Source organism: Anser cygnoides, chromosome 2 (assembly GCF_040182565.1).
Source record: "Anser cygnoides isolate HZ-2024a breed goose chromosome 2, Taihu_goose_T2T_genome, whole genome shotgun sequence".
Classification (NCBI taxonomy): Eukaryota; Metazoa; Chordata; class Aves; order Anseriformes; family Anatidae; genus Anser; species Anser cygnoides.
Window position 1 is genome coordinate 80,420,238 of NC_089874.1, and position 72,089 is coordinate 80,492,326.

At 37.7% G+C, this 72,089-nt stretch overlaps 2 long non-coding RNA genes across 2 annotated transcripts; one reads left to right on the forward strand and one right to left on the reverse strand.

The window, feature by feature from the left end:
• The first annotated feature begins 27,139 nt into the window (after window positions 1–27,139).
• LOC125184298 (uncharacterized) lies at window positions 27,140–49,355 on the forward strand. The gene is made up of 3 exons (XR_007168082.2): window positions 27,140–27,557; window positions 47,455–47,573; window positions 48,639–49,355. It is a non-coding gene; the product is annotated as an uncharacterized lncRNA (long non-coding RNA).
• On the reverse strand, window positions 27,344–34,462 carry LOC136790132 (uncharacterized). The gene is made up of 2 exons (XR_010829489.1): window positions 32,307–34,462; window positions 27,344–27,814 (listed from the first exon to the last, which is right to left on the reverse strand). It is a non-coding gene; the product is annotated as an uncharacterized lncRNA (long non-coding RNA).
• Window positions 49,356–72,089: the final 22,734 nt, after the last annotated feature.

The window sequence follows — 72,089 nt, forward strand, 5'->3', positions numbered from 1 at the left end:
GGAAACAGTGAAGACAAGTAATTCTTTCAGGTAAACCTCTTCTCTAATGAGTTAAACCCACGTTATCCTAAAATGTCCTACACCTGAATTTTTAAAATGAACCCCCAAATCTTACAGATCTAAAATAATTCTTATATGCTCATCCTGCCTATAATTCTTCTAGGTTCATCTTTTTCAGATTAAAGGGAAATAGTAGTACAGACTGAGAACTAGACAGAAAACATGTTTAAGTGTCCAGCTAAATTAAGCTCAAGGAAAAGTGAAACTAGCACTGGCATGCATCAGATTTGAAAGCCACACTGCACTGCTATATTTTAGGCAATGAGTTTATATCAACTGAGTTCACGTTGAGGATATTATGACCTCTTTGTTTATAAAATAAAATGCTCATGAAACTAAACTTCTGTCTTCCCTGCCAAGGCCTGTAATGATAATCAAGGTGAATTTACCAAGGGACAATAAGAAGGTAATACATCTTAGATTGACACTAAGTTCTGTAGGCTAAGAGAGATGGATTATTTAAATACAGGTGTTGAAAGCTGGTTAGTCTCACTGCTTCTTTTTGACTGCCAGACTGCACTAACCATTTTCTTAATGGTGGGCTTTTAATAAGGTATAAGCATTCTGAATGGATTGTAATAGCAGGTAAATGAAGAAAATTAAATGACATTTTAAGAGATCAAGCTAATAAAACATTAAAGAGAGACAATTTTTAGATGCTGTGACTTTCTGAAACTGTAGCTTTGGTCTGCAGCAGGCACCTTGTTTCACAAAACTGTTCTGTATAGGGTGCGGGCACCCATGGGTGTGGGTGCCCATATCTGCGTTGTTGCTGCAGTTCGGGGTGATGCCGGTGTTGCCCCACGCAGGCCCCAACGGCCCCACCGCAGGGCACGGCTGGGCCCAGCAGCCAAGATGGCGGCGCCTCGCCTCAGGGACAGCCTGGGGAAGAAAGGAGGGCACAGCGCTGCCCGGCAGCCGGCAGAAAGAGAGAAAGGAAGGGGGAGAAACAGCCCTGCCAGCACCCCACATGGGGGAGAGTAGGAGGAGGGCAGGAGGTGATCCAGGCACCAGAGCAGAGATCCCCCTGTAGCCCCTGGGCAGGAGGCAACGCTGGAACAGGGATTTCCCTCCCCCAGCCCCTGGGCAGGCCCCTCACTGGAGCAGGGCACGGTGTGAGGAGGACGGGGCGGCAGAGAGGGGCGCTCAGGGACTGAACCCAGCCCCGGGCCCCAGCCCCTGCGCCGCTCGCTTGGGGGCAGGAGGCTGAGGGGATGGGGATGGAGGGGTGAGGCTGGACATGGGAATAAGGGCAGGTAGTGGGAACATATTTTAATGGTGTCTTTGTTTCTCACTATCCAAACCTATTTTAATTGGCAGTAAATTAATTTTGCCTAAGGCGGGTCTGTTTTGCCCATGATGGTAATAGATAAGTAATCTCCCTTTCTCTATCTGGACCCATGAGCTTTTACATCTTATTTTCTCTCCCTGTCTTGCTGAGGAGGGGCAGTGAAAGAGCAGCTGGATGGCTTTTCATCACGAGTGCCGAACTGTGATATGATTCGTATGTGTTTTTCATGTTCCTGATTTGTCAGTGAAGCGTCTGGGGACCTAACAATGAGAATGTCCAAAGAGTAAAAGTTTAGAGATAGAGGAGGGGATGTATGGATTAAGAAACACATCTGGAGTTGGGAAATAAACACAAATATACCACCCTATTAAAGAACAAAATTGATTTGCATTTGCGCTACCGAAATATTTACTTTGAAATTTCGCCCATTTTTATTTAGAATTTTGAGAAAAACTATTAAAATAGCCCTTCCCTTATCTTCCCTTCTCTTTCCTTCCTTTCTTCTAAATCTGTTCCCTTCTTAATCCTTTCTTCTCAGTCTTTTATTTTCTGTTCCCTTCTGACATCAAATTTATCTTCTAGCTAACCCATCTATTTTTCTGGTTTATAATATAGGAACTGTGTGAATTCTTGGATGCTTGGCAGCAGGCACAGACATTTTTCCTGCAAAATGAGAAGCAGAGTTTGATCTTTTTATCACACCACATTTTCTTCACAGCAGTACCATAGGAAAGAGGAGGAGGATACTTTAATCAGTGAAGACAAAATACCAGACGTCATTCATTTAATTAATTTGTTTTTTTCCATTATTGCAGTATAAACATTGTGCATATGGAAGTCAGTCTTTACACAAAAATGAATGCCAGGCAATATGCCACAGTAAGAATAATAAATTAAATCATCCAATGCCCAACAACGCTGGTATAGCATCCTTGCTAATCTCTCAAGTTAGGAGGAGTTATTTTTTCCCCTACGTATTGGAACATGAAATATGTGACCTTTAAAAGCAGTGACAGATGCTTTATAAGGGAGAAAATAGTAGGTGTAGTGTGTTAAGTTTGTTTTGCAGATAGAATTGCTTTTTATATTGTGCAATCTGTCACAATCTGGCTGAAAATGGCTGAAAAAATGGCATTTTTCTGTAAAAAAAAAAAGACATTTTGTAAGTATTTGTGAACATAAAAAAAAGGAAAAAAAATCTGAAGATTTAACTGGTATCTTTTAATTCTTTTGTCGTTTTAATAAAACTATTACTTGGTTTTAATAATTTTAAAACCTGATAATATTTTGACATTTCTGAAATTAAACACTTATTGTTATTTCCCTAATAAATGACATTTTACTTTGCAGTGTGCCTTAAATTTCATCTCACTTTAAATTGGATTTAGATTTTCTTTCATTTCACCAGTTAAACGTGGCTTTGCTTTGGTTCGTACAATGCAATTTTCAAAAGTTCTAAACTCTATATCATGAGCCTAATAACTCAAAAACCTGATAGCCTAATAACAAAATAAAACTCATAGTTGGTCTAATTTAAATAGAGGAGATTTAGTTTGTCTATTAGGAAGACAACTTTATAAAAGCGATGTCATCTACCTAAAAGAATGTGTCATCTACAAATGAGTCACCAGAAGTTTACAACCCCATAAATCAAAATTCAATTTTAATATGCTTAAAGTTGCATCGGAGAAGGAAGGTGAGCTAGATTTAAAAAACATCTCAAAATACTCTATGTTTATTGCTATAATAAAAATATTTTAGAATGTGGGAAACCTTTTTACTTCAATTTTTCCACTCCCTAGAGTACTTCTAGTCTGGCCCTGCTACCACCGTCTCTGTTGGTGGGCTGTGGCAGCAAGAGGTCAGGTATATCTGCCTATTAAGGTCACTACCTGAAAGGAACTCTGAGCAAGTGCCCATCTTGATGAATTGTTTTTTTATTTCTGTAATAGAGTGAGATTTTAATCTAGCTCCTAGGCTGTATTTTACAATTCATCTCCCTGAGACATTGAGCTGTTATGATCTAAACAAGAAGTTCTGCTCTTTGGCACTTCTTGATGACTTCTTCACTGTCTGTTTCAAGACACAAGTTGAAAAGAACTGTGAGCTTGTAGTAAGTGCTTCTGAAGTTCAACTGAAGTAAGTAGAGGATGCTGCTAGCTCACTTCATCAAGGTTTTATAATCTCACTTTCACCTAAATTTCATGAAAGAAGGAAAATAGTTTTCTCTCTTAGCTGGATGCAAAACCAGTTGTTTTTCTTTCACTTTTTCACAGCCTCTATTAGTCATTTTTATAGGCAGTTTACAAACACATAGCCTACCGATGAATATGCATAGACTACTGCATACGCTTTTTCTTCTTTTTGAAGTTTCACTGACATACAGCAGCAGAAAGTTTTAATACTATTTTCTCATCAGTCTGCCTTTAGTTTCACTAAGGCTCTATGTGAAGTTAAAATGTTTGTTTTTAAATAATACAGACTAGTATATTTCTTTTCGAGAAAAAGAAATATTTTGTTTTACAACATGACCTTAAAATGGTCTTAGGATCTTTCATTCTTATTTGAGAAAGCCTTGTCTCTTTCATAATGGTTTCTGAGGAAGTACTGTCTCTTTTCAGGAAATTGTTTAATTGATCCAATAAAAAATCATTTGACTACAGTATAAGTATGGATCTGAAGAGGAGATAACTTTAAGTGCTAAATTTGCAAGTCGCTTATTTTTGATATAGAGAGCACCTTTTTTTTCTCAATTCTGAAAGGAGGTGAAAGCGGTATGTTTAAAATACATTTACAAAGTCAGTAATTACCTGAAAATCATTAAATTAATCAAGTTTATAATCTGCTGATATAATCAGCAGATCATATCATCATGATATGAGAACTGCTTTTATTCATTTCAAGTGTTTTTCTATCTGTAGCAGGTTGACCCAGGCTGTCAGGCAAGTCTCTACACTGTCATTCACTCACTCCCCAGCAATAGTTAAAACATTGTTGTGTTATCAACACTGGTTTGGTTACCAGTCTGAAACACAACAGTATGCAGGCTGCCATGAAGAAAATTAACTCCACCCCAGCCAGAGCTAGTACAGTATGACAGATCTTCATGAAGTATTAACACTGGAAACTTATGCCAAAATATCTGTTTGCTAGCCCCATAAAATATTGTGAAAGATCTTTAGAGTTGCCATTTAAGGAGGTAACATGATTAAACTGTGTCCTGCCCAAACAGCCTACCTCAACTGCTCTTAACTCTCTTTGTTTTTCTCTGGACATTATTTCTATGCAAATAAACCTGGACTACCCAGGTTTATGTGAAGTGTTTAAAAGTAATATTTGAGTAAAACCTCAATAAGAAAAGAAGTGGGCAACTGTCTTGCCTGAAACATAACCAGAGAGATGAACCAAGTAAGTGAGAATTGTATGCATTTTGTACACAAATACAATAGAGCAGAAAAGATAGAGGGTGAAGGCACAGCCTAGGTCATTTTTCTATGCCTTCCTTTCCATTAATGATATATCATTCTTTTTAAAAATAGCAAAAGGAATGATCCAAAATATGAATTTTAGCAAAAAGATGACTTTGTGAAAGTTTTGATGTTACTAGAATTACAGTGCTTGTCAATCACCTAACAATTTCTAATTCATGTTTATAAGTACACATACTATAACAATATATTAATATTTTAGCACATAGTGCAGTACTTAGTCAATTTAATCTGCCCTTACTTGCCTATACTTTTATCCTTAGCATCATTGCGTTTGGATCATGAATTAAGTGAATTTTTATGATCTGAAAACAAATGCCTTAGAAATTGATTTGGGAGATAAGATTATACCTGTACCAAACTGTTGCCTTGTTCTTGAAAATGACAGCTGTATGGCTTTTCTATTTTTGTATGAAAATAGTCATTGAATTTATGAACTGCCACCTGCACTGTGTTTATAACAAGCAGCTGGAGAATCAAATGTGTGTACAAAGCACAAATCACAATAGCTAGTGCTAATACTGTGTGTATAAAAGCACAGTCTCTTTAGGAAGTAAACACAAAAAAGGGGGGTTGTAAAGGCTGCATTATGAAGTGTGTGCATATCAGTGTAATAAGCATGAGTTTTCATTCAAAGAGGTTGTTTTTACTGACTTGTTGCTATTCCCTTAGGAGAAAAGAAGAAAAGTATTAGAAAATCTTCAGTAAGCTTGTTCATCTTGGTTACTAACAGAAGCAATAAAAAGCATAAATACAAATTTTTTTTTTCTTCCCTAGCACAGTGCATGAAAACAGCTGTTTTAATTCACTGAGGGCATAGACAGCATAGTTAACAACCATTGTGCATTAATTAGTTTTACCCCCCTTCCAAGTCCCATCTATTGAGCTATATGATTTCTGGAAAGTGAATGATATTCTTGTGTTTTACCTATATGGAGCTATAAGATAACTTACTTTAATTCCCTAAATTAAGTAGAAATGAACCCAAACTATGTCCTTGTTTTTGAGCAAGCAGTACTCAGAACAGCAGGAAGCTATAGTGAAAGTAACTTTCTGTATCACATCTGTTTTATATAACTTCTAGCCAAATCTGTGTGCTTTAGTTACATTTGATGCGGAAATTGTCTAGGTCTTAGGTTTAGCTGAACTCTTAAGGCCCAGACCCGACAAGCATTACCTGGGGCTTCTGCAGACACCCTCTGACTGTTGCTCCAGAGGCTCTGTTTAAGGTGAAGCCAGCTCCTTTAGCCTCACCTTGAGCTGTGTTGTGTCATGCTTTTGGCTTTTTCTTTGGGCAGTAGCTCAGACTTACAGGTAGCCTAATGTCTAGCTTTGTTTCCTAGAGAGACCTTGGACCTATGCTGTATGTATGTACGAGCCCTGTCCTTTCCTGATACTTATTTGCTTGCTCGTCTTTCCAGATTAATCTCAAATGCATGATTTCACTCTGTCTGATGGTTGATAGCCCTCATCACCAGCCTGGACCTGTTTGGGTGCTGTGGGGCTGTGCCCAGTTGGTGAGGGTGCTGCCCTCCCTGTGCTGGGATCACCTTTAGCCCTTGCTTGTCCTCCCTTGTGGATCACCATAAAATCATTTGGGCAGAGCAGCAGTGCTCTTGCCGTTCCCAAAGGAGACCTCAAGCAATGCCTGGGAAACTCGGCCTGAGCTGAAACAGAGCTTTTGGAGCTACTGGCAGTGGGTGTGTAGGTTGAGGCACCCAGAGAGGCTGGTGATGGTAAGTACGGCCTGTTGGGCCTTTCAGTGCCCTGACAAGGTGTCCAAGGTCTGACTCTGTTCATGTAGCACCATAATGAATGTGAAATGTGTATGTATGAATGGGTTAGGTTGCTTGCTGATTGGAGCACGTGCCTGAGCATGAACGTGGGAACTGACAATGCGTAATGAAATCAAGGGTTGATTTGACTCCTCTAGTCTTTCAGATGCCTAAATTAAACAACTTCCTGGTTTCAAGATGGCAGCACTCTGAAAGTTATTGCCCTTATTTTCTAAACTAGACAAAATAAAAAGATGTGAAAGCTATATTTACATTACACCAAGTTGTAATTTGAAGAGCTTGATGTAAAATGTTGTTTTGCAATTCTTAAAGCCTAAAAAGGGCAGGAATATTGTTTTTGTTATAATGATTTCTCAAGAATTCTGGGCAGTTTTTTCCCCATAGAACCACAGTTTAATGTCAATCAAGTGGCAAGCTAAGTACTCTATAAATCACTGAGCTGTCACTTTATCTTGTTTTCAGTGGCACATATTGACTTCTATCTTGAAGAAATTTCCTTTCAAATATGGAATAAAACAAAATACTTCTTAGTATAGATTCATTGCTTCATTTGATGTTTAAAATGAGGTTAACTTGGTATTGTTCTCTGGTAGGTTATTGCTAGTTATTAGTGTTATAATGTGTCTTTTACAGAATTAGGAGTTTATGTTGCTCAGAACAGGATTGTTGTCATATGCTTAGGAATAGCGAACAATATTTCTGAACCTGAGCTAGAAGGAGTTAAACTCTCATGCATATCAAAGTCTGAATACTGTGTGTCTGGTCTGAAGCTAGCCAAGATCAAACAGAAAGAATGTGGAGAAGAGGATCTACCTGCCACACTGAATGTTGGGTTATTTAGGCTGAGTTTTGATCCTATTCAATTTGTGCTAGTATCTGCAGAATTTGATCCATCCTCCCCCTTAGGCTGCATGCTGACAACCTGTGTAAAGATATCATTCTTCCTTTACTATTTGGCAGTCTCTTCCAAAGCCTACAGTACCTCAGCCTTCATAAGTGTCTCAGCTCATTGGCCTCTTCCTCTTCACTCCATGTTAGCTATCCTGCTGATTCATTTCCCCTTCTGAAAGGTCTTGTTTTGTATTTCCAACCGCAAGCTATGGAACTAGAATGACAAAGGGACTTCTGACGTACTGACCCCTTCGCCTTTGCTGTTCACCATGTTGCTACTGTGCTTCAAGCTGCATTTCCTGCTTGTTTCAGAAATGCTTTTATCACTCTGTTTGATTGTGTAACTATTCCAAAAGCAAAGACTGTTTTTGCTCTTGTCGCTCATTTTCATAGGATTTCTTTAGTCTCCTTCTGCAGTACTAAATGTTCCCGATAACCATCCCTGCTACTGAGCTTTTTTTTTTTTGGGGGGGGGGGGGGGGGGGGGGGGGGTCAAAAAATGAGTACTGACTAGCTTCCTGCCATAGTATTGCTTTCAGTTTCCCTCACTCCAGGTCAGAAAAAACACTTTCCTTCAAGTGAAATAAGCTGCCTGTATATTTCATGCATCGATTCTTCACTTCTTCTACTTCAGAGACTGCTCTAATGTTCTTTTCCTACAGTTGTATTTAAGCTCCCTTTCTTCCTCTGTCCCTGAAGTTTCCTGTTCATCCATTTGTTTGATCTGGTACCTGACTGTAGTAGGCTGATCTATGTGCTGGGACTCCAGAGGAACAGGGTGCTATGTTGTAATTCTTTGAGTTTTCAAAAGGAAATTCCCAAAACTTCCCCACTTATGTATGTATTCCTTTATTTATACTGAGAATGAAATAGTAGGTTTTCTAACCTTACTTCTCTCTGTTGCCATTTTCACACTGATTATTAAGAATGCACCTTGAAATTAAATGAAGTTCTGCTCAAGCACCACAGGGAAGCATTACCCATCGTCACCCCTCTGAATTAACACCAGTAGCTACCACTAAGCAGAACGTGGTAACAATTCTTAAACTGCAATGAAAACAGATGTAACTCTTGGGGGCAAAAAGTCTCCTCAGCAACATATCTTTTTGGAAAATCCCTACAGATTAAATAGGTTGTGGAGTATGATTGGAATACAATAAAATGAGAGGTGTTTCAAATAAACTTGGGAAGGACCCAAATCTTACTTGTTGAGCTTCTTTTCTTTGAAGATACTCCTCTTCTTAAGAGACTTTTTTTTTTTTTTTTTTTCAGACTATGGCTGTGACAATTACAGAGAAGCAGCTGTCAGAATTAATTGTGTGGCTTCTGGCCTCACTAGGTGAGAGCAGCTTTTCATGCCATGACCTCATTGCTTGTCAGAATATTTTGTTGACAGCAGCAGGTTCCTCATGTTAAAGGCTTCTCCATGGTCAGTGTCTCAATGACTTCTTTGTGAGGCACTTGGGCTTATTTCTGGTTACTTTGAGCTTATCAGATCTTAAATTGGTCTTTAAAAGTGGTTTTCATGTTTACCTTGGCAAGGCTTTGATGACTAACTGACTTCATTTTTTGCACCCTGAGGGAAGCATTTCATTGAGAGTTTTCAGAAAACCTAAACTTTGATTGCTGTGTAAGGCACTAAACATTCAGTTCATGATGCAAGCTCTCACACATTTACATAGCTCAGTCTTTATCTTTGAGCCACTGATGGCCATGTCATCAGCAACCTTATATACAAAGTTTGCATTCAGTTGGAATCTAGATGCCATTTATGTTTAGCCAGTATTTTATTTCTGTAAAGATGTAACCTTTTAAACATGTCTTCCATTGATCTGGGCTGGAGGGAATTGCATTCTCTTATTAAGAACTACACCAAATGTATGTTAGCTATGGATTTCATTATTGCAAAACCTTAGTTAAATGATTGCTTCTGATTTCACCATTAGCTTAGGAAATATCACACTCAAGGTATAAGGTTCTTGTCCTAATCCATGCCTCTCATCATTCAGTCAGGAAAAATAAATATGCAAGATTCAGTTATACAGATGTTGCCTGTTAGACTGTGTGATGTATCCACCTACTGAAAGGAGACAAAAGAAGTTTTTTTTTTTCTTTTTTTTTTTTTTCCTCCTATCTGTACAGGAAAGTTCCAAGACCTTCAGGCCTACTTTATACTGGAGGATGGAATTGGAAATCCTGATATGAAGAAATCCAGTTCTCCACTGCTGCCTTTGGAGTAGGTAGGGCAATTGTTTGCTGACCAAGCTAATGCCAAATGTTGTTAACTACTCGCTTCTGTCTGAGAGAAGCCTTAGATGGATCTCCTGGGACACTTGCATCTAGGCCTACAAACAAGAGGGGTCCAACTATGTTTGCATTCTATTAAAGAGTGCCGGAATTTCTTTCTGATGAAGTGTTCTGTATAAATGGAATTAACATCTTGATAGCACTTGCTTCTTACTGCCTGTGGCAGGGCCAAATTTTTTTTTTTAAATCACCTGCATCACTGCTACTGCTCAATTCTGTCACTTGCTTTGTTCTATAAATTTGTTGAGGCAAATCAGAGCAGGACTGATAGGGTTAAAATTGCATAATAGGGATCACGCTACGTTATGCAGTGTGGGATTTGTATACAGGAAACAGGCAAGGTGAACATCCAAAATAGTAAGGTTTATTTTTTCCTCATCACTTTTTATCAGCAACCAACCACCTTACACTGCAACCAACCACCTTACAGTCTTCCTTCTTTTTGTCAGTTATCTGCAGCTAGTTTGAGTTTGTAGGATTGTGGTAGCGGGTTGTGAGGTGAATTACTTAATCATAGCTGTCTCTTTTTTTCTTCCTGAATACTGTTTCTTTCCCTAGCTTACATTTTTTTTCTCTCTCTTTAACTCCATATTTGACTGCTTGACACATCTTTTGGCTACTATTATAAGAAAACTTGGAGAAGCAGTGTCATCACTATTGACATTGCTTGTGACTGATAGCTGCTTTGCATTATGTTCTTTGAGACTTGTTCTATCTGAATAATTCCGCTAGGCCTGATACTTGAACAAGGGCATTCACAGAAATACTATTTCCTATTAACTGATACTGTGGCAATGGAGATGGTCAGAAAAGGACAGTGATGACATTTCCTTATGCAAATACTCGTCTTCTAGCTTTTATGTTGTATCAATTTATTGTCTGCTAACAATCTTGCTCTATGTTTTTAAAGAAAAAGAACTAAGCTTCCAATTGCTTCAAAGAGATACAAACAAGACAATTCAGACTACAAAAACAGTACCGGAAATCTAAAGACAACTCATACACAGGTGTTAATAGTTCAAGAGACAAGTAAGAGATGCATTTCTGAGGGGAAAAAGTTTAACATGTTAAACCCACACATACTGATAGTGAATTTATTGAAAATTTTCCAGTTTTCCCCATAGTACATGAATTTCAAATCGGTATGCTTTGCTCATGTTTACTCTGGCTTCCCTTGGTATTTTTGGGCTCTAAGGCCATTCTTTCCCATATCCTTTAAGAGTAATGCAATGGCACTGCCTGATGGGATCACAACCTGGCCAGAATCTGGAAATGCATGGGTTCCAGGTTTTCCTAAATTGAAAGCTCCACAAAACATGCAAACATCTTCTAACCTAAAAAGCTGGAGTGTTTCTTTAGGGTTCTTCTGTGTGTTAAGCTAGAACAAGTTAGTTAATATAAAATGATTGAAAAGAAATTCCTTCAGTTTCCATTTTGTAATGTCCTAAGTTTTTTATCTTATGCTCAGTTCCATAAATCTTACTAGCTTCCCAATTTGCAACATTCTTTGCACATTACCTTTAAAAATCTTTAAGGAAATTCTTTCTCTGATCTCACAAGTTCAGGTGACTTGGTGGAAGATCCCGTGCCTGTAGGAAGCCATGAGTTTTGCATTTGAACATATGTAGGCATAATATTGATTGGAAAGAAAACAAACAATATGAAGCTGAAAAGAAAGGGACTTATCCTAAGCATGGGAAAGCTGATCCCTGACAGATAGAAATAAGGCAGTATATAAAGTAATGCTGTGTTCTGAACTATCGGGAGGAATGGAGGAAAAAATATTCATCTCCCATGCTTTCAAACTATGAATTTGAGGAACTTCACTTAGATAAAAAAAAATAAATCTGACTAAACGAAGTCAGGGATGTTGAAGATTCACAAATCAGAGAGAAACAACTGCAGTGTTTGAGGAGCACACAAACTAAGAAAATCCTTGTGTACTCTCCTAGAATGATAGACCCAAAGACGACTAGGGAGCTAATCAAAGTATTTTACTTCTAGAAAGACTCCCCACTCCAGAAAGCTGTCTGTGTGTCAGGAGTCCAGCTGAATGATATAATTGGCAGGAGCAGTACTCAACAGGACTCAGTTTGCTGGGTTCTGTGGAAGACAGGGTATATTTAGGTAAGAGTGCTGAGAGGCAAAAAGGAAAAAGGTGAAGAATTTTAATGAAGGGCACCCAGGTGGGAAAAATAAGTGCCAGATTATTTTGTAGAGACAAATCAGTCCTAGCAGCGTGAGTCTTTGTTCTCACTAGGATTGAATGCTGGAAATGGCATAGTAGACTTCTTCATACTTTAGCCAGCAACTGGAGAGATAGACAGAGGAAAGTGGAGGTGAAAGAACTTCAAGCTGCTTCTGCCTTTCAGAAGTATGAAACTTAACAAGGTTCAGAGAAGATGAATACTCAGCACTGTGCAGAGAATACAAGCAACAGAAGGAAGAGAATCACTGTGTGGGGACAGTGGCATTCTTTGTGCAGAAGTCTTCATGTTATGTGCTATAAGGAGTAAGCAAGGTGGTTTTTGTTTTTTTTTTTGAGAGAGATGTTTTGGGTACATAGCCTTTGGTGCATCACTACATCTCTCTGCAAGATGCTTTCTTGAAGAGAGAAGATAGAAGATGGATAGTGCAACTGCATGATACCTGTATATTGTGTGTTGCTTTATTAAAAGGTGGAGGCTGACAATGAGAGGAAGAGTTGCCTCGCCAACTGTGCCTACTGGAGTGGAGGTGCTCTGGAGATGGATGCATCCCACTGGAGTGGAAATGCTCTGGAGAGAGTCTGTCTTTTGAGGCCACTGAGTGTGCTGTTGTGGGGGCACTTCTGATGAATTCCTAAGAGCAGTAGTAAAAGTCTGAGAGAACTAAAAGTCTGAGAAACTTCTAGCTTTTATGTTGTATCAATTATTACTGATTTTTCGCTGCAAGAAATGTTGAAACAAGTGACTTGGGTTATTGCCAATTTTGTGGGTGAAGCTGGCAGGCGGCTCAGCACCACACTACTGCTTGCTCACTCCTTCTCCCTCAGTGGGATGGGGAAAAGGGAAAAACTCCTGAACTGAAATGAAGACAGTTTAGTGGGTTTTATTATTATTATTATTATTATTATTAAAAAGCTGCATGTGCAAGCAAAGGAGTTCCTTTTCTTCTCCTTGGCAGACAAATGTTTAGCCATTTCCAGGATAGCAGGGCTCATCACATATGACAGTTACTTGGGAGGACAAACACTGTAACTCTGAATGTGCCCGCTTCTTCCTTTTCCCAAATTCTTATTGCAGAGCACGATGCCACATGGTATGGGACATCTCTTTGGGCAGCCTGGGCCAGCTGTCCTGTCTGTGTCCCCTCCCAGCTACTGATGCACCCCCAGACTCCTTGCTGGCAGGGCAGCACGAGAAGCTTAAAAGTCTTTGGCCCTGTACAAGCACCACTCTGCGGCAACTAAAACACCCCCCTGTGTTATCAACATTATTCTCACCCTAAATCCAAAACACAGCACCATACCAGCTACTAGGAAGAAAACTATCTCTACCCAAGGCAAAAACAATATAGCCAGGTATGTTCCTCTGATGCTGTATTTCAAGCCAAAAAAAAATAGCTCTTACTAAAAAATGTTACTTTTGTCCAATCAAATCTATTTTTCACTTGTCCCATCCTCCAGACTGCTGGAAAAGCTCCTAAACAGTTGAATTGAAACTTAAAACAGTAAGAGAAAATGTGCTACTGACACACACACAGAAGAGAGTCATCTTAGGCCAGTTATTTATTCAAAACCATGCCATTGTTTGCTGTTGAAGAAATGGATGGCCAATAATTATTTGAGAGTATATTAGTAATATAATACATGAAATACAGAGATGTTTTTTTATTTTTTTTTTTTAAAGTTGAAAGACCTGATACAATTGACTGATCCATAGCACGCTAAACTTTAATTGAAATTCTGACATTCTGGTATCTACACTGGTCATAATAAAGCAGGTGGGGTCTTAAATCTTATGGTCTCCTCTATAGGTACATCATATTTTGGCCATTTAAAGAGCTTTTATGATGGGAAGAGTAGATTCACATCTAACTTGAAGCATAGGCAGGTCTCACTTGCTTCAATTTAAAAAATGGCACACAAATAGCAATAATACTGTCAATATGCCTGTCCCATTTCTTGGGAACCCTTCCTATCTATTCCCATGAAAGCGGAAAGCCTTATCTAGGTTAAACAGCAGCTGAGATCTCTCTGAAGAGAGTAGCTATGGACTGTCTGTAGAGAAAGCTGTCAAATGCCCCAAGCAAAACACAGATCTTGATGTGGATAACACAGATGCAGAACATATCTGTGCCTCCATTCAATAAGGATAAGAGCAGTGTACAGACAAATAGTACTTTTTTTTTGCGCTAGGAACTGACTTCATCAAAATCAAACTTCCGTCAACCTTGTAAGCAATTACAGCAAACGTCAAACTCCTGATAACATTGAGGGAGTTGGCTGCTGTTACAATGTGTGATAAGTAGCATACATGATAGATGGCAGTTTAATTAATATACTGGAAAGCTTTCCTTGATTAATCTGTGGTATATAAATCACATTAATCAAGAAGGAGTCTTTCTACTAAGTTTAATTTTATAGGCGTTATACTGTCAGAAGAGTTTATTAATGGGCATGTGCATCCTTGATTATCACAAATGCTCTCAAGGCCAGCCTGGGAAGGTAATAGACTACTTCTTCATCTGAGATTTCTTGGCCTTCTGGCTGTACTGGGAGGAACATCAACTTTAACAGAACTTTGAGAATAAAGTACATGCTGTCATTGAAAGAATGGGATAAAATTTACTTGTAGTGTCAGCTAGTTCTAATGTAGCACTGCATTGCATTGAGTGCTGCTAGCTGCCTAAATGATTATTGCAGGGATATGTAGAATTTATCTGTACAAGTTTTTACTGTAAAACTGTAAATAGAAAAACTGTGAATAGAATTTCTATAGTAGTTTATATTAAGTACTTAAGAGTAATATTTTTCTTGCTTTGGAAAGTATCATATTTCTACTTAGCATACATACAACCCAATACCACTGTTTCACATTAAAAAGGATATTTAGTCTTCTGCATGCTCTGTTTGTGCAAATGATTAACTAAGCATTATTTTTCAATTCTAGTTTTCATAGTGGGCATGGTGTTAATTATAGCATTGTTGGAAAATCTATATGTAAAATGGATGTTTCCATTTTCCCTGTTTTATTTGGAAAAGTAAGAGCAATGACTGGAGATTTGCTGCTGTGACTTAAAAATTGGTGTTGATTTTTTTGCTCAAATAATTTTTTATTCTCCACTGTCTCTAATGGTTATAGTTTAGAGTCTGGAAAGATGTAATACAGCCATTGAGACCATTTTGCAAGGTTTGCATCTGCCACAGCTGTCTTCTTCACAGCATTGGCTCCATGGTCCATGTTCAGGTGAGCTAAAAGCCCCTGAGATGTCTGGGCCTGGAGTGCTGGTCCCTGTGCTGTGCTCACTGAGGGTACAGGGATTTAGCTGACACAGTACACACATTAGCTTCATTAGTGAAACTGTGCTCTTGTCTACCACTGCTCACAGAATGTTTTGTGTTGGGGTAAACTTGCATTTACCTTTTTGCCATATGAAAACTTTTCTAAGTCAAATATGGCACTTTCTTAGTCCTCTATCTCAAATGGAATTAGTAAGAGTTCAAAGTTAAATCTGAAGAGAGGAAACCTATTGATGATTGAGTCTAGCTTTCCCAAATATTTGAGTTATTGAATTCTATCAGGCTGAACATTTTTTAAAACTTTAAAATGTAGTCTTGAACATTGCAAGTAGATCTTGCATTTCCCCCCTCAACACTTGCAGCTCATCCATGTTGGCTTCCTTGTCACTGTCATGCAGTTAAAGAAGCCATATGTGACTTTTGTAATGAATCAAAATCAGTCAGTAACTAATCATAATTTTTGCCAGAGATCTGCATACCAAAAATGGTTTATTCAGAACATGGCAAATTGGCATAATCCACAAAGACAATCTGAAAGGCATGTGTTGTATTTTCCTGAAGAATTTTCTTTTTAGTGCACTTACATGAAAATTGGGGCAATATATAACGTTATGATTTGAAGTTTTGGAAGGTGGCTCTGGTTTCTCAAAATCAGTCAGTAGGATTAGGTCATTAAAAATCTGGAAAAATTAAATTTTGTCTGGAAATTCATTTCTGTAAAATAAATAAAAATGTGTAATCTCCTTTTTGCAGTGCTTCCACTGATAAGGGTGGTAAAGAAACTAAAGATGGGCACAGTGCAGATGTTTTATGATAGCATTTTGAAAGATCTTTTATTCTGCCAAACCTTATTTTGAGAAGGTAAAGTTCTTAAAAAGAATAGGCTCTATCCCCGTGCATGCAAGATAGTATTTAAGTCTCCTTATCTTCTATCCCCTTACTGGTGGTGCTTTAGAAGCAGTCTTTGTATGAGTAAAAGTACTGCAGCTTTTAAGGTGAATATTAGAGAAGCTTAAAGCAAAAGAGCCTTGAGCATGCCTGCGGAGAAACTCATTTGAACAGAACAAGTACATTCCACAGTGATTTATTACAGTTCATAGTGCTGCTGTGTGATAGGGGACCAAATCAAGGGTGGTTTCATTGAAGTCAGCAAGCAAAATTATGATAGTGACATTTGAAGGAAGTCCTTAATTTGGTCCCAAGAACTAATTTAATATATGTTTATGCAAGCTTGCTTGTAAACTAGAATCTTGCTTTTTTATTTTTTATTTTTTATTTTTTATTTTTTATTTTTTATTTTTTATTTTTTATTTTTTATTTTTTTTGAGCTCACTATGTAAACAGCTTGCTGACCTAAGCTACAGCCAGTCAGTGCTTTCAAATGCAATGAAAGATTTCAGGTGGATGCAAGCAGATTCTCCTGTGTGTCTTCACAGTCAATGGAAATCTGTTGAACCAGGACACAGAAATAAGTGATTCACATATGTTATTGCCCAGAGGCAAGCAGAAGGAATGAAAGCAGGGGACCAGCTCTTCAAAGGTTGCCTCCACAGACTGTCAGTTTTGTCCATTTCATGCCTGCTTTTTGAGCACTTCTTCTACACAAACCAGATGAGTACCTGTCTCGCTTCCAATGCCAAAGTATTGAAAGGCTGTAGAAGCATATTTCAAGCAGAGTTGAATACATAATTGCTGTAATAAATAATACTAAAACCAAAACAAAATCTTACCATTCAGGCATAACACCTTTCAAAGGGAACATAACAAATACAGGGCTTGGATATCCTCCTTTCCTCTCTTAGTAAATGTTTCCGCATGCCATTGAAATGGGATTGCTTTGATCCCTTCCCTCATAGATGAAAGGTGCCTTAACCTCACATCACATAAGACAATTTTCCAAGGTATATTTATATATATACATGTTCCTTAGGGCCTGCACTTGTGGGATCATGCTTTCTGCTTTTCCCTTTATATTTGAACTAACAGACTTGACTGACAATGTGAAGGCATTCAAGACATTCTTCTAAGAAATAACTTGTCAAAAGTGAAATGGCATTTACGCAATTAATAGAGGTGTCTCACATTTCAGCCATCGATGATACCTTTCAACCTGATGATCAGAGTGATTCATCTGAAAATCATTGCTCTTGATCTTGGATATTAATATAAAAAGAACCCTCAAAACAAACCTTTCACCTAAGATGTTATATCCCTCTGGATGAGGCCAATTATTTCAAACTATTATTAGAGATCATTTTTTTCATATTAAAAAAAAAAAAGTATGTTTATAAAAAGCACACATACAGGTAAAATAAATAGAATCATCTTAGGGATTTCCTTTAGATAAATGTTTATCTTAAATTTCTTCACCCTGAAAGTGTAAGAAAAAGTTCATACCATGACATTTTGAACATGCATATGCCAGTAATTGCTGCTTCTCCACTAGTTGCTTTGTGCCTATGGCTGCTGTGAGGACCAGTGACAGGTATGCACTTGAATCACTGTTATCATTGTGAAGCACAATGGCTTATTCTCTCAGTCCATTTCTGGCTGCTCCAATCTTTCTTGCAGAGCATGGTCTTGCTCACTCTTGACAACAGTGCTTTCACTATGCTTAATTAGAACAGTGTTAAATTATCATTTAGAGGAGGTCAGGACAGTGGTCTCATCATCCAGCAGCTTCATTCTAAATAATCAAAGCCATTGTTCTTCTTTCCAAGATTCTAATCTTCAAAGACCCAGTCTTTTCCATTCTGCACAAAGGCTTTTTTTTTTTTTTTTTTTTTTAGAAGTCTTCATCAGTCATTTTGTGGCCTTCACACATTTTCCTTCAGTAGTCTTTTCATTTTATGGTCATTGTATCTTGGTACGGTATCTGTCTATAGTCACTTTCTAGAGCTTTACATCTGTTGTACAGAAGCTGTAGTTTGCATCTCATATAATGGACTGCAGGATCTCTTCTGTAGAACATCTTTCTATATAGTTTAAGTACAAAATATAGATTATTATTTTATTTTTTTTGAGAATTGTGTTATAGTAATGCTAATAACATTTGAAGATAACTACTATATTGTGGCTGGATGTAGGTATTGAAGTATTAGTAACATTCAGGTATTGAATGTTACTCAGAATTGCTAATATAGTAGATTTATTTGTTTTATTAAAATATACCTTCAGAAAATAACATTAGGTATTCATATTAATAGTTTGCATGGGCTTATAGGAGTGGACTTACTTGAATAGGCTCAGTATTGAGTTATGTCTGGTCTGAGGACGCTCCCAGCATAAGCAGAAAGCCCTATAGTTACTTTCCAGTGTCGACAGTCATAGTTATTCTAGATATGGGTGATATTTACTAGAGAAAGCCTGAAATCCATTTCTGCAGTCTGCACATCTGAAATCTCTAAATCACAATAATATTAATCTTTTTTTTTTTTTCCAGCCAAATTACTAGCAGTAGAAAATGTCCTTTGTTCAAAAGTTTCATTTAACAGTGTCTGTGAGTGTAAGCAAATATACTGACTGGCTGTGTTTCCATGTCAGTGAGAGGAATCTAAACCCGCTGTACTTATGCATCTCAGCTGAAGTTCTTACCTCCATTTGGTGTCCATTAAAACAATTCACAGTATGGAAAACCAGACAAAAAAAAAATCATTCAAGAAGTGCTAGTTTTTTTGCTATTATCAACACACTGTAGGAAGGTGTATCAGTATTTGAGAAAATGCCTGCTCATGATAGAATGCCCCAAGCTATAGCAAATAGCCTTCTGCTTATTCATAGAATGTTGTTCGTCTGAGACTTTAAATAAATATTGCCTGAAAGAGTAAACATTAATTTACAGTAATCTGAGACAAAGTTTCTAGTTTGCATTTAAACAAGTATATTTAGTGCATACTATATTTCCATTTTTGTTGTTCTTATTGGCATTCAACACACTTGCCGAACCTAAGATGGGAAATAAACATTTTCCTTAAGACTGTATTCTGAATAACTACACTTTCCAGATGGTGTTTCCCTTTAAAACAAACAAAACAAAGAAAAAGAAAAGCTTTCCGATAGGAGTAATTTTTCCTATAATCTCTTTCGCACATCTGATTTTGCCAAAGATGCTGGGTCTTCACTTTTTTGTTGTTGTTGTTGTTGTTGTTTTTCATCTAGGTTGGAGGAGACCTCCAAGATCACCTAGTCCAACCTCTGACCTAACACTAACAAGTCCTCCACTAAACCATATCACTAAGTTCAACAGCTAAACGTCTCTGAAAGACCTATAGGGATGGTGACTCAAAACCATTTTGAACGGAAATTTTTGTGTTCCTGCTGTTTTCTCGAATTCTAGTATTAGACACTTCTCCACTTCCCTGTTATGGAAGATCAAACATAAGTTGAAAGATGGTTGAAATGGATATTAAAAAAAAAAAAAAAAGTCATTGAATACACTTATTTTCTAAGCTGATTGAAAGTAATTTAAACAGCTATCATTCTCATTTTTCTATTCTCTCTAGTGAACACATTCAAATAACACAAAATAACTTACCTAAAAGTCACTGTGCTTGCTTAGGGGATAGCAGTCATTTTCTGGAACGCTATCACAGAAATGAAAAAGATCATTTTATCCAGTGTCGTACAAATTTATAAAATGCTTATTCTGCAAATAGTGCCTATAAGAATGAGATAAGTAAAAATATATGTAAGAACTTCTTGGGGGTGGGCGGTGAAGGGGGGAATGGGGAAAAATAAAAATTAATAAATTAAAAGTTGAACTAATGAAATTAATTACTAAAAACCATGATCTCTCTGACACCTCATATATAGCAGAATGTAACTGTTTGCAATGAATATTTCAGTTTCTTAAATTTTCTGTACAGTTCTTAACTTTCTCTTCTGTAACATGTCTTCTTAGACAACTGACTGTTAATGCAGCAGGATATGCACACTTATGATATACCATTCTGCTCGAGAACTTGAATTGGCTCAAAACGAGTTGTAGCTACGGTTTTTAGACAACTGATTCAGTTTTCTGAGTTTTGCTGCCCCACTCTGGGCTTACAAGAAACTACTTCACAAAAATCTAACTGAAAGGCTGAAAGCAATGAGAAAAGTGAAGGTTTACCAAAGCCGTGCATCTTGTAACAGTTTCATATAGTCACTGTAGTTCAACTATCCTTAATTACCGTATAGCCATGCTAAAAGTGTTTGCACTTGTGAATTTGTACTTCTGTTTGTCAGACCTCTTTTAGAATGGGGCTAGCAGCTGAATGTAACATTGCTCAAATTGATCTCTCTTGCTGATAGCTAGAGCATATCTTTAGTATTACCTGAGTACATTTCCTGGCTTTTCTTCTTTTTTTGCTGTTCCCATTTTCTCTTATACAATGAACATGTAATTGTATTTGTCTCAATAAAGTATTGTATTTTTTTAAATGATAATTTATTCTATCTTAATTTGCACAGGTGTGGGTTCAGTCCTGCTGTTCTGAATTCACCCTGAATTGTATGTATAAGTAGTTTCAATAGATCCAGAGCTATTAGTTGCATTTTCTATTTCATTACACTGTGCAATTACCCAAGAATTTGTATGTGGGATTGACAGCTTGAAAAACACTGTGCTCTTCTGAACAACTGGAAAGATTGAATGAAATTAATACCAGTTTGTATGTATCCCAACTCCTTCCTTCCATGTCAAATCATACTTGCTTTCTCTTTTGAACTTTCCTGTCTTTCTGGTCTCCAGACTGCAGCACATTGTATAAATGAACAAAAGATCACTTTTGTCATTGGGTAAATGCTACTATAAAACTAACTGTACTTCTGACAAAACCAAAATTATGCTTTCAGAGTATGGACAGTATTTCCTGAATGAGGTGCTATTAGTCAGGCATTCCCCCAGACTTCAGCTTAGGTGAGTTATATATCAGTTTGTGTTTGTTTAATACTGATTTTATTTTCTTTTACAAGCTCACATTAGACACTGTGCCATGGACAGAATTTTCCAAACCTCATGAAATTTTCTATGGGACTTTATCTCAAACTGTGCTTGCTCCACTGTTGAAGTTACACCTCAATCTGTGTTCGACTCCTGGACACAGAAACTTGGCCATGTGTCAAGGTAAATATTATATTCAACACTAATGTAAAGTTACCAGAAAAAAATGATGGTGTTCACTTCTGTCTCAAGGTGACTTGTTTGTTGATCAAATTTAAACAGTTTTTACTTTCACATTTAGTTGTATTGTCTAGAAAATGCCACAACAGCTCACTTTTTCTGAAAGGTGGATAGGAACGTAGAGGTAGAATCTTCTCCCCACTGAACTGTAAGGACTAATGGCTGACTTTCTGTATTTGATAAAAAAGCTTTACATGTCACACAATGAAAATGCAGTACACAAACACAGTAAGTATGAACACTGGTTTATGGCCCATAGAGACCAGAGCTATAATGGACTTCTCTAGAGAGAGAAGTGTTGAAAGGCAAATGCCCTAATCTTTAATTCTGAATAAAGATGCAGACACGCTGTACATTTTTGATCTGTGATATTGAAAAATGTTCTGGGTGTTAAAAAAAAAAAAAATCCAAATAAGAAATTTGATGAAAACAAAGTATATTAAAATACATTACTGAAGATCATGATCAGGTAAATTTCATTTCTAGGCACACTTCTTGTGTGACCTGAATTTGTAGCTCAGTCCTTGAATGCTTCTTATGATGAAGGCCAAATTTCTTGACCAGACCAAAGAGCTCAGGAATGGAGAGCTACAGTTCAGAAGCCATTCTTCTTTGATCAAAGTGAGTACAGTAGAAGCAATAATAGCATACTGCTGAACTACAGGGCTGGACATTTCTCACAGGCTCTGTTCATGTAGACATGCTTGAATTTTCAGTTATGGCCCAAAACACCCTGCTCAAATGTTCAGTCTAAACAGTTGGTTTCATCTAATTAAATCACAGATTGGACTAATGATGAAGGGTAATTTACTGAAGCAAAATCCAGACAGTACTGATGGACTGGTGCTAATGGAATAAAGAAGTGAAATACTTGAAAGTTAAGGGAAGGATTACATGATGTTCTCCTGTAAGTGAGGGCTTGAGATCATTACTTTCTGTCAAGTTTAGATTTATTTAATTGGATTCCTTCTCAGTTCTCACTGGATGTTACCACAGGAGAGAGACAGTGACCAGGATACGCATCTCTCCTTAATAAGAAAGGCAATAAAACGCTTTCCCCCTATAACTTGCTAATGTTACTGATATATTTATCTTTGAGATTAAAACTTGAATGGACTTTTACGTACAGCTCAAATTCAAATCTATGTGCAGGTGAAAAGTAGTCTAGATGTTGTGGATCCCTCATTAAGCAAATGTCTCACCCTGAAATGTCTCACCCTGAATACCTGTTAGTCCTCTGTGATCCTTTTATCAAATTGGGGAAAAAGGACGGGTAAAGACCTAATTATTTGTGAGACTGTCTCTCAGACATTGTCACTGTAGTATTAAATCATTGACTAAAGCAAGAGTAAGTATTTCTTAGTTCATATGCTCTCTCTTACCCATCTTTGGTTAGAAATGAATGTATGGCTTTTATGAAAGTATGGATATACTGAAGACAGATATTTTATTTTTGTAGAGAGAGGTTAAAATTTGAAATCACTGCTAAGGCTCTGCAACAGGACACTTTGATAATTATTCCTGTAATTTCTAGATCAAATAAATGCTTCTATTACATTATGTAAGCAATGTACAGAGCTTTGAGTCAAAACCCTTTTTCCTTGTCTTGTTCATCTCACTGGTTGACATGATTCTAATGACAAGTAAATAGAACTGATATGTAAATCAAGCTGCAGCCTTACGCACACCATATAACTATATCCCTCTTTGCAAGAGTGCACCCAGAAGCAAGACTGACGGCAGCCCCACAGTACAGACTTTTCACAATTGTTAATGGTTTTATATGGGACAAAAGAGTAAGATTTCTCTGACAGGAGCACAGCATAAACCATGTAAAGAAAATGGTGTTCTTTTCAAAAAATCACTTTACCTCACCCCACTGAGAAAAGTAAACATGAAGTAGGGGAAAAGGGGGGAACATTTCTCAGGATAAACTTATCCTTTTGTGTAGGAGTTGGTATCTGCAGTGAAAGGCTATTTCAATCAAGATCTCGGTCTGGCCTCTAGAGACATACACGTTTAATTCCAGTTACCTAAGTACTGCATTGACTGCAGCAGTCAACATTACTTCTTTTGATATTCCCAATAATATGAAATCAGAGATTAAAAATGAAATGATTTTTTTTTTTTAACGAAGACTTTAACTGCTCAATATTGTGTTAGTATAGACTTTTAGATTTACTGGTGGCTCCATACTGCATGAATCTAGAGTATTAAAGTAATACTAAATCAGAAATAACTCAGACACACTGCTTATAGTCATTTATCAGTGCTTTGTCATTAGTAGTTATTGAATTAATAAATCCTAATATTTATAGTATTTGTAGGGGGAGTGTTATTATTAAACTGAGTTATACAATTAATTTTAAGGGATATTCTTGATGAATCTAAGTATTGCAAACTTCAGTAAAGGAAAGAGCTTAGCTAGAACTTAATTAAAACCTTCATTGCATATGAAATCTTTTCAAGTTGCTCTGCAGTTGACTCCGTCGCTGTTCTCCAATACATGAGATGCATCTTCTTGCCAGATGCAGCCATTCGACCATTGTTAACAAACAACAAACTTTCCACTCCATAGGTGGTGCTTCATTTTCATCCATAGGATTTCTGGTCAGTTTTTCAATTGCTTGGAGTTGTGAAATGACAGTTCCTTGGAGGAGAAGGCGCTTGTCATCCCTTAGTATTCCTGGAGACAGCTACCTCTGCACCATGTCCTTCATAGCGTCTGCCTGAAATCTAATGACTTAGCTGCCAAGAAGCCCTTTCAGAGTTTGCTTCTTCTGTTGCTTGCTTTCTTCCTCTTCCTGTTTCAAACATACCAGAAAGAGTATGTCTTGAAGTCTTAGTTTCCACACTAGTCTCTGTGACAAATGTGGTGCTTCACTCTCTTAGCTATCTTAGACAGTGGTCTTCCACAAATATATTTTAAAACAAAACTTTTAAACAGGATACCTTTACCATTAGGGGCATTATATTTATGGGAGTGAACTTGTGCAGTCTTGAGGGATTTTTTTGTTGCTTTGTAACAAATTTCCTAGGCTCCTAGTTTAATCTTTTTTGTGCTTTGGAGAAAAGAAAACAATTGTTTGGGTGCAGCACAAACAAATTTATTAGATAAATTCATTTCCCAATCTGACAAATTGTGGTTTTTAAACTAAATTTGTATTTAATGTGCCTGTATATTAACTTTTCATACACTTGTTAGAATTTAATTTCTCTCTACTAACTGAACAGGGGAGGGAGCAAAAGTACCGTTTTGCTTTCCTTCATCATTATTTCACAATGACCTAATACATGGGGAAAGTCCATTTAGGTTTACTGTTTAGACCCCCTCTGAAATGAAACCAACATTTCTGTTTCTTCCTACTCTTCTGTTTTTATGACCTCACTTCTCACCCCAAATTCTATATTTGTTTAGAATTTAGGCATCATCATTCCAAACAATACAAGACAGTCTCAGTTTAAACAACCTATGACCTATTTGGATTGATACCTCAGTTTTTATCACAGTAATAAGCTTACTAATTTGACTGTATCATACTAATGGTCCAATCCTTCGTGCTTGCACTGAAGCTTTGAATACTCAGCCTTTTCCAAAGAAACTCAATTTTCTACAAGTGCATAAACACTTACACTTTCCTCTCATTGAATGGTATGGGTTGGAAGGGACCTTAAAGACCATCTTGTTTCAACCCCCTGAAATGGGCAGGGACACCTCTTACTAGATCAGGTTGCCCAAAGCCACATCCAACCTGGCCTTGAATGCTTCCAGGATGGGGCATTAACAGCTTCTCTGGGCAACCTGTTCCAATGCCTCACCACTCTCATAGTTAAGAATTTCTTCTTAATATGTAATCTAAATCTACCCCTTTCTAGTTTTAAACTATTACTTCTTGTCCTATCATTTCACTTCCCAAGTCACTTGCCCAAAAGGTTATATTTTGTATCTGAGGTATAACAGCTTAGGAAAAAGCTATTTCTTAACTGCTTCTCAAGGGACAATTGTTTAGTTAATGATGAGTATGACTGGACTAAGAGAAGGAAAAAGCCAGGCTAATTGCGCCTTCCACTTGTTGTATATGTCAGGGAGTATAGTTTCATAGGAAGTTTTGCCTCCTCACAAATTGGAATCCCAATTAGAATTAATGTAAGATGTCCCATAAATAATATAGGCAACAAAGCTTAGAGCTTGTAAAGTCTGGTACAATGGTGAGAAATTGGCTGTGGAATAGCCCATCATAGTTCTTTATGAATCAAAAAACAATTTTTATTGTGAACATTACTTGTTGACTATTCTTGAACTTGTAGACAGCAAAGAGGTCTGTGAGGCCACTTAATCAGGATATAATTAGTATTAACTTATTCAACCTTTAACCCAACTTGCCTTCAACTTGTGCCCTGAAACAATGCAGCCCACCGCTTACAAGTCTTTTGTAATTGGTAGCATAGCCAAAGACCGAGGCATGCCAGTGTATGAGACTTTATATAAATATTAAAGGACCAGATGCTCACATAGTTACCCTTGAATGGCATGCAAAAACATGTAAACATCAACCAAGTAAAAATTTAGAAGATAAAGACCAAGATAAACACAAGTAAAATAGAAAGAACATCTTGCTGAATGCTCAAGAAAAATGGCAAAACTAAAAACAAGATAAACATCCAGAGAAGGTGAGATCTGCATGGAGCTGGGTAAGTAGCATAAAAATATCGTGAGTGAAGAGGAAAGATGGAGAAGAAAGACATGATGCCTACTTCTGTTCTGACTGTTCTTGCTCAAGAGCTCTGAGTTTTTATCACCTTAACCTCTGTAACTAAGGCCACCAAAGACAGTAACCATCATTGCTAGTGACATAGCATCAGCTCCATTGTCTTTGTATTCTTACAGCTTATTTATATTCAAGGTGATAAAGACTAAAAGTTTGGTATAAGAAGTGAGTATGTGTTGCTAACGTATAAAAACTAAGCATTAGCATGAAGTGTGTTGATAACAAATTGATAGTCAATTTTTGTTTTAAAATTTAAAACTGATGTATCAGTCATCTAAAATTTTTCATCACACGGATCTGCAATTGTCTTCCTGATAAACACAGACATACAAAAACACCTTGTTGCAGAAGACAAACAGGGGCAAAGTGTCATTAAGCTAAACCTTTTAAATCTTGCAGCTTTTGGTGCACTTTTTGTCTTAAATGTTTCTAACAGGTGAACTGGAAAATAGATGACTCTAGTTACTAAACAAAAGCTAATTTATGAAGTTTATAAACTGGAAAAAATGCTCACCTTTTGTGTTTCTGGGAATTAGGCTGGCCATTTAAGTATCTTGTCTGCGCTGACAAAATACCGAAGATCATCATTCTGCAGAGCATGTTTGTACGGCCTCAAAAACCACACTGAAGTGCTTCATAGCAAGACAATTCTCAGACATCAAACGGTCACTACCATAGCAGTTTTTGACTATATATATTTGTTTATTACTAACAAGTAGCTATAATACAGACTTTACAGTCTACAGTGTTTCCACAAACCTTCTTGGATTATGGAGATAAAAACTCAGGTATGAGGTTGTCATTGTTTTTTTTTTGTTTTTTTTTTTTTTTTTTTTTTCTCTTTATAACAGGCTCTTTCTCAGAGAAGCCACCTCCATTTCCTCATTTGTATAAAATGGAGGTCTGTCTTCCTCTCTTCTATGCATTCTCTTTGAAACTGTTTCTAAAATCATTTGTGTATTGGTTTGAAATGTAAGAGGAAGTGCTAGATGAGTGTTTCTTCTGCATGGGAGAGCAATGAGTGAACTGGTGCAGGGTTCTTTCTTGACCTCAATATAAAAGGCCTGACAGCAAATGGCTTAAGATAATTGCTTTAATAAGACAGAATGAGAAGTTGAACACAGTGAGATAAATCTTATATCCTTTCAGATGCTGGGTACCTGGAATTCAAGCAGCATGGGATGGAGACCAGATGGATTTTTCCATGCTGCCACACCATGAAGATCTTCTGCATGGAGTGCAGCTCTCCCTGCTGCTCCTTTGAGCTACGATATACAAACTTCTTGCAGGTAAACAACTTTGTTCCTAAAGGATGTTGACAGGGGAGCCTCCTGCTGCACTGCTGGATAGAGGTGAGGTGAGGCGGTGTGGGGGGAGCTCCCCTCTGGTACCAGGAGTTGGTGAAGCCTGGCCAGCGGCCCAGGCCTGGCGCAGCACACGCAGCCTGTGGGCCGGCCTGGGCCCACTGCACCTCCTCGGGCCAGCTGTGCTGCCCATCACTGGATCCTCAGCATGCCACAGGGTCACAGCCACCATCAATGCACTGCTAGAGTGGAATAATACAGAAGGATGCTTTCTGGGAATGCACACCAGAATTTATTAACGGGACAAATTAAGAAAAAAAGAAGGCATGAAAAATCAAGCATGATTTAAGCAGAAAATACAAAAACTGCAGTGTCTTTGTTTTATTTATAAATCTGAAAATGCTTTGGACAGAAAATAGGTGTTAATATACTTTGGCCGTGGTGGGGATAGTTCTACGTGTGACCAGAAGAACTTACTGTACTCAAGTTTCTCCTATTTTATAATAGCAAGTGCGGTGATTTCCAAGGGGCCCAGTCCTGTAAGTGTACAAAGCAACGCATGGCACTGGGTTCAGCACAAAGCACAAAAGCTGAACTTAAGAAACAAGAAAAGGAAGATAATTCACAAATACTAGTGTTTTTATCCGTTTCATTTATTCATTTTTAAGTCATCCGTCTCTTAAAAAGAAACCAACCAACCCTAAGTGACTGTGTTAACTGGTTTTAGGGTGTACATCCAAGGCAGGCATCTAAGTCAGATGGACAGAAGACTTTTCAGATTCTGTTTTCTTCAACTCTTTCCATTGGCTGCTGTATGCATCCTCCCTGATTAATATTCTGTGAATGCTATAAACTCTAGAGAGAGAGGTATCAAGTGTGTCTAGCATTGTGCTTGTCATGTAAGAACTTTCTGCCTATATTTCAAGCTACACAATGCGAGCCAGCTCTTAATGGAAAACTGTATAACTGTGTCAGCTTTAGCTGCGCTGTGCTGAAGCTGAAAATCCCTGGTGGGTGGATAAAATGATAATACAGCTTTCTCAGTGAAGCTGATTTGTGCCTGGCCAGTGGAGGCGGACAGAATGGTCTTTGGTCTGTTAATGTATCTTTCTTTGATTTTGCAGTTGCTAAAGTACCTCAGCCTTTCTAAGAGCTGTTTTCTATGGTCTTCTATCTTCCCTGCTTCTGGCCCCACAGTCCTACCAATTCATTGTGCTGCTCTGTAGCTTGCTGGATTCCTCAGTCAGCTGTCCACTGCGCGCTTAGTCTTTGAGTGGACTCCTCTATTTAAGTACCTTACAGGAGATCCAGAACCAGACAGGAGCTAGGTGAGGGCAGGGGAAGGATGTGTGAAAAATATTGGTCCTAGATAGAGGTAACTCAGACTAACTTGGCTGCCCTTAATATCTTGCCCAAAATACCTTTTAAAATGCAAACAGCTTCTTCATGAGCCAAAGAAAGGAGAAAAAAAAAAAAAGAAAAAAAGAAAGGGGGTGGGGGTGGGGAGAGGAGTAGCTAATTTGTTCACATGGGGTAAAGATTTTTCTATGCTCCACATTTGTGTGTTCTTTAGCATCTTCTCTTTATTCCTCTCTCTCTCTTTCTCTGCAAAATAAGAATACCTTTGCAGGAGAAATGGCAATTTTCTTCTTTTTTTAATGGAACTGACTTCTGAGAATGGCTCCCAGAGAGTCTGTCCCAAGACATCTGCTGTCATTGGGGTAGGGCAGGCAATCCGAGACACTGATTCGTTTGAAGTCAATAGATTTATTTACAATAAATAATCCTTATTAAGGATTAAGTCCAATCCTTATTAAGCTATTCATATTAGATGCATATATGTACATTTTCCCTCCTTTTCTATGGTGGGAGGTATCTATAAGGGAATGAAATCAATTCTAATAATACAGGATTATCTCAAGATCTTTTTGTCCCTCTGGTTAGTTCAAGAGCTTATCAAACACTTTGAGTATTTTGAGTATTTAATTCATTTAATTGACCGTAGACCCTGTGTTTTCTGTTTGTGTGTGTTATAGTGTAGTTTTCTTTTGGTTTTGTAGCTCAAATAACTTTGTCATCTTGATGAATTAAGTTCATTTATAGAGGGCTTTGATAAGGGCACAATAATAAGCACAAAGTGGTGGAAGCACACCATGAGGTCTGAGTGGAAATAGTGTTAAGCTACCTTTCTGCTCTATCAGGAGGGTATTCTTTCTTTGTTGGTCCATTAGATCTCATGAAAATAATCTTCAAAGGGATAAAAGTATCTCCTACTGGTGAATATCTTGAAAATAATTGTTCAGTAAACAGGTGAACAGCGCAGAATAAGATTTCCAAATAAAAGTATATTTTGGATGTTAGAGGTTTCTAGTTGAGGGCATCTCCAATGATATTCTGAAAATATAATCCTGGAGGACATTTCAAGGTATCTTCAGGTCTTGTTTTCTCCACTGAAATAGGTTTAAACACAACTTCCATAACTGTCAGGCACCTTATTCCATAAATAGCATGAACATATTTGTGATTGGTGTGCACAGACAGACAAGTGCTTATACTTTGAAGTTAATGCCAAGGTTTTCAGTGTAAGTGCTGGTACTTAAGCATTTAATTTGATGTCCTGTTTTTTAAATTTTTCAGTGCTTATTAGATGTGAGTTCCTATTAAAAGTGCTTCCATTCTTTCAAATGTGATGATGGAACATAACTTTTCACCCTCCCTCTGGATTTTGTCTTTTGTTTCTGGCTCTAGAACTTCTCATCCCAGCAATGTTAGACTTTTGCATAGAAGGTATCATTTACTATCAGTTGTCTAAAACCAGCAATGACTGAAGCTTTCTCCTTGTCTCCAGAGCCTGACAGATTGATCCATTCAAACTGACACAAAGATCAGCACATTTTTCACTCCTACTCTATTAATATAAGCTTCACTTGTCTCAACATCTTGAAAGCTATTCTAAGTTCTCAGAATGTTTCAATCAGCCACTGCTGAAATCATGGACTGCTGCCACCACTGATTGCAGGAATTCATACAATGCGGTTTATTGCCAGACCTTGAAAATTAAATTCCTTTGCAGATGCTAAATGTCCCACCACACTTAATAGGAATACACACTGAGTTGTCCCACAGTCATTGGCTGTAACTCTCTTGTGTCTCTAAGCGTGCATACTTTTCAACGCATCAGCTAATGCCTGGCCTGTTTAGAGGTGGCTGAATGTCAGTGATAATGTATTGGTTTATGCACAGCTAGCAAGGACTTACAGCCCCTTGTAGTAGTAAGGAGTTTTACAAATATGAAATGTTACTCGTGACTGTTGCTTTCAGATTGCATGCAGATAAGCCTGTTTTCAATATATCTGCAAATGTGGCCATTTTAATATATCTCTTTTAATTAGAAGAAAAGGAGGGGTGGGGGAATCTTGGTAAACTAGTTTGCAGAATACAGAAGTAAGCAATTATTTTGTAATTACATGGTACTTGGTAGATGCAAGAAGGTCCTTTTTATGATTTCTCCAATACAATTTTCATGTAATTTTCAGAAAGAAAATAACCATGTTATTAAAATAATTGCATTGCTATTGTCAAAATAAACATTAAAAACTTTTTTTTTTCTGATTACTCTGTGATGTATTTTGAATGGACTAATGCAAAAAAAAAAAAAAGAAAGAAAATAAAAAAAAAAGACCCACTATCAAACCTAAACTAATTACACAGGGGGAAAAAAAAGGCAGTTTAAGAAAATACAGATGACTAGAATGAATCGGTTCATGTCTGTGTACTTGTGTATCAGGGAGACAATACATTTGTGAAGTGCGTTATATTCTGAAAATACTTTTCCTCTCCAGTGTGTGTAGAATCAGTCATTCATCTGATCGTCTTTGTATGGGAAGATTCTGCTTTATGTTTACTGGGTAGCTATGTTTTCGACGCTTTGTGGTCATAGAGTTTTCTACATCTGATATGTGGAGAACTTCTCTGAGGTCTGCAAAAATGACAGTGATTAGTAAGCTTAGATAGTCCTAGTCCAGATGTAGATCTGCTACTGCTACAGAAACATTCTTAGAATGCACACTGAGATGCAGTACTTAAAGAAATATGGGCCTGATTATTTGTATTTAGTCAAGCTCAGTGCATTATATACATATGATTTTATCACATCTGATCAAATTAGAGATCACTTTTGTTTTGCAAACATCCATCAGACTTTAAATAGGTGTATGTATACTGTGTGCATCATATTATAAAAGATTTCTAAAGGACTTGACTTTTTGTTACCATTACTACCACTGGAAAAATTATTTGGCACCTTTCACTGTTAGGTTACCTGATAGGACTGGAGCTCTCCCAAACTAGCAGCCACAGGAACTCATAATACTGGTTAACAAAGCACCGTGTAACAGAAGAAACAGCTGCTGAGTGTCTTTCTACAATTCTTGCATTTGGGCAGTTGGCTTTCGGAATACAGTTTTAAGGCTCACTGAGTTATAAATACTATTTCTGACCATGCAAACACTAGGGAAAAATAACGCTATGGTGTATGCTGTAGGACACAAGTGTTCTTCTTGACTGTTTTTTAAAAACAAATCAGAAAGATTATTTATATGTATATACACACACACACAAAACGTATATATATATATACAAATGTATATACAAAATGCGTATATATATATATATACACACACACACACATGCATATTTTAAGAAACTTGCATAGATACTGGGCTGCATAATTACCTTGCCGATTCCTCCACACCATTTTTTTCCTGAAACCAGACTCTATTAGCCCTGCACTGTTCCCGTTGCTGCTTTGTTACTCTGGTTCCCCTGTGACTCTTAGGACAAATTTCCCCCTTTCCTCTTCTGACAGGAGGCTGCCCTGTTCTCACTTTCTGCCAGTGGAAGCATCTCACGCTGTCACAGTCTAACTACTGAGCTCTCTGCTGCGTGACATTCTCAAGGTTTGAATCTGTCACTTGAGTCTCGGTAGAGTATGGTACTAATTTTAAAACTTGCTGTTTTCTTTTTAGGCAAAGAAATGCTCAAGTAGCTCTTTTAAAGGTAGACTGTCATTGCGCACAGTGGTAGATGTAATATTAGTAATTATCTTCCAGGAATTAGTCTAGTAAAACAGGAGGAAAAAATCTATACTCGTCTGCCCTCACTGGAGGCTTTAAACACGCAGACGAATATCTTCATTTTCCTCTTCTGAAGATTTAGTGACTAGGTTTAATTAATCTTTGAATGTGAAGCTGAAATGAACTCTGATCCCCCTCAATTCAAACTTTTGTGCATGACTTTATGATGAATAGTGACATCCTAACAGAAAAGCTGAGACACTATACTGTTGAGGTCATTGTGAATAATACAAGCTCATCTGTGAAAGAAGAATGTTCTTTACACTATTTCCTAAGAAAGTGAGGCTTTGAAGGCTTATATAATCATAAATAAATAAATAAATAAATAAAATAAAATCCATCATAATAGAAATACTGAAAGCCCAAACAGGGACTGGGAGTCACAGTCAGCTAAAGGAAGAACCTGGGAATATTACACATATACGCATATGGATGCAAATCTCTCCAGGCTTCAATTAGTTCTGCACTCTGTGGAATGGCAACATGTGATAAAAAGTTGCAGGGAAATTTCTGGAGTTCGACAATTTTTTTTTCTTGATTTCAGTAAAAACATGCTATTCTGATACTTTGACCATTCATTGACTCTAAAGTGAAATGGATTTCTCATTCTCTCTTGTGCCATGCATGGACACTTCAGAGTCACTTCAGCTGAAAGGAAGGCTTGTCTGCTGTTATTCAAAGAGGTCATCCAATGTGTCATACTTGGGATGTGAGATCTAATGGCACATTCATTATCTAGATACTTTCTGCTTTTTTTTTTTTTTTTTTTTCTGAACAGACAAGCTTTTATTTACCATATTTATCAAAAAGATAGACATGGTAGTAATGCATTTATGAAATAACACCTAAAAGAGCTAGTTGGAAATAAGTCTGTTCTGTGTATGTTCTTTGTCTGAATCAAGTTTTTCAAACACTGTTAGGTTAGAGAGGAAGAACTACTCTGTCAGTGGAACAAAGGATTAAACTACAAAGTTCTCTTACCAGGAGATGTAATATTTAGTATGTTCACTCTGAATATAATCATACTGTCAAATGCTTGTTTGCTTCCATTGGATTTTCCTGTTTACAGAAGCTGAGGAAAGAATAATATTGTGCCACCATAGGGGAGATAGGAGACTATTTTCCTGCTTCTCTCTAGATTTGCTGTATATTTTTAAGTATTTCTCTTAATAATTCTGGAAGACAACTAAGTATGAATTTGCCCAGACTGCATGCCTGATTGGTAGTCTCATGTGACTACAGTATGTACTGGAACCTCATTTACTAAATCATGACTTTGCCACATTTACTAATATTTTCCCTGCAAGTAGCCAGCTTCAAATGAAGTATGACTTTCCTTAAGCAGAATTCTAAATCTAAAAAGTTACTCTCATGTGTAAGTACAAATAACAGTGAAGCCTTTCCTTGCACATACTTTCAAAGTGTACTTGTGAGGGAAGGAGAAATATTTCTGCTATTGTAGAAATTAGTCATAGTTCTGTTAGTTGATTAAGTTTCTGTATAAATATTTATTTGTTTATTTGTTTGTTCATTCATTTATTTTTCTCCTATGAAAACTGATAAAATTCATTAAGGGATTAGTGTATGTTAGATGAGGAGGAAATAAAATAATCTATTTTTTCTGACTTACATTAAGTGTGAGCTTACTCAGGTAGGCCAAGAGCCAATGTGAGCTTTGATTGGTTTCTTTATTTAATATAAACAAACAGATAACTGAGGGTTGTACAGCATAGGTCACATTTAAAATATTTTTAAAAGATCCTATTCTATACTTTTCTTGCTGCACTTAATTATTTTGCTGTGATTCACTGTAAATGAATTAAAATGTTTGGAAGCCTGATGTATTACTAAATACCTAATCTAGCATGACCTTATAAAAAACAAGTCATCAAATGCTGCAGTGAATTCCATCTGAGGATCCTGGAAAATCCTAAATTATTGATGCTTTCTGTCAGAACACGAGAAATGCTATTACTAATCCTGCTCTCTGCATTAACAGAAACCAGGATCAGATGAGTAGGAGGGATGGGCAGAAGCATAGCTAGAGGCTTTGGTGTCTTCCACTCGTGAAGTGGACAAGACAGGGAGCCGGCAAGCTTGGGGTCTATCTCCAGAAAAGCTGAAGAAGGTGCTGTTCTTAACAGCTCTTTTCAGGATGGTAAGAAAATGGCCCAAGCACTGCAGCAGTTTGTTTGGGTGAGATAATGTGGTTCAGTAAAAAAGGTGCTAACAAATGCTTCACTACAGCAGAAATAGAATTATTTGTATTAACTATGGAACAGCAATACAATAACTTCCTGCTTCAGGTATTGCCATATTAATGAAACCCTAGATCACATTGATTTTGGGTGAATACAGGCCAAATACTTACTGTGCAGTTGTTCAGTAGATTATGGAAACATTGTCCAAAACAACTAATTAGAAAGATGGAAGTTTCTCCTATAGAAAATAGTTAGCAATAGTATTAATGTGGTTTAAAAATTAAAAACGGTAGCTCTGTAATGAATAAAATATAATTTTACCTTTTAGAATCAGATTAAAATTAAAAAAAGTACAGTAGATAAGTAATGAGAATTTGTAAGAGGGAACTAATCTTCCCAAAGTAATTCTGAGAAATAAATTGCATTAAAGACTTTGAGCTAATTTCTTGTTCTGTGCCTGTAATCACAGGAACATGATAATATTTCATGTTTTACCCAAGACTACTATCATTTGCTGATTATCTGGACAAAAAATGTCCTAATTTAGAGAAGTACTTAAGTATGGGCCTAAGCTTCTGCTACTTAATATGAAACTAGAAAATTCAGATTTTTGAGCCATCAAGCATGCCATCTAATAATTAGACTACATGCCTCAGAAGTGTTGCTTTGTAGGTGCCTATAAATATCCCTTTTAAATAAGGACAGGATAAATTTTTGACATTAAGATCTTTAAACAATGCAGGCTTTCTGAAGAGATGTGGCCCAAAAAAGATTCAAGAAAATATCAATTGCTACATCTCTACTTATAATTAGTTGCTCATTAGGCAGGCTTTTTTTTTTTTTTTTAAATATTCCTTGTTTGGAGAAATGTCTCCTGTATATATAGAGGTAGATTTAGAATTCCTTTTGTTATATATTTTCCATTGTTGTTAGGATAATTAAGCACTTGACGTCTCATTTTTTGGTAATAATTTGGACTTCTTGTCTGTATCATACACTGTACACACCTAGCTCATATTTGTTTCTGAGGATATTATGATGACTGTGATAATATTTTAAGTGGCTTCATCTCCTTTTTCAGTATGGCTCAGACAATAAATGGTGTGGGTCAGCAGTTACTGGACAGGCGTATGCAGGGAGCTTGGGGAGGAAGAGAGCAGACAGAAAGATGAGGGAATGGAAAAAATGATATGTGGTTGATAGGAGAATGGAGCAATTTAGTACTGTGCAGGGAACGATTCAGAGATAATCGGAAGACTAAAAAGGAAGTGAATATGTGGAGTAAAATACTTCATTTACTTACAAGAAAGGGTGGGGAGGTGCAATAAGGTGGTGGTGGTAGACAAGCAAAAAAGAGGGAAGCCTCTGTTTGTGTGTTATTTGAATTGAAAGCGACATTTTAAAATATAAACTGATGAACTGCAAGTTGAAGATGAATATTGCATGACTGGGGAAATCATTTTAAAGGAATGTAATAAATTTTGAAATCAATTGCATGCTGTTGAATCAGCCACAATGAAGGTAGTGCAGTGGTGTTTGCCAGAGACAGTCATTTATTTAAAAAAATAAATAAATAAAAAATAAAAATCAGTGAATCCCCACAGTATGTGTTTTACTTTCCAAGCTAACGATGTGGAAAACCTCACACACCTATAAAGACTGTTTAAATTAGTTTTTAATGTGTATACAACAAATGACATGCTCTTAGGGGCCAGGGACTTTGATTTAAATGATAGATGTAAAATCTATTGCTCTGCTAACACTTTTACGCCAAATGAACCTGTAATTGAACAGAATCTTACCATCCCTTTTCTGAGATGCATATAACTAGGAGTGAAGATTTTTAAAAACCCATTTGGAGTTTACAGTTACCTAAAAATATGTAAACCAGTGTTTAGGGTCCAAATCTTGGTTTAATCAGTTCCTAAGCTTACTAAGATTTCTGGGGAAAAAAAAATAAAAAAAAATAAAAAATTGAAAGCTGTTTCAGCCTTCTCCCTCCTTTCTTTATTCCTTTATTCCTTCTTTCATTACTTCCTCCCTTCCTTCCTCCTTCCCTCTCTTTCTCTCTCTTTCCAGTTTTTGAACTTTTGGAGTTACTTGGATCACACCTTTTCTTTTTTGCCCATACTTTTGCTCCAGAATGTGGCGCTTGTAGCAAACACAACATGAAGCACTTGACAAAGTCACTAGAATTGACAGCGCTGATGCTAGGTAGCATATTGGAAACGACAGTCATTGACGTAGTACTATTTCTGTACATTACAATAACATGTTATTTTGGGAGATATCGTCAAGTGCTTCCGCCATAACATTTGAGCTTTTTCGTTTTTATTGTGTTTGAATAGCCTCTCCAGTGCCTCTGAGTACCGCATTAGGGCATTCTGTTAGAAAATAAGTGTGGTGACTGAAATTGGGAAGGGAACTCTCAATAGAGCAGTGCAGTTTCTTTAACCATGGGGAGTGATGTAGAAAAGGCTGAATACAAAACTCGATTCATTTTTATGTTCTGTCCTTTCTAGCAGCTGACGGATCAAAGCTACCATAATACTTGCAATGACTTAAATAAGATGTGATCATTTAAATAAAAGAATGTGTGCATCGTTACTGAATATTAATGTTAATAACTGGTAAAGAAAGGAACAGATGAACAAAACAGAGGCCCAGATGTTTACCAACAACATCATTACTGCAAAATAAATTCTGTAATATTCATTTTCATTTTCTTAACTTCTGCTCTGACTCTGGGCTGTGAAGATCTGGTGCGGTTCCAAGCTGAGGCCAATGGTACCTCAGAGCAGCACAACACAGTGTTTTCAATAAATTTTGATGCACAGTGATCTGCAAAAAATGTTCAGGATTCAGAATGTTCCTTTAGGGCTAAAGGCTTGGAATCATTGACTTTGAATGAATATGATCTGCAATAGACTGACTGCATCATTAGCACCCAGTTGTGCTACTGATTTCAAACAGACCATGCTTGCTGTTCTACCCCATGACTTAGCAGTGCTTGAGTGACCTTGCTCAAACATGCTGGTGTTGTGAAGTTTTTATTTCCTCCCCCTTTTTTTGTGTGTGTGCGTGCGCACATGTGTACAGTGTTTGTATAGTTCTACAGCTTTTACCTAAATAGGACTTTAAAATGAAGGGGGAACTAAGTCCTGACTCTTTCCACCTAATTGTGGTAAGGCTTGCCAGGGTAGTAATTAGGATTATGTAATAGGTTTGTCCCCATTTTAATATTGATAATAGCCTAAGAGCTTGGCCTTCTGTAACATTCTTTAAACAGGGGATGTTGTCATGGGCAATGGAGCAGAAGAATGGGCTGCTTCTCTTTATTTATTTTCCTTCCTCCTCATTTTAATTAGTCAAGAATTTTTGTTTCTTTGTTTTGTTTGTTTCTTTGTTTTTTTAAAGGTAGGTTGTGTAGCAGTTGCATTTAAAACTCATTTACAATGGTTAAGGAGGGAAGCCTCAGTGCACCTAATGGGCATATCAGTTTTATGAACTCAATAACTTCTGAAATGTAAAGTCACTCGAGTTAACATTTATAAACCCGTGTGATGTTTAAACAACAGTGCTTATGGATTTGATGGATCACATACTGTATCAAGCGATGCAGTGTCTCTTCAATCCATTGCCATAAAGGCAAATTATTGCTGCAGGAGCACACAGCACTGAATTGTTTCAGGTGGCACAGTATGCCTGATGTGTGTCAAAACAACAGTGTTAATGTAGCAGATTGAGAGAAGAATGCTATGTTAGGAGAAAGCTGGGATTCAGAAAGGGAGGAGAATACTATTTTTGAAATTTAACTAAGAGACAACACAATGCAGAGTTAAAAGGCAAGTGAGTCTGTGAAGCTGCTGCAATTTGGAAAGAAATCTGAACCATAAAAGCTGCTGTAGTTAAGTTGATATAAAAGTTTTCATCATAGTCTAACACGTTTAATTGATTGTGACATGAAAAAGTGTATGTTGTATACTGAAACATTTCATGCTTTGTATCTGCTCACATGTAAGCTTCTCAGAAATCTGAGGAAAATAGGTTGAGTTTTTGTTTGTAAGAAGATGATATTTCCTTGACAATAATACAAGTATGTTTGCTAGTACATTGGCTTGTTCTCATTTAGAAGTAGAGCATTGAAGTAGAGAATTGATTTTTTTATTATTATTTTTTTTTCTTTTTAAATTTAAATAGAGCTTGGAAATAAAGTAGAATAAGCTAAGGTTTCTTTTTAAAAATGTTTTTAAATGCACTTACTTGATGTATAGTATGCTTGGAGGGAATGCTGCACTGTACATGCACGTGCTTTTTGCGCATATCTGAAAAATCTATTTGAGCATATTTTGCAAGCCTGCAAGATTTGTGAAATAATTATTTCACACTGCTAAGCAAGGGTAAAACCTCAGCTGAAATACTCTGTTGGTTTTAGACAGTGCATTTTGAGGAAGATATGGATCAGTCCCAGGGAGAGCAAAGAGAATAATCAGAGGTCTAGAAAATATGGCATCACTACAAAATTTGAAATAATTAGGGAAAGATAGAGAAGCCAAGGAATCTTGATGGAAGAGAGACCAGGGTTATGGATGGGGAGCAGAATTCAGTGACAGTTTTTGGATGCATTTAAAACTGCTGCCAGCAAGCAGAAAAGGGGAATAATACCGGTTATCTATATTCATGTACATAAAAAAAAAAAAAAAAAGAGAGAGTGAGAGAGAGAACAGTGAAATTAACAGTATCAAGGAAGATTCATACTAGCCATAAAGAGAATTTTCTAAGGGCAATGACAGGGATAGACTGACACTGCTGGGTGAGGTTATATATATCTATCACTGGCAGCTTTGCTCTCTAAAAAAAGACAGATAAACGTTTTTGGTGATAAGGCTGAATGCCAAATAGTCCTTTGTGGAGGAGAAGGAAGGGTAATATAGACTATATGATATTATAGATGACCTCACAATTAGAATCTGACAGTTGTCGTAAGACTAATGTTGTAAGCAGGAAAAACTTTCAATAGCGAAGTACTGCCAATTCACCCCTCACTAAAACAAATTAGACTTTAATCCATTCAGTATATCTTACTTTCAGCAAGAGATGTAAGGAGTGGCTGAATCTAGATACTGTACAATTTCTTACAATTAGGTTTTGGTTGTCTTCAGAAAAAAATGCGTTGTGTTTTATTTATAGGAGAAATGGAATCAGAAGAAAATTCAGGCTGGAAATCCTCAGGAGGCTTCAGCCTCCTGGTCAAAGCAGGGTCAGCTATGAGGTCACACCAGGTTGCCCAGGGCTTTATCCAATCTGGAACTGAAAACCTCTGAAGATGGAGACTGTACAGCCTCTCTAGGTAGCGGGCTCCACAGACAGTGTTCGAAGTGAAAAAGCTTTTTTTTTATATTCAGTCTGAACCTCTCCTGACTCAGGCTATTGCCTCTCACCCTTGTACCATGAATAGCTGTGAAGAGCCTGGCTCATCTTCTCACCAACCAATAACCCTGGGCAGCCCGCTGTTAGGTCCCTCTGATGACTTCTTTTCTCCAGGACGACCTTGTCCAGGTCCAGTTTGTCACTGTCATCATAGAGCAAGTGTTCCAGCCCTCAATAGGAGACACAATATTCTCAGTTCCAGGAATTTTATTAACCTCCTGCTAATTAGGTACTGAGAAGAAGAAAATAAACACTTACTTAGGAAAACAGCTTTTCCTCTCCTTTCCCCAGGCTCAAATTCACTCCACCATCTCTACTCCTAGTCTGTTTCCCTTATTTTCACCTGATGCATTGTACTAAGTTGCTCCCAAACCCCCAGTGTGGGGAAGGCTGCACTGGAGGCTGCAGTTATGGGTGTAGTACTTTGTCTGCTCTTCCTTTCTGCTGCTTCATTTTCCTCTGCTCTAGCAGGGGCTGTAGTCCCTCAGGGCTGTCCCATCTCCAGCATGGGTCACCTGCCCACTGCAGTCCCTGCCCTGGTGTGTGTCACTTCCTCTGTCACAGAGTGCCTCCTTCACACACCTCCTCCATTTCTTCTGCCACAGCCCCTTTGTCTCTTCTCTGCCATCTCAAAGGCTGCGCTCTCTCAAATGTGCCCACACAGCGGTGCTGGAGCTGGCGGTGACCGGCCAGGGGCAGCTCCTGGCCCCCTGCAGCCCCAGTTGGGACAGTGCTGGACGTGCCCAGCACGCTCCTTCTGCTAATACTCATCACCACAGGCTTGTTTGATCATCTGGGCTCTTGGCTGAACCTGGCAACCATCTCTGGGTCTATCTTGCTCAGGTACAGTGGAATGGGGCCCTGTCCTGCTGGCTGGGCTATGCCTTGCATTCCCGTTGTGCTCACTGTTCCATCACGGGGACTTTCTTTTCTGGGGCTGGTCGTGCAGCTAGCTGCAGTGTGGCCAGGTGAGAGCTACTAGCTGCTGGCTTCTGAGGAAGGGCCTCCCTTCTGTGCTGAGTGCGTGCTGTCACCTCAGTTAGCAGCCCATTACTCCAACAAAGACCACCAGCCAGACTCCCCAGCTCTGCTAGGTGGTGCTAGTCCTGTGCACTGCGGGCTGGCGCCAACTCCTGAGGGATGTCTGTGCCCTGGCATGACATCAGCTGTAATGGGCACAGGGCAGATCCTGGCCTCCTCCCACAAAGGTCACTGGCTACCCAAACCCTGGTACTTCTTGCCCAGACCTGGCACTTGGCGTTTTCCTTGCTGAGTTGCACATCCTGTTGGCCTGTTCCTCCAGCCTGCGTAGGCTCCTCTGAGTGACAGTCCGGCCGTTACATGTGTGCCTCTTCCTCCAAGTGGGTGTCATCTGCAAATGTGATGACAGTGACATTGACTCCTTCTAGGACAGAGCTCTCTGGTACTCCACTTATTGCTGATGTGGTACAGTATAAGCCATTAACCACTATGCACTGAGCCTGATTATTCAACCAGATTTTTACAGATCGGGTTGCCCACCTGTCCAGGTCTGCTGTCCCTAAGTCACCAGCCACATTCAGCAATGGGCTCACCTTTTTCTCTTGTTCAGAAAATCCCATTCAATGAGTGTCACGTGGTCCTACACACTGTATGAAAGAATACGTTGCCGTTGGAGTAATTGAGAAATGCTATTCAGCAGCAACAATATGACTTCTAAAACGGCATTCAAATTGAGAACTACATCTGTTGTCTTTGTTAAAGTACTGTAAGCAATAAATTTTTCCTCTCTTAAAACTTTATGGGAGTAATTACAATTTTTCATGAACCCATTAGTATTACATGACTAAGAGAATAGTTTTTCTGCTATATTTCAAGTAGTCAGAAAACTGCTTCAAGTATATTCCCTTTTATTAAAAACTTGAGAGAAAAGTGACTGGGAGAAGAAATTTTCTGTAGGCTGACATTTCTGATGTCACCTTCTAAAGCTGAGTGAAGATTTCCCAGCAACACATGAATAGATAGAAAATTCAAGCTATGACAATATTTCTTTTGCCAGAATTTGAAATTTCAACCAAGTTTTTAGCCATGTTTTTATTCTTCAGCAATATTAGGTTGGCATTACCTCCTCCTTACTTCCCTTGATGCCTTCCCCACACCACCAAGTTATTATTGTGTCAGAATTTTGGATGAAAAGCCTTGGGCTGTAATTTCTTGCCAAGTTTCAAGAAAAGAAATAAAAGTTTTTATTGTTCCTCCTCTTGCTTCAGTTTTATGCTTCTTACAACTATTTCTCTCCAGTCTGCTTCTATTTTTGCATTATTTTTCATTCATATATAAAGTGGTAGCATTCTCCTCATCCTAAGAATTGCCGTATTGGTCAGTATTTGCAATGTTCATGTGTTGTGCAATTATGGATAAGAAAGTGCCTAAGTGAAGCCTTTGTGTTCTATTGTTAAGAAAAATTCTTAAGACTTCCCTAGTAATTTTTGTAATAGTAATTTTTATTATACTGTTATGTTGGATATGTTAGAAGATTATTATATTTTAAATAGATAGTGCTTTGGCTTTGGAAGCAGCCAGGAAAGCTTCAATTCTTACTGAAAATGCCTTTGAATTTTAAGCACCAGTCTGTCAGTATAAAAAGTACTCTGCAAAGTAATCTGTTTATCTAATGAAGTGACTAAAATAGTTTAGCTATTCATGTTTGTATCAATAAGCATCATCTGTATATCTTCTGTTAAGTCTATTGAGGGTACAAGGCTTTTTCTTATGCCTTCATTTAAGTTTATTTGCTTTAAGATTTTGAGAATATTATGGGAAATTAAGGGAAGTTTTTCTTTATATGATTTTTTTAATAGCAAACAGTCCTCTTCCATCACACTTTGAAATGAGTTGGAACAATGACAAAATCTGCTGCTTCCTCTCCATTCTAGATGTTGGCAAGTAAAAGAAACTCTATTGCTTCTACACATAAATGAATCTAGATGTGCAGTAAATGAATCTTCATGCAGTATGAATTTATTAATGCAAATAACACAAGGAAACAAAATAATAGGGCAGTGGTATAGTTTTGATCTATTTTTCTTTCCTTTTTTTTTTTTTTAGTGTTGCCTCCAGTGTTCAGCTGACAATGCTTTCATTCATTTATCTCCTTCTACAGTCACACTTGTCTTTGCTTTAGTATAGTTGTGTTTTTGCCTTTAGAATGCTATGAAAACTATGATCCTTGCTTTAAAAAAAAATCAATATTTAATCAAAAAGATAAAATGATGGCATTTTTTGGAAATAATATTAAGAAGAAAAAAAAAAGTAATGCTGGCTATGAAATAATACTGTTAAAGAAAAGCTCAAGTGGTTACCAGCTTTCTTTCTCTGTCGATAGGAGAGAACACTGAAGATTGTTCTATATAAATGTATAAATGGATCAGAGAGAGAGAGTTTAGAGTGTGTGTGGTTACTCATTTAGCATGCCTTTCCCAGTAGCCACCCATGTCACCAGCATCCAGTGTCCCATCAATGTGGTCATGCTAGTGACCCCAAACCTCCCTCTCTCACCTGTTAGCTGCAAAGAGTTGCACCAGAGCCTGTTTCACATCCCACTCTTCTGGTGGCCATATTCATATCATGTTACATCATGTTACAACAACCAGCCCCAGCCCAATGTTTGACTTAATCAGCTTTGAGTGTGGACACCAGTGAGTCTGTCATGGTGCCACAATTCTTTTTCTGAGCATTTGGTTGTTTTCTAGGTACTGAGTTACACTGTATGTGATGGCCAGTAAGAAGGCTACCACAGGTTACATAAGAGATGTAATATTTCATCATGCTAAGCCTGCACATGTTGCTGATTGATTATCCACTCAGGTCACGCTTCATGCTGTTTTTGGATGTTTCCTGCTGTGTATATTTAATTCTCGGTAATTTTTATACAGCCGAAAATAGCTGGATGGCATTTGCTGTTATACTTAACCTCAGCTCAGCTGCCTGCCTACATTTCTGTGAATGTTATCAATGTTATGCATTCAGTTCATGTTTATTCCTTTATTTGATATTAGCCGGTCTGCATGCATTTATTTTTCAGTAGCATTGATTTGACTGAAAAAGACTGGACTGCATATATTGCGTAATGACTAAACTAGACTCACTCTGCCTCTCTCTCTGAAGTAACTCGAATGCAGGCAGACTCCTTTCCAGATATCTGTCTGTGAGCTGCACATCTTATCAGCTGTCCCACCTATGCCTTCCAGCTGAGACAACTGTGCTGTTTTTTTTGGCTTGTGAGATGACTCACACCCTAAGCAGCAGCCTTAACTTTGTTATAATACAGATACTATTTGAATCTGTCTCTATAGGATTGCCTATCATGTAAACATAGAGCCATCCATACAGAAACATAGGAGAACTCCTTGCCCCTGAAGCCAAAAAGTGTAGTATAACTTCTGTTACTAGTAATGCTAATTCCTAAAGGTTTACTGAGTTTTTTCAACTGTTTAAATTTCTGAAGTTTCCTTTACAATATCTGTGAGCAATTATCTAATACAAGATAGAAGATCTTCAGGCTCACAGGTTGGGCTCAAGGAGTTATAGCCCAAGGGGTTATACCAGGCTGGTGGCCAGTCACTAGTGGGGTTTCCAGAGCTCCATTTTAGGGCCAATTCTCTTCATTGTTTTCAAAGATGACTTGGAAACTTGCAGGTGACATTGGAGTAGGAGGAGCTGTTGGCTCTCTTGAGGGTGGAAGGCCTTGCAGAGAGATCTTGACAAATCAGAGGGCTGGGCAATCACCAGCCATATGAAGTTCAACAAGAGCAAGTGCTGTATTCTGCACCTGTGATGGAGCAACCCTGGATCTACATGCAGACTGGGGGACAAGAGGCTGGAGAGCAGCCCGACGGAAAGGGATCTGGGTGTTTTGGTTGACAGCAAGTTGGACATGAGCCAGCAGCGTGCTCCGGCAGCCCAAAGGGCCAGCCGTGCCCTGGGGTGCAGCAGGCACAGCACTGCTAGCTGGTCAAGGGAGGGGATTGTCCACTCTGCTCTGACTGGTGCGGCCTCACCTCGAGTACTGTTTGGGGCACCACAAGGTACAAAGGACATAAAACTATTTGAGTATCCGAAGGAGGGATATGAAGATAGTGAAGGGTCTAGAGGACATGGTCCTGTGTGGAGTCATGAGTCGGACTTGATGATCCTTGTTGGCACCTTCCAACTCAGGATATTCTATGATTATATGAAGTACGATTAGTGAATCAGGAAAACAAATCATCACCAAGATATTTAATGCACGGTGCCCATGGGAAAAAAAAAAAAAAAAGTCCTGTGTATGGCTGCCACAAGGACAGGATGAATGAATATGACTTGTCAGTTGTGTGATATGATTTTCATAGATAAGATTCATCGGTGTTCACCTTTCTCATTCATGATTCAGTCCCATTTATTTTCTGTCAGAAATTACAAGGATGAATTTCAAAATAGAGGAGAATAGGTTCTGGGTTCTGCCTACTAAGTAAGGTGGGTACTTTGGGCTGTCTTGGATGCACAGATTGAATGACCTAGATGTAACAGGTTTCTTTTTTGCATAACTTGAAAGATCTAGAACATACAGTTTCAGTAAGATATTCAGGTAGGTATCAAGTGTCAGGCAAAAAAAGATTAAAGAGGAACAGTGAATTCAGGCCCAGTTCAGGACTACACTTGAGTGCTACAGATGTGATTTTTATAGTTAAGTTACTTAGGATGGTAACCAGAAAAGAAGCTCTAATTCTGTGCCTGCCCAGAATTGCTTCATTGCCAGAAGAGGGAAGCAGCCCAAGGAAGTTTACAAACTGGCCGTTCCTCCACGGACTTTTCTCAGTGCTCCTGTGCAAAACATATCTGAGCACTTATCTGAGATGGAGGTTTTCAGAGCTCCAAACAGTAGCCCAGCTGAAGGGAATTTATATTAGATACTTACTAAATCAGTAACTAGAACCCCTTGTTTCTCTATTCCTAATTTTTTATACAGAAATTGAAAAAACAGGGTATCATGCATAGACTCTGGTTTACTGTATATTTAACAATGCAGAGTGAAACAAATTCAACAGTGGAAGTCTGAGAAACTGCACTGATTTCATATAATGATCTATAACTTAGTGGTTGATCATGCTTGTATGGAAGAGGAGATAAGAGTTTCAAATTCTCATCAATTCAAATAAAGAAACTGAACCCCGGCCTTCCACAGCCTGCATCTACTACGTTATAAGGCTGATGGCTGCGGACAGGTCTGCTCACTTTCCTGGTGTTACAGCTGCGAGGATGAATGGGGAAAATTCTTGCTGATTTCAGAGAATAATTTTAGTTATAAATAATTTGTCTGTAGTATTAATGTTGAATTTAGGAGGCCATACTTCTAGAAGGTAAATATTATATAAGAATAGTAATCTATGATAATACATCTGTTCTTGTAAAACAGCTTCTAAAAGTTATTTCCTGTATTATGAAGTTAAGAAAACAATTTTCAAAGCCAGTTGTTTTTACTGACCCATAAACATGTTCTCCTGGAGAAAGCCACTTTTGCTGCCTTCATCTGCCATCTTGTGGTATGTTAGCTTAATCTCAAGTGTATAGAAATAGGTACATAGATTACTTACTCTATTTTCCTGCTTCACATTAGTAGTTACTAGACTGGTACAAGGAGATCTTATTTTTGTGATCTAATGTACAGTAAATGAATTTTCATGTGCTATTTTCCTTTTCATATTGGAAAAATAAAAAAGATTGAAAAATCAGCCAGCTGCAAAGAACTTCTTGAACATGTTTTTGTTTTACTAGAAATTGTACATACTAAAGAGACTGGACTTTACATTTTGTTGACACATCTCTATAAATTAACACTTATCAATTCAATAAAAACTGACCATACTTTTTCTTGAAGCTTTCAAAACGAGTTACTGGTAACATTAGTAGAAAGGCATTGTGAACACATATAAGATTATGAACTTTCTCTCTGTGAATTCTTTATAAGAGCAGCTATAGAAGAGAAATTAGGTAGTAACATCATTGTGTTATGCATATGTGTAATGCAACATCATTGTTACTCTGATATATTGATGTTGTTAATATCTGTCAAATCCGTTACCCTATGCTTTGTGACAGATGTTTCACAGGAAAGGACATGGCATCTTCTACCAGGAAACCAAAATGGAATAAGTCACCACATGGAAGGGAGATTTTTTTCCCTAAACTCCATTAATATTTAGCTGATAAGTTTAGAGGTATGTTTCTTTATATATATATATATATGTATATGTATATATATATGTAATGTATGTATGTATTCAGGAATTTAAAGGTTTCTTTTTTGTTTGTTTGTTTGTTTTTTTTTTTCATTTTATTACAGAATGACACAGAATAGTTTAAAGTGAAGAGATGGAGGGAAAGATGTAAAAATCCTTTAAAAATTTTCCATACCTAATTAAGAGGGCCTTTATCTTGCAGTTGAGTTCAGGCTGAACTCTGTTAATTTAATTAAAATTATGCAATGTTTATATCTTCTGTTTATTTGGATTATTCTAAGCCACTCAGCAAGGTTAACTTATTAGAGTTAACTTTACAGTTAAGAGATACGACTTTTGTTTCCCTGATGTGCCACCTGTATCAGTGTATAAGACACACAGACCACACTGAAAAACAAACTTATGAAAAAGTGTAATCATTACGTTACTTCTTTTTTTTTTTTTTTTTAAAATTTAAATTCAATTTCTTAGGCTAGCCTTGAAAATAGTACTTAAAAGCATATCCATCTTCTTTTTTCCAATTTGGAAAGATACAGACAATTGTAGCTTGGCTAAGTATAAAACATTATTACAATGCAACTTTTCAAATATTAGCACTGTCATTTCAAAGGATATTAACCTATTACATACACTAGGATTTATTTGAAAGTAGTTTTAATTCCATTCTGGTCTGTATTCATAGTGTTCATTTTCCTGGTCTCTTGATAAAGAGACATACGCAACAAGATTAACTATTGGTCTTTGAAAAGCAGCTTGGCCAACTGAGCTCTAAATTTAAGCATGTTCTTAAAGCATTAAGTAGCATTAAGAATTAGTATTGGAATACCATAGTACAGACTGGGAAATCCCAACTTTCCAAGTCTAGATGCTCAGCTCAGTTTGAGACCCAGCAGTTTAGACTTGTGAAGCACTTTCTTTTCCTAAATATTAAAAAAAAAAAAAAAAAAAAAGTAACATTATTGGTCTTTGAAAATTGAATTATTTATTATTTTTTAAGACTATAAAACAGATTCATGGGTTTTCTTATTATTTTTCTGTTTGCAGGCTGCCACTCCTGTCTCTCCTCCCAGTAACCACCCCCATCTCTATACAGAGAAGAAGTCAATGGCAAGACTCCACTTGACTCAGAATGGCCACAATTTCTTGTCTGGGCTCTATCCTCTGTGGAACAGGAGCAAATTTTTCACACGACTGATTAAAAATGATTGACTGGCAATTCCTAACTTAAGGTCGTATTACCCATTTGTGTTACAATGAGAAGATAAGGCTGTACCAGATACTAGTCAGGTCCAGGTGTTTGGCCTGGTTTCTATCCCACACACGAGATGATGAGAATTATCACAGTGATGATATTCAGAGGTCCCTGACTAACTAATATATACATATCAGGTTGTTATAGCTCTGCTGTGTTAAAAGAAAGTTTCTAGAAGGGATACCATTTTAGTATGAAATAGACAAGATATTTCTATTTATAGGTTTTGTGATATCTGTGTAAAACTATACATCAACAGAAGTGGAGATTGGCACAAAAGCTACTAAGCTCCCTTTATTATGCCAATTTATTATGGCAATATCAAACACTTGTGTAAAGCATGAATTTGCCCAATTTTCTGTACTTCCTATTTATAACAGTTTTATTCCTGAATTTAATAGATTTTTAGTATCTAGATGATTCAGAGATCCAACTTTTACTGCTTTAAATAAGTGATTTGCAATATTAACTTAGAACTAACTGAATGTTGTTGTAGAAGTCTTAGTATTCATTTGTTCATTGATTTGGGCATGGAGAGATAAGGAGACTATAGCTTAGTTGCAATGGCGGCTCTATTCCAGTGATATCAAGTTATTCTTTGATATGTTTTAGAAAGGGCATCAAATCTGCTAGGTGAATAGAACTGTAAAATTGCAAGGATTTGTAGGGACAGAGGGGATTTATTTTGTTTTGTTTTCTATTTCCCCCTCTAGTATTACAGAAATGCTAAACAGCAGCCACCTCAAAGGAGCTTATATAAAGTAGTTTTATAGAAAAATATTTTTAGTTGACAGAGCTATTTTGCTTAAAGTTGCTAAAGCTGGACATAATCTGCTAAATGCATAGACAAGATTTTTCTTAAGCATATATTGAATATTTTAAATCCCTTAAATGATGCAGTATTTCTCTTCTATGGTTTGCACTGGGAAACAAGGATAAAGAGGCTTTCTAGGAAAATTAAATCACAAGAAAACGGATCATGTTTGCAAGTCTTTCATACACCAGATCTAAAAACCGTACTTTTTCAAAATTTGTTTCAGTTTACTGAAGATGCTGAAGTATTTAAAGAGTTTTAGTGTAGTGTTAAAAATGTTTCAAAGCCTGTGCTCAGAAGGGAAGGTAGATTACAGTCCCTCTGATATGGGATCTGATGTAGCAAAAGACCAAGGAGAAGAAAAATGCATATGCAATCATGAGGAAAGCCTGCAATAGAAAGACCAAACTATACTTAGTTCTGCATTCAAGTTAATCTGAAGAAATGATAATAACGTGGGTAGACTTAATTGTGGCATACAAAAAAAGTAGATGAAAGAGAACATCAGCATTTTACTCAGGTAAGTAAAGAATGATGCACTGGATTGAAACTGCAGTGGAAGATAAAATAGGTGAACCTATTTGTTTTATATTTGCCTAGAAAAACAAAACAAAACAAACAAACAAAAACCAGTTCAAACCTTTTTTTTTTTTTCTTTGTAGAAGTTTCATTTGAACTCTGACTGCAAATGTTGAAGAACTTGTTCTATCAGTTACCTGACAGCCAGTATCTGCAGCATAGTTTCTATTAAACGAATCCAATGATTTACTATCGGTTCCCAAGAAAGTGTCTGCACCAGAATTTCCTATTTCAGTTGTATCTCCTTTAATGCCTCTCAGTCATCTGGTACCTCAATCTGATGTAAGCTGTTTGGTTATAAGTTTCCACAGGATCCTAGAACTAAAAACTTCAGATTGAATTTAATTCTGCAGATAAAAGATTAAATAAAAATTAGAAGATCTGAAAATTTTGAGAACCTAGGAAACTATTATAGTATATGTATCAGCATTTACATAAGATGTAAAAGTGTTTTAAAGCCAGCAGAGTCCATTAGAAGTTGTGCAACTTCTTGCCTTAAAGCCAAGACTTGATTTCTTTTTGTGTTGAGCTTTTCAAAGGAATCCATGGATTCCCGTAGTGACTGTTTTTCTTTTCCTATGAAAAGACTATCCAATTACACTTTTTTTTTTTAAAAGGAAACTGCTACAAAAATGTTTGTATTGTGATACTCTATTTTTACATCAGCTGTACAGTACCACTGTATGATGACTTAATTAGATTGGTCAAAACAGTATTATTGAGGTTCTGAAATTTCACATGAAGGTGTTTTTAACTCCCCGGTGCCTCTCTAAACCTGTGGGAAGATTGGAGCTTTGTTATGAAACTCTTGACCATGAGCAATAATCGTGACACTGGCAGTTCTCTAAGTCAATATGGAGAACTTGTGGACATGTCACATTTCCAGGGTGTTGTAAGGTGCCAACTCAGCTGTGATTCACTGCTGATTGTTTTTTTCATATCACAGAATCGTTTAAGGTTTCAAGCCTTTGGGGAATCTTGCAGATTATGCCTGGCAAGGTGTAAAGTATCAACTAATGCATCATGTAAGAGAGTAGATAATGATTTGGTAAAAGCCAAGCTTTTTTCTTCTCCTAATGTTTTGTTCTGATTGTTTAAAAGGCAGTTATCATAGATTCAAGGAGAAGAAAGTAAAAGTAGTATCCTACCATTACTATTCACCTTTTGTTTTGTTCAGTTAACATTGTTAGTAGAGGAGTTATTGTAATGAAACCCCTTTAACGTTGTGTTTTCTGACTAAGAGAGAATGTGAGTGCTAAATGCTGTTTTTTTCCCTTTCCCTCTGAGAAATTGCTAATAGTTCATATTCATTGAATTAGCTATCTAAAAATCTGGAGCTCCACTGAGGCCAACATAATTTAAGAAAAAGCCTTTGGTAAGACGGCAGGATCTTCAGGGAGTTTTATTCATTGCTAAAAGTTTTATGGTTAGAATAAATGGTTTATTATCTCTTGTATTGGTTTATTACATTATATTCGGACATACTGACAAAGATTTGGTTCACAGTATAGTGGTATAAAATAGATGCTATACAGTTACCTAAATGACTTTGGATTGATAGTTGAATAGCTGAGAACACAAATTACTACCATTCTTACCTATGTAATGAAACATTAACAACTGTACTTTCCAAACATGTAAGCTATAAGGTTCTCTAATCTGTCAGAAATGATTGAAATTATTTAAAGGATCATTTGAAATTCTATACTTTTCTATAAATATAGTCATTGTTGAATACTTCTCCATGTACAAAGTTGGAATAAGGTGCTGTAAAATATTAATTCTAAATATTTTGATTAATAATTGGTTAATCAGAAGTGAGCTGAAATAATTAATGAACTACTTTAAAACCTGTTTAGCATTTTTAAGGATAGATACACTTCTGTTGTACTGTTACCTAGTACTGACTGCTCAGTTGCTGACATTAAGCAGTTCTTAGACCGTGAATAAGCTTTGAGGGCCAAACCTTACAGAAGATTTGTCATTGTTTCAATTAGTCTTCCTACCTAAACTTCGCATACACATATACCTCTTCTAACCTCTCTCCCAGTCTGCCTTCTTGGTCCAACAGACAGATGATTTAGCATCACCAACTGCAATAATAACTTCAATATTTTAAATATATTTTTAAGGGAGATATGAATGTGCCTGGGCATGACTGGGACACCCCTGCTTTGTAGGTTCCAGTTAAAGAAAAACACATTATAGATGTTGCATATCTTTTCTGGCATTGAAGCTTTCTCCTATGCTCTGCTACTTCCCCACAGTAAAAATTCCTATGTAGGCATCGATGTTATAATTGTAATCATGTGTTGATAATAAAGTGACTGGGTTACTGTAGGTAGGCCTTCTGTACTTCAAGGCATATGACCATAGCTAATAAAACTTTAGGCTTGGCCTGAAAACAAACAAACAAAACCAACAATATTCGTTTGGTTAAGTAATTCTGAGAAGATCAGATTAAATTTGGGAAAGGAAGTAACCTGAGGAAAGAGGTTAGTTGTCTGGATGGCTGATTTTTATTTTTGCCTTAAGGGACAGGTCTAATACCCTGAACAGAAACCTCTTTAGCTGGGGAAGGAAAATCTCTGAATTTGGAGTGCTCATTCCTTTTAGAAGGAATAAGCAATTCCGTATCCCTCAGGTCAGACGTCGATATTTTAAGCCATCACCTGTGGAGATAGGAAAGACAGAAATACAGTCTATCTGCCAGCAGAGGAAGACTGTGAACTAGCCAGTGAAAGCAAAATGTAGCTTAGTTACAGCCTTGTCAGGTAAATATAAGAATGAATGTGTTGCTATCTACCAAAGAAAACAAGAGAGTATTATGCATTGATTATTCGTTGGGGTGATTTTTTGTTTGTTTGTTTGTTATGAATTGATACATAAAAGTCACAATTGATTTAGAAGAAGAAGCTAAAACCAATGTTAATAATCTCAAGTCATAAATAATAATAATAATAATAGTAATCGTAATAATAATAAAAACTTGCTTTTCATCAAAGTGTAAAATGTCAGCAGCAGAATTTGACCTCTCATCTGCCTCTTCAGTACTTATTATATGTGGGCTTACAGCTCTTCCCCTACAATCCCTCTTCTTTTCTCACAAAAGAAACAACCAACCAGCCAAAAAAGGATGTGCTGGAAGCATTTTTTTTTTTCCAAATCAAGGTGAAAGTGTTTATGACTGAGGGCAGTGATGGGTTAGCATGTCACGTTTCCAAGGACTTTTTTACTTTTAATTAGAATATATATTAGATAAGCAATTCCACATTTTTCCTTTAAATTATTAAGGAACCATACAGATATCTATTTAGAAGAATCTGCTTTTGCACTAAAATGTAAGGTGGTGTTAAAAGGGTCATCTAGTGAGATGAAAAGTTAAACTGGTGTCAGTCCTGAGCTGTGAAGTAGATGCTTGCCTCATTAACAACAGGCAAAGGTCTACCTGATTCATGCTAGCAAAATGATCTTGGCCTATTATGTTGCTTACCTTGTCATCCTCATCTTGTGTTTCTGTTAACCAGCTGACTCTTAGCAGGAGGAGACTTAAATGGAGCCAAGACAGCCATTACGGCACCAACCCTTAATTTACTCCAAAGACTTTCTTTAAGCTTCGTTCTGTTAAGTCCTTTTCTCCCAGCCATAAACTTAGTGTCAGCATAGGCAACTTATTCACTTTGTACTTCAATATCTAGGAGCTGAGCTAGGGGCCAGGCCCACAGAACTTCGTGAGGGAAACAAGAGTTTGTTTCACTCTGGAAGAGGCTGTAGCTGGGCTCTGGTTTGGCAGTTTTGTGGGCTGCAGTTAGTTCCTGTGTAAGCAGGGATTGCTTGGCTCAGTTCTCTAGTCTGCAGGCTGGATTAAGCTACAAATTTGGGTTAGGCATACGGTTCAACTAGAGAACATCATTGCTCAAGCATAGATGGACTCTAAATCAGGTACATGAAGGAAAAAAAAAAAAAAAAAGGTGGGAAGTTCTCACCAGCATAACTTATTTGTTAATGTAAAGAGATGATGCTGTAGGTGTCCTTGACTTTCAGATAAGGCAGGAGTGTGTATGCAGAGGATGACAATGAAGACATACAAGGTTTGAACTGAATGTGGCATTCAGACAAGCTTTTGGCTTGGTATTGAAACCGGCCTCCAGGATACACTCAGTTTTACACTTTGTAGACATGTGTGATGGTTTTACTCAGGTGGGCGGCTGAGCTCCACCACAATGGCTCACTCACTCCCCCTCCTCAAAGAGGAACAGGGAGAAAATACGATGAAAAGGGCTCGAGGGTTGAGATAAGGACGAGGAGATCGCACAGTAATTATTGTGACGGGCAAAACAGACTCACCATAGGGAGATAGTAAGATTTATTGCCTATTACTAAGAAGCTAGAGAAGTGAGAAACAAAGGAAAGAAACCAAAAGCAGCTTCCCCCCCATCCACCCTCTTCCACCTCCTCCACCCGAGCGGCGCAGGGGAACGGGGGAATAGGGGTTATGGTCAGTCTATAGCGCTTCTTCGCCGCCGCTCCTTCTCGGTCACTCTTGTGCCCTGTGCTGTGGGGTCCCTCCCACGGGATGCAGTCCTTGGCGAAATGATCCTGCGTGGGCTGCCCACAGGCAGCAGCTCTTCAAGAACTGCTCCAGATATGGGTCCGTACCATGGGGTCCATCCCTCAAGAGCAAACTGCTCCAACCTGGATCCCCCACGGGCAGCAGCTCCTGCCAGGTCACCTCCTCCTGCGTGGTCTCCTCTCCACGGGCTACAGCTCCGGCCTGGAATCTGCTCCGGCAGGGGTCTTCCACAGGCCGCAGCCTCCGTCGGTGCAGGTCCACCTGCTCCACCATGGTACTCCATGGGCTGCAGCGTGGAACCCTGCTCCACCGTGGTACTCCATGGGCTGCAGGGGGACAGCCTGCTTCACCATGGTCCTCACCACAGGCCCCAGGGGACTTCTGCTCCGGCGCCTGGAGCACCTTTCCCCCTCCTTCTTCACCGACCTTGGCGCATGCAAGGCTGTTCCTCACTCCTCTCACTCTCCCAGCTGCTGTGTGGGGCAGCGTTTTTTTTCCCCCTTTTTCCCCTGTCTTCCCCTCTTGCGCTCACAGAGGCGCAAAACAACATCACTTACTGGCTCAGTTCTGGTCAGCAGTGGGGCCCTTACCAAACATGGGGCAGCTTCTAGATCCTTCTCACAGAAGCCACCCCTATGGACCCCTTCTACCAAAACCTTGCCACGTAAACCCACTACAACATGGCTAGACAAAAGCTGAATTTTAGGCTTCGCTTTTGTACTGACTGACTAAAATGACTAGGTCCTGGACTGAGATGGGGCTGACAGACTGTTATGATTAATTACCATGGGTCTGTCTCCCCGCTGCCTTTAGCTTGCAACTGCCATAGATCTCTTCGCTACGATTTAAGTCTGGAGTAGATCTGAGATTGTGGATGAGGTCAACAGGAAGGACAAGGGAGTATAATTGGAATTGCCACTGAGTAGTTTTGACTTATATTCTGATTTTTTTTTTATGTACAATACAGAAAGGTAACATTCAGTAACCTAAGGAAAAGATCTTTAATAACTGTATTTGTGGGATGAAGTCAAGAGGTATACCATATAACGTTATTCACTACGGTCATTTAATTTATGGAATAAAATGACTGATAGCAGATCTTTCAAATAATCTAACAAAGACTGCTTGGCCATCCATTCTGCGGATTCAGACAGAATAAAGAGTGTGAGGTTTGTATATTATCTACATTTTTATAACTTATGCATATCTTTGTTTACAAATATCTCTTCTGGAAGTGGGTTGATACTTTAAAACACCAGTTATAGTGACTGAATTTTCTCAACCAAGTTCTGAAATTAATTTTTTGTCAGCTGACCACATAAAGGCTGAGGAAGGAAACAGTCAGTGCTTGACAGATTATGAATGTTTTGCAACAAAATGGATCTTGTTAACAAAACAGAGTAAGGTTTGATAAAAAGCATTCCTTAAAAGCGTGTAGATGGTCAACACAGTGAATTACAGCTACAGAAGTGGGTCAGTTTAGTGGTGAACAGTTCCATATCTATGCAGAGCTAATCACCATTCGTCAAAGTAATATTTGTGCAGCCTCACTGAAGATGCTGTACTTAAAAGATCACAGAATCACAGAATTGTAGGGGTTGGAAGGGACCTCGAAAGATCATTGGGTCCAACCCCCCCTGCCAAAGCAGGTTCCTTAGAGCAGGCTGCCCAGGTAGGCGTCCAGACGGGCCTTGAATATCTCCAGAGAAGGAGACTCCACAACCTCCCTGAGCAGCCTGTTCCAGTGCTCCGCCACCCTTACTGTGAAGAAGTTCTTTCGCATGTTGGTGCGGAACTTCCTATGCTCTATCTTGTGGCCATTACCCCTTGTCCTGTCCCCACAAACCACTGAGAAGAGGTTGGCCAAATCCCTCTGTCTCCCACACCTCAGGTATTTATAAACATTGATGAGATCCCCTCTCAGTCTTCTTTTCTCCAGGCTGAACAGATCCAGGTCTCTCAGCCTTTCTTCATAGGGAAGATGCTCCAGGCCCTGTATCATCTTTGTGACCCTCCGCTGGACTCTTTCCAGGAGATCCCTGTCTTTTTTGTACCGGGGAGCCCAGAACTGGACACAGTACTTCGGGTGAGGCCTGACCAGGGCAGAGTAGAGGGGGAGGATCACCTCCCTTGACCTGCTGGCCACGCTCCTTTTTATGCACGCAAGGATCCCACTGGCCCTCTTGGCCACCAGGGCACACTGCTGGCTCATGGTCAACCTGTCGTCCACCCCAGGTACTTCTCCTCAGAGCTCCTCTCCAGCAGGTCATCCCCCAGCCTGTACTGATACGTCCGGTTGTTCCTTCCCAGGTGCAGGACTCTACACTTGCTCTTATTAAACCTCATTTGGTTTCTTCCTGCCCATCTCTCCAGCCAGTCCAGGTCTCGCTGAATGGTAGCACAGCCTTCTGGCATGTCGGCCACTCCTCCCAGCTTTGTATCATCAGCGTACTTGCTGAGGGCAGACACTATTCCCTCATCAAGGTCATCGATGAAGATGTTGAACAAGACCGGACCCAGCACCGACGCCTGGGGAACACTGCTAGTCACAGGTCTCCAGCCGGACTCTGCGCCGCCGATCTCTGAGCTCACCCTCTGAGCTCAGCCAGTCAGCCAGTTCTCAACCCACCTTACTTTCCACTCCTCTATCCCACACTTTCTCAGCTTTGCTAGCAGGATGTCATGGGAGACAGTATCGAAAGCCTTGCTGAAGTCAAGGTAGATGACATCCACTGCTCTCCCCCCATCTACCCAGCTGGTGATGCCATCATAGAAGGCAACGAGATTGGTCGAGCACGACTTCCCCTTGGTGAATCCATGCTGACTACTGCTCATAACATTCTTCTCTTCCAATTGCTTGGAGATGGCATCCAGAACAAGCTGTTCCAACACCTTTCCAGGGACAGAGGTGAGACTGACTGGCCTGTAGTTTCCCGGATCCTCCTTCTTGCCCTTCTTGAAGACCGGCTATCCTCCAGTCTTTGGACAGCTCTCCTGTTCTCCAGGACCTTTCAAAGATGATAGAGAGCGGTTCGGCTATCACCTCTGCCAACTCCCTTAGCACACGTGGATGCATCCCATTGAGGCCCATGGATTTGTGTGCGTTGAGCCCACTCAGACACTCCCAAATGACTCTCTCGTCAACCAGGGGGGAGCCCTCCATTTCCCAGACCCTTTCTCTTCCCTCCAGGGTCAAGGAGTCCCAGGGGAGAGTCCTTGAAGCAAAGACTGAAGCAAAGAAAGTATTCAGTATCTCCGCCTTCTTGGTGTCTCCCGTTACCAGGACAGCCCCCCTCATTCAGCAAGGGACCCACATTATCCCTAGTCTTCCTTTTACTGTTTACATACTAAAAAAAAAAAACCTTCTTATTATCCTTTATCTCTTCTGCAAGCCTCATCTCTAGGTGGGCTTTAGCCTTCTTCATCGCGTCCCTGCAGGCCCTGACACTTTTATACTCCTCCCAAGAGGACAGGCCTTTTTTCCACGTTTCATAGAACTTCCTCTTCCTTTTGATCTTATCGATGAGCTCCTTGCTCATCCACACAGGTTTCCTGCCCCCCTTCCCTGATTTCCTACTCTTAGGGATGCACCGATCCTGAGCTTGGAAGAAGTCCTGTTTAAATGTTGCCCAGTGAGCTTGGAAGAAATGCTGTTTAAATGTTGCCCAGAAAAGATAGTCAACATTCCCACTAAAACAGTGCTTTCCAAGAGCTTGGTTGCTCACTGTAAAGATTTCTGGCTGGGATTCAGGTCAGTAAACAATTTAAAGGACTAGCGTCTTGCATAAACTGGCTACCACTTTATTGAATTATTTGCTGGCACTTTGAGTCCGAAGCCAGGCTTGAGTTTGTTGGCCTCTTGAATTTTTCTTAATATAGACACTGATAATGTTAAGTGTAGTGTTGATGACAGTGACTTTCTCAACAGTGTATGAAGGGAGATCTTCTAAAAGGAAGAAACACAATTTGACAACCCTTCTTGAGAAACCTTAAACTAAGTTGGCATGACTTAGGTCTTTTGATCAAATTAATTTGAGTGACAGTTGACACGTCTGCATTGGGTCAGAGTTTCCTACTGTGGACCTTCTAACACAGGTCAACTTAACCAGGCTTAAGGTTAGCCCCGGTGAAACCACTTTGAGCTTCTAGTATATTTCTGCATAAAGTGTTCCATCAGAGTCACTGAAATGTGATAACAAATGGAGTCACCTGGCATTAAGATGTTTTATTCATGCAGCTTTACACTATTTCCAATAACATTAATTTTTAATGGAAATAATATTTGTCACTTTTATAGCATTTTCCATCTCAAAGAAGGCTAAACTACTTCATGTACATGCCATGCTTTATCCACTAATGAAATGCAGTCTGAAAATTCAGCACTAAAAAAGATATTTTTTCCCCTTTTTCAGTTTTTCTGTTGCCAGTCATACTTTTTAACAATACAAATAGATTTTCTAGAGGGATATATATGTTTCTGTATAGCTTGGCACTGATATTAACAGAAATTCATGAAAAGAGAGTTGTGCTAAGCAGTGCCCTATTTATTACCTTAGAGGCCCTAAGAGCAAAAGACACACCAATAAAAATACGTATATTTGGTCACTATTTCTGAAGAAAACGTCTTGAAGAAATAAGTTGGAGGAAGTATATATATATATTTTTTTTGAAATCATAGATACAGAAATTACTGTTGAAAATGTATGAAACTTCTAGATAATTGAAACCTTACACAGAAAGGAGAACGAAGGAACCAGTGCAAACATTTAAAAATGCTTTCGCACTGGTAGAGAAATGGGAAAGGATGTGTGGCGTGTCTTATCCATTTGTTTGTTGGACTTTTTTTTGGTAAAGTAGTTGTAGAGAGTGATGAAAAAAATACAACATTTTAGTTTCTGATATTTCATCCCCTTCTTCACGTGTCCCTATTTTGCTTCATCTCTGTTAATTATTTCCTCTGAAATTCCACTGTTTGTTTCACTCTTGGGCAATATTTTTGAACATTAACTAATGAATTTAAAAGTTTCTGTCTTGGCACACCGAATTGAAGATTTCTGTCTTGTGGCTGATAATAACATGATGACTACTTTCTACTCTTGTTTCTTTCCAACCTATAATCAGTATGTATGTGCAGGTGAAAAACACAGAAACTGCAAACTATGTCCCTGTGAAACTAAATTTGCAGAAGAAGCAAGCATGTCTGAGTTTTAAACACTTATGCCAACACATCCAGATTTGGAAGAAAGGCTCAAGAACCACTTTTAGGGAACTTTTTAGGGTAAGTAACCCATGATGTGGCAAAAGAAAATACATTACACTAGACCTAACTTTTCCCTTCTCAAGTAATACTGTGTGTTTAATTTTTAGTAGGTGAAATCCAACATGATCTCATTGCTCTTCAATTATGAAGAATATTTAAATATTTAATTTGAAGAAAAATAATCAGTAATTGTCTTGAGTTGGAAAGATGACTTGTAACTCTGGTGGTTTAAGCCATACAGAAAAGTTTTATTTGACTATTTGCATATCCTTGTCGTAAATACCTGTGCATATTTTGACAAGACCATTTTTGGCAAGACTGTGTTATTGTATTTAATGTATACATTTTTTCCTTGTACATTTTCTACTGCAATGTAAGAAATTGGCAGGAATCAAAACCATCACAAAACTCTCTCTCTGTCTCTACGTGATGTGCATTTTTTTGAAGAAATAAATACTAGTCATGATTTTTACATAAACCTTGACAATATGACTATTATAAAACATAACATAGTAGTATGTCAGTATTTGCGAAAAGCACTAACAGTTTAAAAGTAGGTTAGCTACTCCTCCTCAAACCTTTGAATTATAAACATATGCTCTCAGTCCTTACTCCTTTCCTCTCTCAGACTATTTCTAGGAAGGAAGAGGTTCATGTATTATGATGATCGTTAGAATATATTATTAATGGGTCCCTTCCAACTCGGGATATTCTATGATTCTATGATTCTATGATTCTATGATCTCACATCTGTATTTTACTATGGGATACCTAGAATGGAATACCAGTGATCTTTACCAATACATATGACATACACATACACGTATACACACATATTCAGAATTGTATTTTAACATTGTAGAGGAACACAGAAAGGAAATGAAAACCGAAGGAACCCTGCTCATATATTATATTAACCTTACATGTATTGAACCATCGCCACAGAAATCAGCAGTTTTGTATAATATTGTCATGACAGCTAATGCAAAGATAAGTATTTGTTTCCTCGCATGAATTTTGAAGATGGCTACTGAATCCTTCCTTGGCAACTTTACCTGTTTTTCAATGCTAATAGGTCAAGAGATTAGCTCAAATTTGTAAGGTATCACCTAGGTTTTTTGCTTGTTTGTTTGTTTTTTATCAAATATGATGTTAATGGAAATATATAAATCTATAATTCTTTGTCTGAATTTGCAATGTTGGTGTTACTCTGAGACAAGAAGCTTAGAGATTCCTACTCTAGGCACAGTCAAAAAAAGTATAATGAAATATGTCATTTTTATACACGGTAAACACTATATATTTACTTCAAGAAGCAGCAGTGGTTGTTCAGACGCACAACAGAATTTCCAGCAATAAATATGCATTGAGTTTTTGTGGAGAAATACAATGATAAATGCACATTTTCTAAAAGCTATCAAAGCTTATTCTATTGGCAAAAATAAAGCAATTCAGTCATTGCATTGCATACAACCTTTTGCTTGGAGGAGTGGGAGGAACAGGGTGGGTTGCATGATTTTCAAACTGATAAATACAGGACAATGAGCTAGAGTACTAAGCTTAAGTTGAAATGTTTATTTGGTCTTTGGTAGCTTTCACGTGATTAGATTTTAATATTTTCAGACTTGCTTTTATGTATATTGTAACTTTGTTTTTATTGCTTCCAATACTAAAACAGACATACAATCAGAAATTCTGGAAACTGTTTCTATTATTAAAGGCTGCATGAGATTTCTCCCTTCTCTTCTCTGTCCCCCTCAAATAGCTAACTTAAAAATAAACAATTTTCCATGTAGATTTTCCAAATGCAGCTATAGCTTTCCTCTCTGTTGTAATGTCTTTGGAGTTGGTTGTTAATACGTGATAGAAGGTGAAACACTTTCTTCCTCTTTATGGTCTTAGTATCATAAATTCCTTCTTAATTACAGAATAAAAAGCACTATACCTTTAGAAACCATTGGAGAGTTTATATCTATTTATTAGTTCTTTTAGAACAGAAACACACTCTTACCCAGTGGTCATGAACGAAAAAGGCAGATTTTGTGTGGGAGACTAGCTTTAGAGCGTGAAGGCCATAATGACCCCAGGGATAAATGCCCTTGTCAAATCTCCTTTGAATAGTGTGTACAGGAATTAATACCCATTTCAAAACGGATGTCCAAATGGGAGAAGAATTAGATAGGTATTGCTGTGCTATGGAAAAGCACTGAGAACTAAATATACATGACTTGACTACTTTTCCCTCTGTTGCCAATTAACTGTAGCTTCCTCTAATAAGTGTAATATTGTATAATATTGAGACATAGTTTTCTTACCCTTTTTGTTAGAAATTAAATGATACTTAGCAGGACTGACTGCATTGATAAGGTTTTGAAAACTTACCCCTGATTAATCCTTCATTCCTAGAATTCAGAAAAAAACATGAGCAACTTTAGAAGTTAGGAGACTTTTTCCTTAGAATCTGTTACTGGAAATGTAATGAAGTAGCTGGCCAACAGCAGCAAAACATGCAAGTCTAGGAGGGAGTTTAGAACATATTCTCCTGGCAATCATCATCACAATATAATTTGCTTCAATCACATTTATGGAACAAGAGATTAGGTAATATGTATACTAGTCTGGATTTGTGAGACCACGTATATAGACCTGAGCTGTTTTCATTTATGTTTGTTTCTCTGGTTTTGGCAGAGTTGTTCCAATGCCTGTGGTCTGTTGTTTAAACAGCTGTGCCATCCTACTAGTGCATATATGCCACACATCACTGAGACCATAGTGAGCACATACACCATTTTGAAGTTCCAGTGATGAATCATATATCAAAGCACTGCTTGCTGCCATTAATGGCTCTCTAGACCTGTCTGATATAGGAATAAAGAATTCAGATATTGGGTATGCAATACAAACATCTGTGGTCCTATCACAGGACAGCACGTTCTCCTGCTGTCCCTTCTACAGAATTTACAGGTTAAATGGCACATAGGGTTTAGGAACATAGCTGGGGGCAGGTAGAAATATGAAGAGTACTGAGTACATGGTTAGTTGCTTCTAAAGTTGGCTGGAGAGACAAGAGAAAAAATTGGGACAGGCTCCCCAGGGAAGTGGTCACAGCACCGAGCCTACCAGGGCTCAGGAAGTGTTTGGACAACACTCTCAGATGTATGGTCTGATTTTGGGGTGATCCTGTGTGGAGCCAAGAGTTGGGCTTGATGATCCTTGTGGGTCCCTTCCAATTCAGGATATTCTATAGTTTCCAGCCTCAGTGTAGAGGATACTTGTGTTTTCAGAAAGAAGTGTCTTACTTAAGCTAATATAATGAAAACTAAAGGAGAGATGCATGTGGCAACTTTTTCATGTATATTAATTAACAAGCTTAAAAAAAAATCCTGTTTCTTTTCTTGCAGTAGGAAGGCTATGAATCTGTTGTACTAATTATAGTAGTCCATCCTTTTTTGTGATGACATATTTGCTTATAAGTGCAGGGTAAATGTTACAACGTTACAAACAGATAAACAGATTAGATTTTGTTAACTTTGAAGGGCAGTATTCTGTAAAACATACTATAGTGAAATATATTCTGCACTGAACAGTTAATCAAAATTTTAGAATAACAAGTTTCCTCCCTGTGAATTTTCTTACCTTATCACCAAGTTTTTTTGTTGTTGGTGGTGTTTTTTTTTTTTTAAGTATCACTACATCTGTTGTTCAGCAAGTGTGCAACCCTCTTCCCAGACATTCTTCCAAAAGTTTTAATGTTTCTATTGACCCAGTTGTTACTGCCACTTTCATGGTTAAAAATCACCTCAGGTTTAGTTTGGTGTACTTTTTTTCACATTTACTATATAGCAATTAGGATTCAAGTCCACCTAATCCAATGAAAATGCTACTGCAAATGTTCTCGTATGATTTTTTTCTTAGCTCCTCTGTGTTACCATTTTTAATTCCAAATTTGTAATTTAAAGAGAATAAAAAGGTGAAGAAAATTGAAATAGTGAAATAAATGGAAAGAATAAAGTTAGCAGCTATTCTAGGAATGAGATACTAGGATTTTTAATACTTTTCTGTAGCTTCCAAAAGGCTTAATGTGATGCAACATTGACACTGCTTAGAAATTTAATAATCTTCATTGGTCCATGCAGGTAATTTGTAACTAAGTGTGACCATTAAGCACCCAGTGTGAATTAAGGAGACAGTATTTGAATGAGGATGACGTCTTAGTCTAGTAGATTCAGTTCTGATAGTCTGCTTGGCTTTCTGCACATATAATTGTCTGTGTACTGCCTGTCAAAGTGAAACGGCTAATAACATTAGCTTCTTCATCTTATGCATGTCATGCAGAAAGGTAACTTTAGTTGTTGGAAGGAACAGACAAGTGTGTCTTTTTTTTTTTTTTTTCCCTGCCCTTGACTTTCAAGATCACCTTGTGTTCTTTAAAGGAAACAAAACAACAACCAAACGAGCCTCTTTACTAGTTATGTAAAAGCTAGATAGGGAATGGGGCAACTTAGCTTACCATTCTACTCTGAACTTCATTAGGAAATTTATGAACTTTTTTTTTTAGGCTTCTAAGGGACATATACATTATTCAGACCCCGATTCATCCCACTGAACTGAGGCATTCCAAGAGAGGAGATGAATCACCTGAGGTTGGTGACAAAACTGGTTGGTTACTGCCAGACAGAACTATGGTGGGTGAACTGCTTTCTGCAGGTACTCTCCCGAATGACTGTAAAGTGTTAGGCAGGTTGGTTACATGCCTTAAACTAATCCCGACTCTTAAAAAACAGCTCAGTTTTTGTTTTAAAAACTCATGTTCATTTTCTGCAAAGACTAAGGACAGCTGTCAACAAGACAAAGGTAAATAAAGTAAACAAAGTGTTTTAATTCTTCACTAGAAGAGTTCCAAAATATTTTAAGAACTGATGAAAGACAAAATCAGATGGATAACAAATGGAAAAGTAACAACAACAACAACAACAACAACTTATTTTTGGACTTGCCATGAAGCTGTGTTGCAAGTTCTATGACTTCGAAGAACTGAGGGCATCCTGTTTTCTGCCAGCCTTTATAAGAATCCATACAGGACCATATACCTACAGTGAAAATATTTCTATAAATACTGTCTTTTTTAATTTAAGAATTTACTAGTCTGTCTACGGCTTTTAGAAGGACAAGACAGCAAAATTACCAGTTGTTTTAAATATTCTAGAATATACAATGACAAAGGGTTTAGTTCTGACCAAACTATCTTGTGTAGTGTAGAGAGCAGCAAAAATGAATTCCAGCCTTTTCTCAGAACTTCCAGGAGGATAAGAATGATCTTCAACTGGAGCAAAGGCAGATAGGAACATCTAAGGAGAGCCCAACACCAGGTTGTTCTGAAGCAAGACTGAAAGAGACATCACCTAGGCTAGCCTGACTAGCCAACGGTGTCAAAGCTTGAGGCATGAAATTTTTAGCTTGAGGCTAAAAATACTCAGGATGATGATTTTAAAAGAGATGATAGCAGACATTCAAATTTTTTTTTTTTTTTTTTCAGTAGCATGGTTTTATTAGGTTATAACAAGTGCTATGTGTGTATGGGCACATTTGCATCATCAGATTTTGATAACTTTGTGTTGTCTCTATAGAGTCTCTGAGGCAGCAAGGCACAAACTTTTTTTTTTTTTTTTTAAGGGCGCCCTTTAGATGCAGAAAGATATGAATGTCTCTCTGTTATGAAACTCATTTGTCAGAAAAAAAAATAAATAAATTGTATTTTGCAGAGTTTATAGGAATCTTCATGGGTCAAAACTTACATGTCAAGGATCTGTTGTTGATATGAATCTACACTATCAGTAAGGTATTATTACTTAGCTTTGTAACATCATAGAATCATAGAATATCCTGAGTTGGAAGGGACCCATAAGGATCATCGAATCCAACTCCTGGCACCACACAGGTCAACCCAAAAATTCAGACCATATGACTAATAGCACAGTCCAAACGCTTCTTAAACTCCGAGAGGCTTGGTGCAGTGACTACTTCCCCAGGGAGCCTGTTCCAGTGTGTGATCACCCTCTCAGTGAAGAACCTCTTCCTGATGTCTAGCCTGAACTTCCCCTGTCACAGCTTGACACCATTCCCTCGGGTCCTATCACTGGTCACTAAAGAGAATAGGTCGGCGCCTGCTCCTCCACTCCCCCTCATGAGGAAAGTGTAGACCGCGATGAGGTCTCCCCGCAGCCTCCTCTTTTCCAGGCTGAAAAGCCTGGAAATTTTATTATATCATTTTTTTTTTTATTTTTATTTTTTTACTAGTGCTTTTACTTACAATGTAAACTTAATTTAGCTTTAAATAAAGTATTAATTTATTATTAATGTCCCCCCAAAATACATAAAACCTTTCAGTTTCTTCCTTTCACAGCTGTCACCACACTCACCTTTGGAGGTCAAAGATACATTAAATACTTTTACAGGCCAGATGGCAGTGCTTTCACATTTGTACCTCAGACTTTCATGCTGTGCCTCATTCCCATTGAAATCAAAAGGAACTGGGCATCTTAGCGTGAGTTCACAGTGTGCTAGTAAGACATGTATTAGAGAACAGAACTTGCTCCCTCTTCATATTAGTAGTATCATTCCAATTTATTTTGTTGCCTGTGCCAAAAGACTGTGTCTCCCTTAGAAAGAGCAGATTCCAAGCAGCTGTCTTTGCATCTTCAAGCAGGGGAATAAGAGGAGCATGGAGGGAGAGCTTGGTATGTCTTTTCAGTTTTATGTCTCGTTGAAAACTTAAGTTTCAAATATATTTAATTACTCAAAGGTTTAGGCTCATTCATCTTCAGACTAAACGCAAATAATTAAATTATGTTCTAACTTTTGGCATTTGTGAGACTTTTCAATATATGGATAAGTTCGTATTCTTAATGTAGAAATGATATTCCTATATTGTATTATAATGAATAAATCCTAGCATAGGGGTAGATTTTATGTATTTATATTAAAAAAAAAAAAAAAGCTACAACTTTTTAGCTGCATTTGCTATGAGACATAGATAGCAACAGCAGCAGCAGGAATTTTTATCTTTTCCATTTTTCAGTGCTTGAAGGGTAACAAAGTTATGAGGTTATGTACATTATGGTATGTATTTCAAACATGCATTCTTTTTTTTTTTTTTTTTTTAAATCATTATTACAGATGATAATTCCATGCGGCTACATGACTTTGAAATATTTGGTTTTAATAAATCATGTTTTACCGTTAGCACTCCATGTTTTACAGGATATTTTTATCAAATTCCTTAAAAATCAGTCTGACTGTTCCACTCTTCATAAGTCAACAGTTGTACATTTTTTTCCTGGAAATCAACGTGATTCAGAGTTGATCCTTAGTGGTCCCAGGTGCCCTCCTCCCAGATGAGACCAACCCTGCATTCCAGACAATTCCTACCATGCTCAATAACTCACAGGAGAGCTTGTTCAGCTGATACAAGTGAGAGGAAGCATCCTTCTTTAATGACCAGCCTTACTGTTCCTGCCTAAATGTATACTAACAAACAGAACACGGTAAGTTCTGCCTGATTTCCAGGAACTGTTTAGAGATCCTTGACTTTGGCTGTACTGCCTGAAAGCACCCTCAGAGAATGAATGAAATTTCAGATTCCCATACTACCCTGACTAGTGAATCGAACATGAACTTCTTACATTTTAAAGAAAAGCCTGAAACAGATCCAAGCCAAAACAGTTCAACCTGTTTTCCCATTACACATTGAATATAATTTTAAAAGGCCCTAAATTCTATTTTACCTAGGACTTACTTTGCTTATTCACATTGTTCTGTCTTGTTTACTCTATCTTTAAAAAGTAATGATAGGGTACCATCTAAACAATATTATGAGCTTGGTTCCTATCAGCATCTTGTTCTAAAAAGTTCCACCTGCAGGCTGATATAGCTGTGAGACAGAATTGCTAATGTTAGTGGAGCCCTGCCTCATGCTGGTATTTGGGATTACCTGTGCTAGGATTTATGCAAGCTAAAGAAAGTTCTAGAACTCTGCAAATCCTTTGCAAGTTTGGGAAAACATTTGCAGGTATGTTTTCTATATTTTAACATGAAAAAAAATGTTTGTTTGTTGAAAATGTGTGACCATGCATCCAAGCCTCATTTCAACCAAATCTTGAGCAAAAGATTTAGGAACACAGTGGATTTATAGATATATTTTACTATTAATGCGAGTTTATCCAACAATCCCCAAAGAGTTAACTGGTAGGACCATGAATCCAGCGGCCTATGCCTTTATGTACTTAAATCCAAAACTGCTAACACTAACAAAGATTTAAGATCCTTTACCAACAGATTAGAAAGTAAATCAAGCTGTATCCTGTATCTGTATCTATTTTTATTCTAGTTATCCTCACATTTTTTTTAATCTCCAGATAAAAAGTATCTTTAACATGTTGCATATTCAGGGCCTGAGAAGCTGTTTTTAATACTTTCAGTCTGATACCAATTTAACAGTAGACAACATTCTAATGTATAGAATTTTCCACTCACTACCCTGATTATCTATCTAGGACAACAATTTACATATAAAACTTATGAAATTACTTATGTTTTTAATGTAGTGTGCTTAAACATAGTATATTAGCATTTTTCTAAGTGCTTCATTCTGTGGGTATTGAAATTATGGTTCAAAATTACAAAATACTCTGCCAAACAGAATTCTTACTTTCCTAGCCAGCTCTCAGTTAAAGGTCAAAACTGATTGATACATATGAAGGTCTAGTTTTATGTCAACCATTTCTCTAATTGAAGTGCTCATTATGATGGCAGCAATAGTTTATGTGCAAGCTTTTGTGGGCCTACATGTGCAAATGCATTCATTGCAAACTTTTCTATTTTATTTTTGTTCTTCCACAGCTGTTACTACATAAATTTCTGCTATGGTAATGAAAGACAAGTCACTGCCAAGTTAGCCTGGGTCTGAAACTGTAAATTAGGCCCCTAAGGAATCACAGAATCACCAGTTTAATTTTCAGAATTTCTATGGAAAGATACATAACATTCCTAGATTGTTTCCTGATGCTTTGTAACACCACAGTGATCAACTACAGATAGCCATCCCATGAAAGATAAAATCACTTCATCTTGTTTGACTTCCAATGTATTTAAAGCTACAATTGAGATGAAAATTACAAAAAGAAATGTTTGTGGTTATTTTTGGGATCATGCTGGTTAGCCACCTGCTAACTAATCTATCCCTATTTTAGTTGAAGTATTTTCTTCTATAGTAAAGTATGTGTTAAGCCTGAGGGCCTATCAGTATTTACCTTTGTTGGGCTATAACTTTGCTATATGCTGTACTCAGCTGTGGGAAAGAGCAACTGTTCTGCAGCATACTCTGTCTGCCCTTGTGGTAACCTACTGCCTATTTAAGAGCCATCTAGGGAGTAGCAACTATTCATATTTATTTCATAATAATATTTTACTCAGGCTCTTCCCTTTGTTAAGTATGAACATTTCAAAATGTTAACAAAGGGTTTTCTCTTTTTCATGTCAAATATTTTGTGTTCTTTTTATAGAATTTGAGGTTAACATAACCTGCCTCAGAAGTTTCATACTTTTATACGGTCACGTGGTTTAGTGTATTCTTTTTGTACATCCTTCAAATTAAAAATATAGCATCAATGCTCTCCACATAAAATCGTGAACCGTTGCCTACGAGGTGTGCAATTATCTAATCACAAATGTCTTGTGCAAAGAATAGATGCAGAGCAGCTTGTAATCTACCATAATGTTAGTGATTTATTTTTTTTTAATGTGACATAAACTTAGTTCTTTAATGCTTGGATTAGTAACTCTCTGTTTCTGAGATATTGTTACATTTTTTTTCTCCCCACTATTGGTTGAGTAGCTCATTTATAGTAAAATGCTTAAGATTTCTTTCATCACAGCAAGGATATAGCAAATGCTTAATAAATATTTAAAAGCTCCATCTGCCAGAGTAAACTAGCACAGGCAAAGCTTCCACGTCCTCTGGAAGTATTTTGCAAAACATATTCCACAGCATGTCACTGTTCTAGGAAAGCATACCCCGGCACTATATGGGAATAAACTGCGTTTTGCAAGGCAATCAGTTATGTATTACATCCTGCTTTAGCAATGAGGTCTTCATATAGAACACCTTTTAGAACAGTAGCTAAGATGAAATAAATGAAAAATTTCCCTGATTTTGTGTAAAAATAAAAAAAAAAAATGTTGTCTATATAGTCTGTAGAGCAGATTGTAGTGGTGGGATTAGTTTCATCCAGGAATGAAATCCAAGGTTTCTAGAGAATGTTAACCATGTGAGCTTAGTACCACAGCACAACAGCTTCTTGAGAAATCTCTTCTTGTGATATAGCTAGCTCTGACAAATGATGGCTATATTTGTCACTTTGCATTCTTGTTCAAGCTATGCTTTTTATTCCTCAGTTTGTTCCCTGGGGATCACTGAGGTGTATGAAATCTTGAGTATATTTGGAAGGATTAGACTATCAAATGGTAAAGTTATTCTTCATGAATATCATTCTTCATAAGATGTCAAAAACATGAAATATATCAGGTGGTCCAGAGTGTAAAGAATCTGGAGAAATGCTTTTTCCAACAGCAGGGGGTGGTTGCTTTGTTTCCCAGAATGCTGCTGAGTGCATTGGTGGCTGCTACTTCAGCAGGTCTTCTTCAAAGCACCTTTACAAATGGGGAAGGACAGCAGAAGCTTTCTTCGTGGCCTTTTAAATGCCATAAAAATTGTGCTTGTGCAGTTTCACATTATTCTACTTCACATTTGGATAGATGTAGAAATAGTTAAGCTAAATTGCCAATACTCTTATTTTAAAGGCATAGTTCTACAGTGAGCTAAATCTGAAGACCATACTGACCTTCCGAAAAATAGTTTACCTCTAAGCTGTAAAAGCTTAGTTTAAGATTTGATAGAATGAAGATTTCTTAGTTGCACTTACTGCGTTCTGGCATGGCCAGGAGTCAGACAAAAAACTTACTGACTGTATGATTCTCCAGGTTTTAGAGCACTACATTGAACCAGGATAGTTTTTATGTCCTATCAATTTAAGCAGAAGTGATAAATGGGGTAGAATGAGAATCAACCAACTTCTCACGCACCCGTTCATCCAGTTAATGATCTGAGAAAATGATAAAAAGAAATGATGAAAGAAATATGTGACTAATTTTGAAATGTGTTGGAAACACTCATTTATCTCTGGGTCTCCATGTCTGAAAACAGGAGGTGAAATTTGAGTAAGGAATACAATGCATTGAGCCAATTTCTTGTTAAACATGGCCATCATAGGGGTGATTTTGTGCAGGAAAAAACAGTGGTTTATAAGTCACACTTGATTGTATAAATTAACGTCAGAAGTCTCGTAAAGCAAACTCCACTGCTTACACCAGTTGGCTTATTTTGGAACCTTATTGCAGTTGATGAAAGCAGTTTGGTAATGCTCTGAGAACAGCAAAAGGTTCATTAAAAAAAAATCAGCTGCTGGCATAGTGTGTATTGTGCATTTTTTCAAAGCAATTATAACTAACTCCTCCCCAAGCTGTTCTGACAGATACACTGAGGAAGCATATGCTTAAATCTTACTTTCTGCACTGTTTCTGTGTGAAAGTTTTTCAAACATCTTTGACAAAACTCTGTATTAGAAACCCTTGAACTGCAGTCTAAAATCAGGGTTAAAGGAAAGCTTAACACTTCAGTGAGATGTTTCCCTTCTCCCACAGTGCTTCTCTCTACCACACCCAGCAGCAGAATCCAGATGTTTTATGGCCACTATCAGTTCTGCCTCACCACAAAGTCCCTGCATGGTCAGTGCTGTCAAAGCACCTCTCAGGCAATGTCCAGAATACTTTTTTGTGACTGAGGTTTCATTACAGCACATTAACATGGTTTAGGATGCGCAACTTAGGTTATTTTAAAGTATCTATGGTCTTTTTTTTTTTTTTAACAATATTCTGTAAGCATTCATTTATCTGAAAGAAAT